The following is a 56,038-nucleotide window of genomic DNA, read 5'->3' as shown; positions in this document are numbered from 1 at the left end:
ATAACGTTAAACCACAGTGTCTCAGACACCCAAGTGCTATTCCACTGCTTATGTGAAATGATATAAACAGGAAAAGAAGCTAGTATCTTAGTGGAATTGAGCTCTGTTCCCAGTTAGGTGTGTAGGTGCTAGGGGGAGTTGGTTGCAATACAGTAGTAAAGTCTGTTCTGGAGTGTCAGTGTCATTAGTCACAGTACATGGAGTTTTAGTCTAAAACAAAATAAAAATCTATAGAATATAAAACATTTGACAAATAAATCTCTCTATATATACAAAGTAATGCAAAATAAATATATTACTATTTATATTTAAATAATTAATCATATAATATACTTCACATCTCTGGTCAGGAGGTGGGTCTGTGTTAAACAAACCCACCTGTCAGTCAATCAGTCAGCCAACTCCTCCCTTCCAGTAACCCCACCCCAGCCTGATAGGGTCAGGTGGTCAACCACTTCTAGTGTGTTTCATTCCACAAATGTTCCAAAATGAGGTGCAGCCCAGGAGGTACACACACAAATCCTTACACTCCTGTTGAGCCCTTGTGTAAACAGACCCCAAACACAACAATCGCTATCTTTAACAATCATCTACTCACAACCATCTAGTTCAGTTTTTTGGGAAATCGCCATCTTTGGAAAAAAGAAAGAACAAAAAAAACTAACCAAGATTCTAGGACTCCCTCATGAGAATGTTCCATTTGTGTTGGGGGAGGGGGTTTGAAGGTCGTTGCCATGGAAACATGTGGGCATGTGGGAGGGGAGTGGGACAGAAAGTGTTTTAGAGAGAACACACAGGTACAGGTGTGTGGGTGAGGGTTCACAGTGAACACTAAGCTAAAAATGCATGAATCTCTACATCTCTCAATATCGCTACATTTCTCTTTAAAAACATATTTTTCAGGTCATATTATATACTATACCCAAAACCTGAAGAATTAACACATATTATAAACATGCTATACGTTGGGGTGTATATCACCCCCTCCTCACCCACATAGCTGATCCCAGGCTGTGTCTGCAGCATCCGTAATGCTGACACACACACACACCTATTCACACACAGACACACGTATTCACACACACACACATAACCGTATGACAGAGACTAGATACATCACACATGGCCGCTGCACTAGTGCGTAATTCACCAGCGTTCCTGGTCTCTTTCTGCTCCCATCTTGAGAGGAGGGTGGGAGGATAGGGGACAGGGGAGGGTGGGAGGATAGGGGACAGGGGAGGGTGGGAGGATAGGGGACAGGGGAGGGTGGGAGGATAGGGGACAGAGGAGGGTGGGAGGATAGGGGACAGGGGAGGGTGGGAGGATAGGGGACAGGGGAGGGTGGGAGGATAGGGGACAGGGGAGGGTGGGAGGATAGGGGACAGAGGAGGGTGGGAGGATAGGGGACAGGGGACAGGGGAGGTTGGGAGGATAGGGGACAGGGGACAGAGGAGGGTGGGAGGATAGGGGACAGGGGACAGAGGAGGGTGGGAGGATAGGGGACAGGGGAGGTTGGGAGGATAGGGGACAGAGGAGGGTGGGAGGATAGGGGACAGGGGAGGGTGGGAGGATAGGGGACAGAGGAGGGTGGGAGGATAGGGGACAGGGGAGATTGGGAGGATAGGGGACAGAGGAGGGTGGGAGGATAGGGGACAGGGGAGGGTGGGAGGATAGGGGACAGAGGAGGGTGGGAGGATAGGGGACAGGGGAGGTTGGGAGGATAGGGGACAGGGGAGGTTGGGAGGATAGGGGACAGAGGAGGGTGGGAGGATAGGGGACAGAGGAGGGTGGGAGGATAGGGGACAGGGGAGGATAGAGGACAGGGGAGGGTGGGAGGATAGGGGACAGAGGAGGGTGGGAGGATAGGGGACAGGGGAGGTTGGGAGGATAGGGGACAGAGGAGGGTGGGAGGATAGGGGACAGGGGAGGGTGGGAGGATAGGGGACAGGGGAGGGTGGGAGGATAGGGGACAGAGGAGGGTGGGAGGATAGGGGACAGGGGAGGTTGGGAGGATAGGGGACAGAGGAGGGTGGGAGGATAGGGGACAGAGGAGGGTGGGAGGATAGGGGACAGATGAGGGTGGGAGGATAGGGGACAGAGGAGGGTGGGAGGATAGGGGACAGGGGAGGGTGGGAGAATAGGGGAACGGAGTGTGTATTTATTTTAACACATCTTAACAAACCCCCCGCAGGGGTCGTTGTCAGATGGTGCTCTCTGTGTGTGCGTGACTGATGGTGTGCACGTGTGTGTGCGGGTGTTGGTGTTGTGTGTGTGTTTGTGGGTAGCTGGGCTTGCGTGTGCCGCCCTGGCAGTTCTGCGGCTGCTCAGAGAGCAGAGAGGTCGTCTCACCTGGCCCGTTCTCACCCCCTGGCCTCGCAGAAGGGGGGGATTTGGGGGGGGGGGGGGTGGGGGGAGGCGGCGGGTGGGGGAGAGAGGAGGAGGAGGAAGATGGAGGTGGGTGAGCCGAGAAGGGGGAAGGGGTTGTCTGGGGCAGAGGTGTGCCTTTTGTGGGAGGAGGGGTGGATTGTGGCAGGGGCAGGGCCGGACGGGGATTGGCATGGGTGGGGGTGGTGGTTTGGGGTAAGGGGGTACGGTCGGTGGGGGGAGGGGTGGGATGGGGGAGGGCAAGGGGGCGTTTGAAGGGTGGGGTGGCCAAGGGGAGAGGGGTGCGGGGAGGGGCTGGGGGGGTGATTGGGGGCAGGGATGCGGACGTGCTGTCAAGGTGGGGATGGCTCCCATCGGGTGACTGTGGGGTGCTGTCCAGCCTGGACGCCAGCAGACCGTTCTGGTACTGGGAACGAGTGATCTGAGGAGAGGAGAGGAGAAGAAAGCGACAGAGTGTTAAGGAGGAGGAGAGCGTATAGAGAGACTAAGGCCCTGTTCAAAAACAAACCCTCACCCAAGTATGTGTGACTACTAGACAGAATACTGCTGTCAGCATAAAGGTGACTAAGACATACGTACAGTTATCAGCAGGTTAAAAGTCAAGGTTAGGGGTTAAAGGTGAGAGTGTTACCTTGACATACTGCAGGTCAGTAAGAGCCCGTACGTAGAAGTCTGGTGTGTACTGGCAGGTGATGAGCTGCGTGTTGCTAGCGGTTACCGAGCTGCATTCTCCGGGAGCGCCACGCTCAGTGCAGCTCAGCGATGCCGAGCGGTTCAGACCGCTGCTGTGAGTAGGAGAACGGAACTCTGGGATACGGAGAGGGAGAGAGAGGGTGAGCTTGGGATAATACATACACCTACACACATTCGCACAAGAACAAACACATTCACTCGCACCCACATGAATGCATGCACACACACACACACATATTAGGTAAACACACACACATGCAAGTTCACAGACAGAGGAGAGGAGAGAACAGAGGAGAGGAGAACAGAGGAGAGGAGAACAGAGGAGAACAGCAGGGTATGATTGTACAGTAGAATATTATGGCTCTGACAGCAGTAATTCAGACACAGATGAAGTTAGTGAGAAACCACAGTGTGGTATAAATCACTGGATGGATACTGGAGGTTAGTGGACACACAACACAAACACACACAGGCATGCAAACACACATGATACGCACCAACGTCAGCGGCCACTACAGCCATGTCACACACACACACACACACACACACACACACACACACACACACACATATATATATATAATACAGGACTGAACAGCAACACACAGACGTGGTGTTACACACAGCAGCACAGAGAGCAACAGGTATATATATGCAACACAAACATATGGACACACAAAGATGCAGGTTGGGTACGATTGACTGGTGATTAGAGGAGGATGTGGTTATATACAGATTTTATGCTGGGGTAAAGAGGGATTATATCAGGATCGGGAGTGATGGGGACCAATCAACAGCCAGGATCAAGACTGAGTATTCTGTGGCGTTTGATCTCCCTGAGTTTTCATGGCTCTGGGATCTGCTCAACAGGCCTGCCATGCAAATGAGGCTCTGATTGGCTTTGGGGAACGGGAAGGGGTGTCGACATTATGAGAGTGTGTGTTTATGTGTGTTGGTTAGGGGAGCTGGGGTTAAGGAGTGTGTAGTGAGTGAAGCATGCCCAGTTCCAAATCCACCCCCCATAGCTCGTTCCTTCTAGGCACACTTCTAAGAACATTGGATAGGCATGTGGTAATAGTACCACCTTGTCTTTTGGTAGGCTGGGTCAAACTGGCATCGTATTGCCTATACCCATCTACTCTTTTTAGATCTATACAAGTGCCTAGGGGAAGGGTCTAGGGAACTATTAGTTATAGGAAGTAGTGAGGGTCAGAAGTAGAGCAGTGATCATAGAACTCTAATTCTATGCTAGTGACAGGATCAGGTAGTAGTGGCGCAAGGTAGAAGATGGCCTTTAACCACAGGTCTAGGATCAGATTACCCAAAATGTAACCAGTAGGGCAATGAGAAAACATCTGAACCTGGACCAGTGGTTAGGGCAACTAGGTAGAAGGAGTCAGGGGTTAAAGATGAGAGATGAGAGGTAGTGCCGTGGAGCAGTGGTTCCATCTAGAGCCCCATCCAGCAAGTTCCTTCCTCCCTTCCTTCCTCCCTTCCTTCCCTCCTCCTTTTCCTCAATCTGTACTGTGTAGTCCAGCTATTCCAAAGGTCCAAAGAAATTGTTATCACCCTTTCTAAATCCCTGGCCGTGCTCCAATATCACGAAAATATTTCCCTCCTTCCTACTGTCCTACCTTCCATCCTTCCTTCCTACTGTCCTACCTTCCATACTTCCTTCCTACTGTCCTACCTTCCATCCTTCCTTCCTACTGTCCTACCTTCCATCCTTCCTTCCTACTGTCCTACCTTCCATACTTCCTTCCTACTGTCCTACCTTCCATCCTTCCTTCCACGTCACTGATCTAACATGATAAGGTTGGTGAAACCAGTACTGAGGGAAGCAGATCAGCTATTATTCCAAGGAAGAAAGGAATGAAGGAAGAAAGGAAAGATACATTTAACCCTAACTTGTAAACCCTAACCTTATTGGAATAGGGCCCGTCATCGGCACTAAACTGAGTAATGTTGTCCCAGGCTCCTCTGCTCTGCTCTGTCCTGCTGACAGGGGACAAACCCACTGATGTGACCTGATGTGACACACAGTCTGTTAGCAGTTCATACTGTATAGGGCTCAGCTGTCAGCATCAGCAATTACCGGGCAGAGTAAGAACTGCACCACTCCACATCACTCAGTCACTCCTAGTGAAAGATGACTGCAGAGGACCGCAGGTAGCTTAGTGGTTAAGAGCATTGTGCCAGTAACCGAAAGGTCGCTGGTTCTAATCCCTGAGCCGACTAGGTGAAAAATCTGTCGATGTGCCCTTGAGCAAGGCACTTAACCCTAATTGCTCATGTAAGTCGCTCTGGATAAGAGCGTCTGCTAAATGACTAAAAAAAAAAAAAAAAAAAAAAAAAAAAAGGACCGGCTTGTCCACCAAACCATGAATAATTCAATACCATCCTACTCCACCAGAGGGTGTAGTGGAGCGTAAATACGCGTTATGCTAAAATAGCGTTATTAATTTGCATTAGCGCCACTGTCATCTCGACCGGCGTTCAATGGTTAGCCTTTTTTTATTTTTGTTTGCAGCTTTCAGTCTGGTTTAACCAGGCTACTGTGAGTCTGCTATCAGTCTGGTTTAACCAGGCTACTGCGAGTCTGCCATCAGTCTGGTTTAACCAGGCTACTGTGAGTCTGCCATCAGTCTGGTTTAACCAGGCTACTGTGAGTCTGCCATCAGTCTGGTTTAACCAGGCTACTGTGAGTCTGCTATCAGTCTGGTTTAACCAGGCTACTGTGAGTCTGCTATCAGTCTGGTTTAACCAGGCTACTGTGAGTCTGCTATCAGTCTGGTTTAACCAGGCTACTGTGAGTCTGCTATCAGTCTGGTTTAACCAGGCTACTGTGAGTCTGCTATCAGTCTGGTTTAACCAGGCTACTGTGAGTCTGCTATCAAGCTCTGGAGAAAAGCATTAGAGGATTGAGGGTCTGATTAGATTACTAAACCTTTGTAACTCTTGGTTTCCAGAGGGAATAAAACCAGCAGAGAGTGAGAGAAGGAATAGATCTTGGGAGTTAAGTGTCGTTTGGGAGTTGAAATGTTTTCGTCTTTTACTCTACTTAAAATAAAAATAAAAAGAGGTAGAGCAAACAATTAGTATAACTGCTCCTGTATGTAAGGTATTGATATTCTAGTGGATCTCCACGCTGTCTGTCTATCAGGTTGTACTTGCTGGAGCAGGGCTCTGAAGAAGAGGATGATGGGAGGGAAACTTAAACGTGATCTTGGCATATAAAGTGACCCCACCCCCCTCCCCCATGTGACCCCTCCCCTTAGGGTGGTTGGTTCTTTACCTGGAAAGCGAGAGAACAGAGAGAATCTCTTAAGAGAGAGGCGTCGTGGAGGGGGGGACGCCACTGAGGGGGAGAGAGGGGGAGTGACGGCTGAGAGAGGGGTGGGCAGAAGGGGGAGAGAGAGAGACGCTGTCGTTTACTCATCGGTAGGCAGTAACAGCTCTGTAGGAGTTAAATGTGCCTCTCTCGCCCAGACTGACCTGAAGACACACAAACCTTTCTCCTTCACAGAGCACTTTGACATTATCACCTCTATACATCATATACATTTAGTGAACCAAACATTTGAGGCTGCGTCCAAAATGGCACCCTATTCCCTATTATAGTGCACTACTTTTGGCCAGGGTTAGCCACATAGGGCTCTGGCCTAAATTAGTGCACTACATAGGGGATAGGGTGCAATTTCAGATTCGTCCTGAGTGACTCGTCATTTTCAAAAGGTCAACGAAGGCCTGCTGTCGGATTGGAGGTAGACAGACCAATGGTAGGGGCGTAACTGAGTGACATCAGACACTGATGTGAGTGTAGGCAGCAGTACAGTACACAGAATATAGCGCATGCACACACATTACATAGATGCTGCGCACACAGAGCACAGAGAACACTATTACAGAGAGAGATATTAGACAGAGAGAGAGAGAGAGAGATGGAGAGAGAGAGAGAGCAAGAGAAAGGAAGACAGAGGAGAGAGAAGAGAACCAGTTTGTCCTGTAACTGTAATCTTGGTGTTTAACTTTAAAAGGCTTTTGACAACCAGAACCTACTCCGCTAATGTCTGCATGTGTAGCGCCATCTACAGGACTAGTTACAATACTGACAGCATAGAAAGCCTAACTTAACTCCATTTTATGACTCTCAGTACACCGATTATATTGTAAAACCTTTAAGGGAGGCTGCTGGTCATACTGCTATCTGACCCCTAGGTGTCAGTGTTTCTAAAGAGATCTGGTTTCAGAGATACATTTCTCTCCTATTTCAACAACTCTAGCTCACATGGGACTAAACACTGCTCTCTGTATCAGTGAGTGTGTGTCACCTGTTAGGTTCAGATACTACCCATAGTTGGCATCACAGCTCCAGCCCTATGGCATCATCACCTTCCTGCCAACTAAGCCCTCTCTCACACACACACACACACACACACACCCAGTCATTGGAACACACACACACCTTCCCGTCCTCCTTTAAAGGTGACACTGGTGTGTTTCTTTCTACCTGTTTACTACACCATCTGTGGGTCACATTTCTGTCTGCTGTTGGATCTCCTAAAACATAAGTGATTACACACCTATACCACAGGAGGTTGGTGGCACCTTAATTGGGGAGGACGGGCTTGTGGTAATGACTGGAGCGGAATCAGTGGAATGTATCAAATACATGGTTTCCAGGTGTTTGATGCCATTCCATTAGCGCCGTTCAGGACATTATTATGAGCCGTCCTCCCCTCAGCAGCCTCCTGTGACATACACCTACATGTGAGCTTTGCCAACACACACGCCTCATTGTGAGCTGTGGACAGTGCTAGTAGGAGCACTATCTACTCTGGTGCATGTGTGTTTGAGTAGAACATTTACAGATGTTGGTCAGTGAAGATGGTGTTTAAGGAATAAAACAACCATACTAGAAAAACTGAAGGCTAGAAATACTGTCTGACTGAACCAAGTTTATTATTTGTGTTTCTGCCAGTGTGTATGAGAGAGAAAGTTGGAGAGAGAAAGTTGGAGAGTGAGAAAGAGAGAGAGGGTGAGAGAGAGAGAGAGAGAGAGGGGGAGAGAGAGAGAGAGAGAGGGGCTGTGTGTTTGTCTTTAACAGTGTGTATGTGTGCATTGCTTGTGTCATATCATATACTGTATCCAGTACATTACGGCTGTGTGTGTGTGCTCACCCAGTGATGGTGTGCTAAGCGCCATAACTCCGTAGTAGGAGAAGGGTCCTGTCTCAAACTTCATGTTCTCGTTTCCAGCCTCCACCTCCACTCGCCCCTGAGGAACACACCAGTAATGTACACAGTAATGTACACACACGTCACCCAGTGACTTCCAGGTGCTGGGTACAAAAAGTAACCCAATTAAATAAAGATAGGTACCCTCACGCTGATGAGTACACCTGGAGTTTGCACAATAAAACTTCAAGCGCATTCATCAGTATGCAAGAATCTACCTTTATGTCATACACATGAACACAAAACGCACAGAGAAATGCAGTTTCTACTGTTTCAGTGGTGTTGTCTCTTCTATCTACTGTTTAAATGGTGCTGTGTAATCACTGATCTACCCACAAAGGCCGGAATCCTAACTCCATGAATATCCATGCATGATTTACACAGTCGTCAAGTTAAGCCTGAGCATCTGATGATAGGATTTCTGCCCAGGATTATGGATTTATGGGATTATTATAACATGATAATTATGGATTATTATTATTCTATTTCTATAATATAATATGTAATATAATATGCAATTTAGCAGACGCTTTTATCCAAAGCAACTTACAGTCATGTGTGCATACATTTTTACGTATGGGTGGTCCCGGGGATCGAACCCACTACCCTGGCGTTACAAGCGCCATGCTCTACCAATTTAGCTACAGAGTAAATGTTTGATCTACAGTGAGGGAAAAAAGTATTTGATCCCCTGCTGATTTTGTACGTTTGCCCACTGACAAAGAAATGATCAGTCTATAGTTTTAATGGTAGGTTTATTTGAACAGTGAGACAGAATAACAACAACAAAAATCCAGAAAAATGCATTTCAAAAATGTTATAAATTGATTTGCATTTTAATGAGGGAAATAAGTATTTGACCCCCTTTCAATCAGAAAGATTTCTGGCTCCCAGGTGTCTTTTATACAGGTAACGAGCTGAGATTAGGAGCACACTCTTAAAGGGAGTGCTCCTAATCTCAGCTTGTTACCTGTATAAAAGACACCTGTCCACAGAAGCAATCAATCAATCAGATTCCAAACTCTCCACCATGGCCAAGACCAAAGAGCTCTCCAAGGATGTCAGGGACAAGATTGTAGACCTACACAAGGCTGGAATGGGTTACAAGACCATCGCCAAACAACTTGGTGAGAAGGTGACAACAGTTGGTGCGATTATTCGCAAATGGAAGAAACACAAAATAACTGTAAATCTCCCTCGGCCTGGGGCTCCATGCAAGATCTCATCTTGTGGAGTTGCAATGATCATGAGAACAGTGAGGAATCAGCCCAGAATTAAACGGGAGGATCTTGTCAATGATCTCAAGGCAGCTGGGACCATCGTCACCAAGAAAACAATTGGTAACACACTATGCCGTGAAGGACTGAAATCCTGCAGCGCCCGCAAGGTCCCCCTGCTCAAGAAAGCACATATACAGGCCCGTCTGAAGTTTGCCAATGAACATCTGAATGATTCAGAGGAGAACTGGGTGAAAGTGTTGTGGTCAGATGAGACTGAGCTCTTTGGCGTCAACTCAACTTGCCGTGTTTGGAGGAGGAGGAATGCTGCCTATGACACCAAGAACACCATCCCCACCGTCAAACATGGAGGTGGAAACATTATGATTTGGGGGTGTTTTTCTGCAAAAGGGACAGGACAACTTCACCGCATCAAAGGGACGATGGACGGGGCCATGTACCGTCAAATCTTGGGTGAGAACCTCATTCCCTCAGCCAGGGCATTGAAAATGGATTGTGGATGGGTATTCCAGCATGACAATGACCCAAAACACATGGCCAAGGCAACAAAGGAGTGGCTCAAGAAGAAGCACATTAAGGTCCTGGAGTGGCCTAGCCAGTCTCCAGACCTTAATCCCATAGAAAATCTGTGGAGGGAGCTGAAGGTTCGAGTTGCCAAATGTCAGGCTCGAAACCTTAATGACTTGGAGAAGATCTGCAAAGAGGAGTGGGACAAAATCCCTCCTGAGATGTGTGCAAACCTGGTGGCCAATTACAAGAAATGTCTGACCTCTGTGATTGCCAACAAGGGTTTTGCCACCAAGTACTAAGTCATGTTTTGCAGAGGGGTCAAATACTTATTTCTCTCATTAAAATGCAAATCAATTTATAACATTTTTGACATGCGTTTTTCTGGATTATTTTGTTGTTATTCTGTCTCTCACTGTTCGAATAAACCTACCATTAAAATTATAGACTGATCAAATCAAATCAAATTGTATTGGTCACATGCGCCGAATACAACAGGTGCAGACATTGCAGTGAAATGCTTACTTACAGCCCTTAACCAACAGTGCATTTATTTTAAACAAAAAAAGTAAGAATAAACAACAACAAAAAAAGTGTTGAGAAAAAAGTCATGTCTTTGTCAGTGGGCAAACGTACAAAATCAGCAGTGGATCAAAAAATGTTTTCCCTCACTGTATCTACTATGTTTCTTTGAGTGAGCTCTCCATCCAGGGTAAAAGAAAACCCTGGCAATCTCATCAATATTATATCACAGCGCAGGTGTGCATGCTGAGGTTCCAGTGTCACACACACACACACACGCTGAGGGTTTAATGTCACTGCGCCCTGGATCAACACATCCCAATCAGGGTTAATTTTGGCAGCTATTTTAGATGTAGTTTTAGTCTTAAAATACCTTTTAGTCTTAGTCACGTTTTAGTAATTTCATCCTTTGTTAGTTTTGGTTATTATCAGTCGACTAAAACTGGACAATTTTTGTCACAGACATTTTAGTCACAATAGTCAGTGCATTATTTTCTATTAAATAATGAATATGTAGGCTACCTGTATCTTCCATCATGTGCACATTCAGATAGCCTTGTCCAGCTAGGACTACTATCCCCTCGTATAAATTAGCTGGCAACATTGATATTGTGGCAGATTGTAACCAATGCCATTCATAATTAACCACATAGGCTATAAAGCCTTGGCTACAGGTTAAACAATTTACAGTTCTGATTTTCTCCCCAACATACCTGTTAAGGGGGGGGGGGGGGCGGGGGGGGTTATGGTTTCCAAAAATACCAGAAGTATTACTGTACTCCTAGTATTCAACAAATAGCTTTCGTTTTAGGAAAAAGCAACCGCAACTCGCATTAGTGGACCGCGTCGCGAGAGCGGCAACACAGATGAACGAATAACAGAGCACATGGGAAAATAGAGCTTCTGATGTGATCAAAGCAAAAATAGCCTACATGAAAGCAAGAGAGAGAGTAAACATGGTTTCTAGTTGAGGTTAGTTACAAGTCAAGTCACCTGGCTTCGCATCAGTTCAAAAGATTGATGAGTGACTGAAGTGACATCCTGGGAGTTGTGTGGGAGAGCGGGGCAGATCAGCTCAAGCAGACTGCGCAACTGAAAGATGTCGATTCTGCCAATGATTGCATGAAATATTCTGCATTAAATGAAAAGGAGCTTCATGTCAAATTAACTGTCCATTAGTCTCATGTGGAATTCTCGCCTCATCACATTTTCGTCGACTAAAATGAAAAGTAATTTGTAATGGTTATCGTTTTTTTCCAGGGCATCTCATCTCGTTATTGTCATAGTTTTAGTCAGGAAAAATAGGTTGTTGACGAGTATGTTTCGTCATAGTTGTTGTTGATGAAATGAACACTGATCCCAATGACCACCTAGAGCAGACACACACACAACCACACCTTCCTGAATGGTGGTACCAGAGCAGCTGTGCTCATGTAGCCGTCACTGTATCTGCAGTGTCACCTTGTGTGTCAACAACAGAGTATCACACACACAGGGGGATTGGGTTCTGAGGGCTAAGCCTAGGTAAGTCTGTGTGTTGTGTTGATGTGTTGTCTTTGAGTGAATTGTGGTAGGCTATGGTATGTACACATGTAGTGCTTTGACCTTGCTCAGAAAAGGGATCCAAACCTCCCACACTGAAAGGCGTGGTGAAATGACTGATGGGAAAACCCAGAGTCGTTTAAGACTCATCGCCCTGATCTCTGCCCCAGGGTGATCTGGGTAATCCCCCCAGCGAAACAGCACACAGCAGGGGGAGGGGTAACCTTGGCCCGACCGCCACTAAGGGAGCGGAAATCCAGGCTGTGATTTAATGATGCGCTCTATGGGGCAGTGTGTATTTGTGTGTCTGTGGGTTAAGCAAACATACTAGCCTAAACACTGAAAGCTTTATCGGTCTGCAGTCAGAGTGGACTAATGTGTGTGTAATGTAGCACAGTGCCAATTTAAGCAGTACTGTGATTCTTTGTGTTAATGAGAATTACGCTATAGTGACTGTGTGAAGCTGTGAGCCTCTCCCTCTTTCTCTCTCCCCTCCATGTCTCTCTCTCTCTGTATGTATGCTTCCCTTTCTACTCCCCCCCTCTCTCTGTGTCAGTGTGAGCCCCCCCCTCTCTCTGTGTCAGTGTGAGCCCCCTCTCTCTCTCTCTGTGTGTCAGTGTGAGCCCCCCCTCCTCTCTCTGTGTAAGCCTCCCCCCTCTCTCTCTGCGTGTCAATGTGAGCCCCCCCTCTCTCTCTGTGTGAGCCTCCCCCTCTCTCTCTGTGTGTCAATGTGAGCCCCCCTTCTCTCCCTGTGTGAGCCTCCCCCTCTCTCTGTGTCAATGTGAGCCCCCCCCTCTCTGTGTCAGTGTGAGCCTCCCCTCTCTCTCTGCGTGTCAATGTGAGCCCCCCTCCCCCTCTCTCTGTGTGTCAGTTTCAAGTTTTTATTGTCACGTGCACAAGTACAGTGAAATGCTTTTCTTGCTTGCTCTTTCCCTGCAATGCAGTAATCAATATCAGTAGTACTACACAAAATAAACAGTAAAGTAGAACAAAAACCCAAATAGAAATCAGAAGAACACAGAAAAGTAAGGTCAGATCCAGGGTCAGTAGCTATATACAGGGTCAGATCCAGGGTCAGATCCAGGGTCAGTAGCTATATACAGGGTCAGATCCAGGGTCAGTGGCAATACCATATTTACAATGTGCAGGGGCACTGGAGTGGTAGGGTTAGATATGTGTGAGCTTCCCCCCTCTCTCTCATATCTTGGTGTAGTAGGGGAAGAAAGGAGAACAGGGGAGGAGAGGAGAACAGGGGAGGAGAGGAGAACAGGGGAGGAGAGGAGAACAGGGGAAGAAAGGAGAACAGGGGAGGAGAGGAGAACAGGGGAGGAGAGGAGAACAGAGGAGGGGAGGAGAACAGGGGAGGGGAGGAGAACAGGGGATGAGAGGAGAACAGGGGAGGGGAGGAGAACAGGCGAGGGGAGGAGAACAGGGGAGGGGAGGAGAACAGGGGAGGAGAGGAGAACAGGGGAAGGGAGGGGTTAGTTGATGCTAGTTCACAGGCAGTGGGAGCAGAAACACTGGGCCTCTCCTCCTCTCCCCCCTCCTCTTATCCTCCTCTCCCCTCCTATCCTAATTTCCCTTCTTCTCTTCAATTATCATTCAATGTTCCTCCTCTTTCCAATCCTCGCTCTCTTCGACCCATTATGTCTCCTCTCCTTCCTTCTCCTTTCCACCTGACTCTAGTCACCTCTCCCCTTCTCCCCCCTTCCTCTTCTCTCCTCTTTCAGTCTCTCCTTACATAAGAGGGATCAATTAGTGAAGGACAGGTCTGCCCCCCAGCAAGCTTCACACGAAGTCACCTGACACACACACACACACACACACACACACACACACACACACACATATACACATTGTGCACTTAAAGAGCTAAAGCCAGTAGACTGAGTCACACCACAGGAATCACACTGTTGACCTTAATCCAGTCTCTATGTGTGTGTGTTTAAAGCTGTGAGTGAACTGTCTACCTGTAAGATGAGGATAGATATTGCATTGGTGTTTAAGTTTTTACATGTTGGACTACGTGTGTACCTGCAGTATGAGTATGAAGTAGTCGACAGGTTTGCCTCTCTGGTAGATGTAGTGCAGAGCAGAGCGCTTGTCGCTGTCGTTGAACTTGATCTCCTGGATGACGTCAGGGTGCCTCAGAATCCTCAGTAATACCTTCTCAGTGACTTGACTGGGACTGAACAGACTCACCTCTGTTGGGGGAAGAGGTGGAAGAGCGGAGAGAGGGGGTGAGGGGAGAGAGAGGGTGAGGGCAGAATGGGGAGACACACCCAGAAACCACTTACAGATTGTACCTTCAATTCAAACAAATCAGTAAAGCTTAAAGGCTGTATAACGCATAAACATAAGGATGTTATGAGGATTTATGACCCATTTATGATGTCTACTCATCTCAAGATTATCCTGACTAAATACCAACCATTATGTTGATATATAGAGATTACATTTTTTAAATGACTTTATAAAGTCTCATAAAGGCATATAAACAAGTTAAAGCGTTATAACTTCAGGCTTTAAGTCAAGTGTCACTGACAAATCTCCACTGGAATGCCATGACATCTGGTTGACCTGTGTTCAGTTCTTAACTACAATACCATGGTATGGTACTATAGTAAAATGTTTACTACTAGCTACTTCCTATTTCCTTTCAGGTGATAGTCGACTCACCTGTAGCCAGGAAGCGATGAGCAGCCAGCATCAGCTGTGGAGAGATCTTCACCCTGCACTCGTTCTCTGTGTGTTTAAAGGCAGAGAAGTCACGCATTCTCTTGTTAGGGTCCACCTTCTTTCTGTTCCTATTGTCAGCTGGAGAGAGAGAGAGAAAGAGAGCGAGGGAAAATAGGAAGAGAGGATAGAGGGAAAACAGCAACAACCATGTTTACCACTGACCCAGGTGTGCACAGTAAACGAGTGAATTCACTATCCACAAATATTTCCCTTTTTTTTTTTTTTAGGAGGATGGGAGCTCCGTCCTTTTTATGTATTTTTCTGTTGACAGTCTTGAAATGAGGTGGGACACCGTGGGGAGATGACAGTATGAAATTAGTGGAGGGGGTGGGATTCTGAAGGCGATGTGTGTTGGGAAACTGCAACACTGCCTCTGTTTCAATACAATATAACTCCTCCTGAAGAGCTAATAGGTAGGCTTTTACTCTAGCCCTACACTTGCACGCTTGATTCAGTTAATCAAGGTCCTGAGGAGAAGCTGCTTCGTAGAATCAGTGTGTTAGAACAGGGTTGGAACCAGGGCAGTTCTCCAGGAGTAGTGTTAACCAATGGCCATCCCTTATTTAACTCATTATACTCCAGTTCACTACAGTAGAAGCAAATGGACTCTGGACTGATCTATTGTCCATGTGTAGTTTGACTCAGGGTTGGTTGATGTTGACTCACTATAAAGGTCGGACTCGTCTAGGATCTCTGATTTGATGATTTCCTCGATGACGTCCTCCAAGGTGACCAATCCCAGCACCTCGTAGAAGGGATCCCCCTCCCCCTCGCTGTTCACCTTCTGAACGATGGCCAGGTGAGATTTACCTAGAAGGGTAAACACCAGAGATAGAGTCAAGACCAGAACCCACAAGACCAAGACCCAGAACATACCCAGACCAAGAACCAGAACACACTCAGACCCAGTGTGACGAGACCAAGATCAGTCAGTACAGGGGTCAGTTAGTCAGTCAGTAAGTACTGGAGTCAATGCTGTTGTGGAATATCTGAAGATTGAGAGGAGAGACTGTTCCTGGGTGTTAGGGTGATGGGGGTAGCCTACTTAAGTGTACTGTATATAGCAGGGCTGCCCAACCCTCTTCCTGGAGATGTACCGTCCTGTGGGTTTTCAGTCCAACCCTAATTTAACACACCTGATTCTACTTATTAGCTGCTCAACAAGACCTTAACTAGCTGAATCAGATTCGCTAAATTAGGGTTGGACTGAAAACCTACAGGACAGTAGATCTCCAGGAAGAGGGTTGGGCAGCCCTGGTATATAGAAAGTCTCTCTCTCTCTCTCTCAAAGGGAGATGGGGATAATCCACTCACTCTCCTGGTTTACTATTCCCCCTCCTCTCCTCTCCTCTCCTCTCTGTTGGGAACACACTGTTCTGTGTATTTTACAAGCTCTGTCACATGATGTATAATATTGAGTGTGTGATATAGCCTATTGTATTTTCAGCCTGCGCTTAAAGGGGAGGCGAACACACAGTGGTAATTGATTGGCTGAGTGAGTCAACCTAACACACACACACCAACATCAAAGAGTCAACCGAACCCAACACACATATACTGTACATCTTTCCACTGACAACACAGCTGACATCTCACTAATGACCTCACACACTGCTGTCACCCTCCAGCCAATAAACAAAAGAGTAAAGACACACCACTGGGTCAGAAGAGTGAGGTCACACAGTGATTATAGCCGCAGCGATGACCTGAATGCGTAGTTGTTAGGCTCAGTCAGTATCGTCCATCTTTGATCTCTGACTGTCTGTGTGGTGTGAGGATCAGCACTGGCCTGTCACTATCAATATCCCTCCACTATGTCACCATGCTGTCTAACCACAGAGACAAGGCTATTTCAACCACTAACCCTTAACACTCACCTTGTTCCCAACCTTACTCATGTGTTAATGCTGGGATGGAACAAAAGCCTGCACACCATGTGTGTCTCCAGGATCAGGTGGGGCACTTAGCTGTTAGCACTACAGGAACTTTGGTACCAGCAGCTTGCTCTACAGCGGAGACCCCCAGCTCCAGTCCTGGAGTGCTACAGTGCCGGACTGACAGTTCAGCTGTTCCTAATTGATCCATTAAACCCACTGTTCGCCCAGAGCACACACACCTGGTTTCCCAAGTCTGAATGAGCCTCTGATTTAAACTTTGAGGATGTAAACAAACAGACAGTGGCCCTCCAGGACCAGAGCCGTCCATCCCTACCCTGGAATCCAAACTGATATGCACCGTTTGCAGTACATAATGGTTTGGATTCCAGGCTAGTAGGCTACATCCCTGCTCTGAGCACAGAGTTGAGACCTTCGAAGGTCATATAGTCAGTTCTTCTCTCTGTGGTGTGTTCTGGTGGTGCTGGATAACAACCGCAGTGATGCTTTACTAGGACCCTCTTCACAATAAGGCCTAGGCTATATACATATATATCCATTACCAGTCAAAAGTTTGGACACACCTACTCCTTCAAGGGTTTTCCTTTATTTTTACTATTTTCTACATTGTATAATAATAGTGAAGACATCCAAACTGTGAAATAACACATATGGAATCATGTAGTAACCATAAAAGTGTTAAACAAATCTAAATATATTTTATATTTGAGATTCTTCAAATAGCCATCCTTTGCCTTAATGACAGCTTTGCACACTCTTGGCATTCTCTCAACTAGCTTCATGAGGTAGTCACCTGGAATGCATTTCAATTTACAGGTGTACCCTGTTAAAAGTTAATTTGTGGAATTTCTTTACTTCTTAACGCGTTTGAGCCAATCAGTTGTGTTGTGACAAGGTATGGGGTGGTATACAGAAGATAGCCCTATTTGGTAAAAGACCAAGTCCATATTATGGCAAGAACAGCTCAGATAAGCAAAGAGAAACAACAGTCCATCATTACTTTAAGACATGAAGGTCTTAAATACGGAACATTTCAAGAAATTTTCTTCAAGTGCAGTCGCAAAAACCATCAAGTGCTATGATGAAACTGGCTATCATGAGGACCGCCACAGGAATGGAAGACCCAGAGTTGCCTCTGCTGCAGAAGATAAGTTCATTAGAGTTACCAGCCTCAGAAATTGCAGCCCAAATAAATGCTTCACATTGTTCAAGTAACAGACATCTCTACATCAACTGTTCAGAGGAGACTGTGTGAATCAGGCCATCATGGTCGAATTGCTGCAAAGAAACCACTACTAAAGCACACCAATTAGAAGAGACTTGCTTGGGCCAAGAATAAAATAAAATCAAATTTTATTGGCCACATGCGCCGAATACAACAGGTGCAGATATTACAGTGAAGTGCTTACTTACAGCCCTTAACCAACAGTGCATGTATTTTTAACAAAAAAGTAAAAATAAAACAACAACAAAAAAAGTGTTGAGAAAAAAAGAGCAGAAGTAAAATAAAATAACAGTAGGGAGGCTATATATACAGGGGGGTACCGGTGCAGAGTCAATGTGCGGGGGCACCGGCTAGTTGAGGTAGTTTAAGTAATATGTACATGTGGGTAGAGTTAAAGTGACTATGCATAAATAATTAACAGAGTAGCAGCAGCGTAAAAGGATGGGGTGGGGGGGCAGTGCAAATAGTCCGGGTAGCCATGATTAGCTGTTCAGGAGTCTCATGGATTGGGGGTAGAAGCTGTTGAGAAGTCTTTTGGACCTAGACTTGGCACTCCGGTACCGCTTTCCGTGCGGTAGCAGAGAGAACAGTCTATGACTAGGGTGGCTGGAGTCTTTGACAATTTTGAGGGCCTTCCTCTGATACCGCCTGGTATAGAGATCCTGGATGGCAGGAAGCTTGGCCCCAGTGATGTACTGGGCCGTACGCACTACCCTCTGTAGTGCCTTGCGGTCGGAGGCCAAGCAGTTGCCATACCAGGCGGTGATGCAACCAGTCAGGATGCTCTCGATGGTGCAGCTGTATAATTTTTTGAGGATCTGAGGACCCATGCCAAATCTTTTCAGTCTCCTGAGGGGGAATAGGCTTTGTCGTGCTTTCTTCACGACTGTCTTGGTGTGTTTGGACCATGATAGTTCGTTGGTGATGTGGACACCAAGGAACTTGAAGCTCTCAACCTGTTCCACTACAGCCCCGTCGATGAGAATGGGGGCGTGCTCAGTCCTATTTTTTTTCCTGTAGTCCACAATAATCTCCTTTGTCTTGGTCACGTTGAGGGAGAGGTTGTTATCCTGGCACCACACGGCCAGGTCTCTGACCTCCTTCCTATAGGCTGTCTCATCGTTGTCGGTGATCAGGCCTACCACTGTTGTGTCGTCTGCAAACTTAATGATGGTGTTGGAGTCGTGCCTGGCCATGCAGTCATGGGTGAACAGGGAGTACAGGAGGGGACTGAGCACGCACCCCTGAGGGGCCCCTGTGTTGAGGATCAGTGTGGCAGATGTGTTGTTACCTACCCTTACCACCTGGGGGCGGCCCGTCAGGAAGTCCAGGATCCAGTTGCAGAGGGAGGTGTTTAGTCCCAGGATCCTTAGCTTAGTGATGAGCTTAGAGGGCACTATGGTGTTGAATGCTGAGCTGTAGTCAATGAATAGCATTCTCATGTAGGTGTTCCTCTTGTCCAGGTGGGAAAGGGCAGTGTGGAGTGCAATAGAGATGGCATCATCTGTGGATCTGTTGGGGCGGTATGCAAATTGGAGTGGGTCTAGGGTTTCTGGGATAATGCTGTTGATGTGAGCCATGACCAGCCTTTCAAAGCACTTCATGGCTACAGACGTCAGTGCTACGGGTCGGTAGTCATTTAGGCAGGTTCTTAGAGTCCTTGGGCACAGGGACTATGGTGGTCTGCTTGAAACATGTTGGTATTACAGACTCAGTCAGGGACATGTTGAAAATGTCAGTGAAGACACTTGCCAGTTGGTCAGCACATGCTCGGAGTACACGTCCTGGTAATCTGTCTGGCCCTGCGGCCTTGTGAATGTTGACCTGCTTAAAAGTCTTACTCACATCGGCTACGGAGAGCGTGATCACATAGTCATCCGGAACAGCTGGTGCTCTCATGCATGCTTCAGTGTTGCTTGCCTCGAAGCGAGCATAGAAGTGGTTTAGCTCGTCTGGAAGTCTTGTGTCACTGGGCAGCTTGCGGCTGTGCTTCCCTTTGTAGTCTGTAATAGTTTTCAAGCCCTGCCACATCCGACGAGCGTCAGAGCCAGTGTAGTACGATTCAATCTTAGTCCTGTATTGACTCTTTGCCTGTTTGATGGTTCGTCGGAGGGCATAGCGGGATTTCTTATAAGCGTCCTGGTTAGAGTCCCGCTCCTTGAAAGCGGCAGCTCTACCCTTTAGCTCAGTGCGGATGTTTCCTGTAATCCATGGCTTCTGGTTGGGGTATGTACGTATGGTCACTGTGGGGACGACATCATCGATGCACTTATTGATGAAGCCAGTGACTGATGTGGTGTACTCCTCAATGCTATCTGAAGAATCCCGGAACATGTTCCAGTCTGTGCTAGCAAAACAGTCCTGTAGCTTAGCACGAGCAATGGACATTAGACCGGTGGAAATGAGTCCAAATTGGAGATTTTTGGTTCCAACCACCGTGTCTTTGTGAGACGCGGTGTGGGTGAACGGATGATCTCCGCATGTGTATTTCCCACCGTAAAGCATGGAGGAGGAGGTGTTATGATGTGGGGGTGCTTTGCTGGTGACACTGTCTGTGATTTATTTAGAATTCAAGGCACACTTAACCAGCATGGCTACCACAGCATTCTGCAGCGATACGCCATCCCATCTGGTTTGGGCTTAGTGGGACTATCATTTGTTTTCAACAGGACAATGACCCAACACACCTCCAGGCTGTGTAAGGGCTATTTTACCAAGAAGGAGAGTGATGGAGTGCTGCATCAGATGACCTGGCCTCCACAATCACCCAACCTCAACCAAATTGAGATGGTTTGGGATGAGTCGGACCGTAGAGTGAAGGAAAAGCAGCCAACAAGTGCTCAGCATATGTGGGAACTCCTTCAAGACTGTTGGAAAAGCATTCCAGGTGAAGCTGGTTGAGAGAATGCTAAGAGTGTGCAAAGCTGTCATCAAGGCAAAGGCTGGCTATTTGAAGAATTTCAAATATAAAATATTTGTTTAACACTTTTTTGGTTACTACATGATTCCATATGTGTTATTTCATAGTTGTGACGTCTTCACCATTATTCTACAATGTAGAAAATAGTACAAATAAAGAAAAACCCTTGAATGAGTAGGTGTTCTAAAACTTTTGACCGGTACTGTATGTATGTATGTATGTACAGTGAGGGAAATAAGTATTTGATCCCCTGCTGATTTTGTACATTTGCCCACTGACAAAGAAATTATCAGTCTATAATTTTAATGGTAGGTTTATTTGAACAGTGAGAGACAGAATAACAACAAAAAAATCCAGAAAAACGCATGTCAAAAATGTTATAAATTGATTAGTATTTTAATGAGGGAAATAAGTATTTGACCCCTCTGCAAAACATGACTTAGTACTTGGTGGCAAAACCCTTGTTGGCAATCACAGAGGTCAGACGTTTCTTGTAGTTGGCCACCAGGTTTGCACACATCTCAGGAGGGATTTTGTCCCACTCCTCTTTGCAGATCTTCTCCAAGTCATTAAGGTTTCGAGGCTGACGTTTGGCAACTCAAACCTTCAGCTCCCTCTACATATTTTCTATGGGATTAAGGTCTGGAGACTGGCTAGGCCACTCCAGGACCTTAATGTGCTTCTTCTTGAGCCACTCCTTTGTTGCCTTGGCCGTGTGTTTTGGGTCATTGTCATTGTCATGCTGGAATACCCAGCCTCAAAACATTAATGACTTGGAGAAGATCTGCAAAGAGGAGTGGGACAAAATCCCTCCTGAGATGTGTGCAAACCTAGTGGCCAACTACAAGAAACGTCTGACCTCTGTGATTGCCAACAAGGGTTTTGCCACCAAGTCTTGGCCATGGTGGAGAGTTTGGAATCTGATTGATTGATTGCTCTGTGGACAGGTGTCTTTTATACAGGTAACAAACTGAGATTAGGAGCACTCCCTTTAAGAGTGTGCTCCTAATCTCAGCTCATTACCTGTATAAAAGACACCTGGGAGCCAGAAATCTTTCTGATTGAGAGGGGGTCAAATACTTATTTCCCTCATTAAAATGCAAATCAATTTATAACATTTTTGACATGCGTTTTTCTGGATTTTTTTGTTGTTATTCTGTCTCTCACTGTTCAAATAAACCTACCATTAAAATTATAGACTGATCATTTCTTTGTCAGTGGGCAAACGTACAAAATCAGCAGGGGATCAAATACTTTTTTCCCTCACTATAATATAATAATAATATAATATGCCATTTAGCAGACGCTTTTATCCAAAGCGACTTACAGTCATGCGTGCATACATTTTTGTGTATGGGTGGTCCCGGGGATCGAACCCACTACCTTGGCGTTACAAGCGCCGTGCTCTACCAGCTGAGCTACAGAGGACCACGTATGTATGTATGTATGTATGTATGTATATATATATGTATGTATACAGTGGGGAGAACAAGTATTTGATACACTGCCGATTTTGCAGGTTTTCCTACTTACAAAGCATGTAGAGGTCTGTAATTTTTTATCATAAGTACACTTCAACTGTGAGAGACGGAATCTAAAACAAAAATCCAGAAAATCACATTGTATGATTTTTAAGTAATTAATTTGCATTTTATTGCATGACATTAGTATTTGATCACCTACCAACCAGTAAGAATTCCGGCTCTCACAGACCTGTTAGTTTTTCTTTAAGAAGCCCTCCTGTTCTCCACTCATTACCTGTATTAACTGCACCTGTTTGAACTCGTTACCTGTATAAAAGACACCTGTCCACACACTCAATCAAACAGACTCCAACCTCTCCACAATGGCCAAGACCAGAGAGCTGTGTAAGGACATCAGGGATAAAATTGTAGACCTGCACAAGGCTGGGATGGGCTACAGGACAATAGGCAAGCAGCTTGGTGAGAAGGCAACAACTGTTGGCGCAATTATTAGAAAATGGAAGAAGTTCAAGATGACGGTCAATCACCCTCGGTCTGGGGCTCCATGCAAGATCTCACCTCGTGGGGCATCAATGATCATGAGGAAGGTGAGGGATCAGCCCAGAACTACACGGCAGGACCTGGTCAATGACCTGAAGAGAGCTGGGACCACAGTCTCAAAGAAAACCATTAGTAACACACTACGCCGTCATGGATTAAAATCCTGCAGCGCACGCAAGGTCCCACTGCTCAAGCCAGCGCATGTCCAGGCCCGTCTGAAGTTTGCCAATGACCATCTGGATGATCCAGACGAGGAATGGGAGAAGGTCATGTGGTCTGATGAGACAAAAATATTGCTTTTTGGTCTAAACTCCACTCGCCGTGTTTGGAGGAAGAAGAAGGATGAGTACAACCCCAAGAACACCATCCCAACCGTGAAGCATGGAGGTGGAAACAACATTCTTTGGGGATGCTTTTCTGCAAAGGGGACAGGACGACTGCATCGTATTGAGGGGAGGATGGATGGGGCCATGTATCGCGAGATCTTGGCCAACAACCTCCTTCCCTCAGTAAGAGCATTGAAGATGGGTCGTGGCTGGGTCTTCCAGCATGACAACGACCCGAAACACACAGCCAGGGCAACTAAGGAGTGGCTCCGTACGAAGCATCTCAAGGTCCTGGAGTGGCCTAGCCAGTCTCCAGACCTGAACCCAATATAAAATCTTTGGAGGGAGCTGAAAGTCTGTATTGCCCAGCGACAGCCCAGAAACCTGAAGGATCTGGAGAAGGTCTGTATGGAGGAGTGGGCCAAAATCCCTACTGCAGTGTGTGCAAACCTGGCCAAGACCTACAGGAAACGTATGATCTCTGTAATTGCAAACAAAGGTTTCTGTACCAAATATAAAGTTCTGCTTTTCTGATGAATCAAATACTTATGTCATGCAATAAAATGCAAATTAATTACTTAAAAATCATACAATGTGATTTTCTGGATTTTTGTTTTACAGTTGAAGTGTACCTATGATAAAAAATTATAGACCTCTACATGCTTTGTAAGTAGGAAAACCTGCAAAATCGGCAGTGTATCAAATACTTGTTCTCCCCACTGTATATATATAAACAGTTATGACAGCTGGTGACAACTGTCTTTCTTTACACACTCATGATGACACAAACTGTTGTTTAGGTCAGCTAACTGGCTAGGCATACAGTCAGCCACCTAGGTTTGTGTGTTATGAGCATGCAACATCAAACAACTTGTTGATAACATGTGTTACAACATTATGATACAGCAATTTTGATTGAACAGCCTAGCTAGTATAGCCCCTGGATAGCCCTAAGACTGAGTATTGGTAGCAGCCCTAAGACTGAGTGATGGCAGCAGCCGTAAGACTGAGTGATGACAGCAGCCCTAAGACTGAGTGATGACAGCAGCCCTAAGACTGAGTGATGACAGCAGCCCTAAGACTGAGTGATGACAGCAGCCCTAAGACTGAGTGATGACAGCAGCCCTAAGACTGAGTGATGACAGCAGCCCTAGCCCAATGTTCTTGCCCCCGTGTGGCCCTCCTATTCTAAATGACAACAGAATGGACCCAGAACTAATTATGGCAGGGGTCCTGGAGAGTTATAGGTACAGACCTTAGTTCCAGTCCAGCACTAACACAGCTGATTCAACTAATCAACCAGGTGTGAATAGTGCAAGTTTGGAATGAAAACCTGCAAACCTTGTCCCTGTAGCTCTCCAGAGACAGAGTTGATGACCCCTAGATTGTGACATGACAACTGGGTGGAGATATTCCACTCGTCGATACACACATCAATAGAGCGGCACATCTGTGTGTGTCAAAGTGTGTGTGTGTGTTTTGATTATGTGGAGTGACAAATGTATTATAAATACTTTTACATACATCAACCATGTATGCAAATATGGTGATGTCTGACAGGTGCATGTGTCCCCCGTCCCTCCAGATACACACACCTTTTTTGAACTCCTCTAGCATGGAGTCCAGCCGTGTGTCGTGGAACACAAAGTGGACCGGGTGGTTGTAGAACTTGGTGATGGTCTTCAGGGTGGTGCAGTCGTCAGGGTCCACAAACGCCAGGTCCTTCACATACAGGATGTCCACTATGTTGGAGCGCTCATCGTCGAACACGGGGATACGCGTGTAGCCACTCTCCATGATCTCTGACATGGTGTTGAAGTCGAGGACCGCATCGTTCTGAATCATGAAGCAGTGCGCCAGAGGAGTCATCACACTCTCCACTGTCTTATTCCGGAGTTCCAGAGCTCCTTGGATCATGTTGAGCTCCTCTTTGACCAGGTCGTTGTACGGTTCCGTCACCCTGAGCATCTCCACCAGCTTCTCGCGGTTGTACACAGTGCCGATCTCCTGGCCTAGGAGCACGTCTAGGAGCTTGCTGACAGGGAAGGAGAGGGGGAAGGTGAGCAACATGAAGAACTTGGTCACCTGGATGGTGTTGGCGCCCACCGCCAGCCCGTGGCGAGAGCACAGCGCCTGGGGAACGATCTCACCGAAAATCACGATACCCACTGTGGAGGCGACCACGGCGCCCAGCCCAGAGCCTATCAGGTCGTCCAGGAGGATGGTGAGTGTGGTATTGACCAAGACATTGCCAAGCAACAGCGAGCAGAGAAGGTAGTTCCCCTTGCTGCGGATGGGCTCAATTTTGCGGGCGTATTTCTTCTCCTTCTCTGAGCCACAACTCTGGACTATACGGAGCTCCATTGGGTCCAGAGCCATGAGCCCCAGGTTCAGCCCGCTGAACATGCCAGACAGCACCAACAGACAGCAGATGAGGATGATCTGGAACCACAAGGGGAGGAGAGTTTTTTCCCCCTCCACCACCCGCAGTCTCCCGTCGCTATCCCCGAGCAGAGCCCACCTGCCATCGGCCAAACTCCTGATGCACAGCCCATACTCCTTGTGCGGCTCACTCTTACGAAGTGGCTTAATGTTTATGCTGAGTACCCCCGTGGTCCCCCGGCTACTGATATTCATGTAGTTCGCGATGCTGAAGTCTTTGGTGAAATCAACACAAGTCCTGTTAGGTGTGTCGTCAATAATGTTAATGTTTCCCCCCTCCTCGTTCCCATCCCCTCGTTCTGTAAAGCGGATCTGCGCCCAGGTGCCCGAGTTGAGCTGCACACCGTAGAACCGGAGCTGCACTGTGCTCTCCTCCGTTACCTGGATGACCCCTTCGTCAGTGGTCGTGGCCGGTTTGTCGCTCCTCTCCAGTCGCATACCGAGCACCTGGCTCCCGCTGCTGCGGACACTGGAAGTGGCTGTCTCGGTGCGTCCCCCGACTGCACTCCAAAGAAAAACGATTAGAGTTAGAACGTAGCCTTGCTGCCCGCTCCATTCTGTCGCCATGTTTGTTTCACTGTGCTAACGACCTGGGAGCTGACGTCACTACTCATCTCCCTCCGGCCCCGCTCCTATTACCATTATATCCCTAAAGCACCGCCTATCGGACACGGCAGGTATAGCCATACACACGCACACACGTGTGTAGGCTACATACTGTTGGGGTTCATCACAGGCGGTTGGTGGCACCTTAACTTGGGAGGACAGGCTCGTGGTAATGGCTGGAGCGGAATTAGTGGAATGGTATCAAACCTATGGTTTCTATGTGTTTAATGCCATTCCATTTGCTTCGTTCCAGCCATTATTATGAGCCGTCTTCCCCTCAGCAGCCTCCACTTACAGTGCCAAAAGAAAGTATTCATACCCCTTGACTTATTCTACATTTTGTTGTTTTACAGCCTCAATTCAACATGATTTAAATAGATAAAAACTGTAACTAGGCCAATCAGGAGCATCTAATGTCGTCTTGGTAAGCAACTCCATATTTTTTAGGTTATTGTCTTGCTGAAAGGTGAATTTGTCTTCCAGTGTCTGTTTGGAAAGCAGACTGAACCTGGTTCTCCTCTAGGATTTTGCTTGTGCTTAGTTCTACTCCATTTCTTTAATAATAATAAAAACTCCCTAGTACTTGCCGATGACAAACATACCCATAACATGATGCAACCACTACCATGCTTGAAAATATGAAGAGTGGTACTGTTGTGATGTGTTGTGTTGGATTTGCCCCAAACATAAAGCTTTGTATTCAGGACATAAAGTTCATTTCTTTGCCACATTTTTTGAAGTGTTATCAACACAAGTCCTGTTAGGTGTGTCATCAAACAGGATGCATGTTTTTGAATATTTTTTGTTTTGTACAAGCTTCCTTCTTTTCACTCTGTTATTTAGGTTAGTATTGTGGAGTAACTACAATGTTGTTGATCCATCCTCAGTTTTCTCCTATCACAGCCATTAAACTCTGTAACTGTTTTAATGTCACCATGGTGAAATCCCTGAGCGGTTTCCTTCCTCTCCAACAACAGTTAGGAAGGACTCCTGTATCTTTGTAGTGACTGTGTGTATTGATACACCATCCAAAGTGTAATAAATAACTTCACCATATTCAATGTCTGTTTTTTATCCATTTACCAATAGGTGCCCTTCTTTGCGAGGCATTGGGAAACCTCCCTGATCTTTGTGGTTGAATCTGTGTTTGAAGTTCACTGCTCTACTGAAGGACCTTATAGATAATTTTATGTGTGGGGTACAGAGATTATGTAGTCATTGAAAAATAATGTTAAACACTATGAATGCACAAAGATAAAGTCCATTCAACATATTATGTGACGTGTTAAGCACATTTTTACACCTGAAGTTATTTAGTCATGTCATAACAAAGGGGTTGAATACTTATTGACTAAAGACATTCCAGCTTTTCATTTTTTATTCATTCTTTACAAAAAAATCGAAAAACATAATTCCACTTTGACATTATGGGGTATTATGTGTAGGCCAGTGACACAAAATCTCAATTGAATCATTTTAAATTCAGGCTGTAACACAACAAAATGTGGAAAAAGTAAAGGTGTGTGATTACTTTCTGAAGGCACTGTATACCTCAGTGATTGATATTGGGCTAAGGTTGGGGCAATGTTCTGAGCTGCACGTTCACGCTGGACCGCGCTGCAGTTTTTTCTGTATGGACCTCGCTTTGTGCAGGGGGGACCTTCCCCAAACTGTTGCCACAAAGTTGGAAACACAGAATCGTCTAGAATATCATTGTCTGCTGTAGCGTTAATATTTCCCTTCACTGGAACTAAGGGGCATAGCCAAACCATGAAAAACAGCCCCAGACCATTATTCTTCCTCCACCCAGATTCGTCCATCAGATTGCCAAATGGCGAAGTGTGATTCATCACTCCAGAAAACGCGTTTCCACTGCTCCAGAGTCCAATGGCGACGAGCTTTACACCACACTAGCCGACGCTTGGCATTGAGTATGGTGATCTTAGGCTTGTGTGCGTGCTGCTGCTCGGCCATGGAAACCCATTTCATGAAGCTCATGACAAACAGTTATTGTGCTGACGTTGCTTCCAGAGGCAGTTTGAATAGTTATGCACGCTCAAGTTCTGTTTTTTTGTCTTATTTCTTTTTTGTTTCACAAGAAAAAATATTTTGCATCTTCAAAGCGGTAGGCATGTTGTGTAAATCAAATGATACAAACCCCCCAAAAATCCATTTTAATTCCAGGTTGTAAGGCAACATAATAGGAAAAATACCATGGGGGTGAATACTTTCACATGCCACTGTAGTGTATTTACTTCGAGTTAGGTGTTAGCCAGACTAATTATGTAGACCTATTGTGTACACACATTTTGGCCTGAGCAATTTTAGTGTTTGCTAATTGCATTCTGTATCTTATCATTTATTAGGCTCACCGTTATGATTGTGTTTATAGCCCAAACATAGGCTTTATAGCCACCTCAAATTATCCACAAGAAAGCATATCATAACATTGCGCCTAATCAATGATCCTGTCTTGCGTCTTGATATAGCCCAAGGCATATTATTCCTAATTAAATTGCATATTCACATTTTGCCATGAAGGACCAAGGCAATGTGGCAGAGTGAATCCTGCGGTGCCCAGCGGTTCGTAGACAGTCAGAGACCCAGCTGTTACGTAAAGGGCCGGCACACTGCATCTATGCGTCTCACCCGCATCTCTCTGGCTCTGTCTGTGCATGGCCGCCAGGCTCCGAAGGCGGGTTGCGGGGGGAGGAAGCCCCGTGAGGAACCAGAGGTTCTTGATGAAAAAAATGGGTTGAGTCGACTAATTGTTTGTTCATTATTATTTCAGCTTCAATTAACGTAGACCTATAACTTACATAGTCTCAACATGGCTATTTGGTTCTGTAACAAAGTAATCAATGTCAGAAGTGTGGGCAACAGTGGGTCTCAGTTCAATCTAAGTTTCAACCAAAAGACCGTGTCTAAAAGTTGTTGTTTTTTAGATTGAATTCAGGTTCGATGACCACTCAACCAAACGAAAGATCTGCATGATGCTGCAACGTCTGTGCTCAGTGGGAATGCAGATGGATTCGTGTCACTGAGACAGCTGCGGTCACTGTCAGTGATGCATCTCACCGCCCAGCGGTCTGGTAGATGTGACTTTGAGCTGAGAGTCTCTTCAGGAATTGATGGGTCAACAACAAAGGGTGGACGACAACAACAAACATCAACAACAAAACGTGTTCAAGTCTATAATATCAAAATGTAGGCTAATAGGCTAGTGTAATGATTGAAATAACCTAATCTCTTCTAAAAAAAAAAATAAGCCTATGATTTAGGCTTTTCAATTTGAGCGTATCTGTTTTAAATATGTTCACGTTTAATAGCCTAGTGAGGTAGATGTGACTTAATTCTCTTTTGATCTGTGATTTTTATCCCCCCTCTGACTTTGCCGTGACCTAGAGTTATGTAACAATAGCATGCTAGTGTAGAAATCAAGGTCGTGTTTTATCCAATGATTGTGGTTTTTATGCGATCTTATATTGCCATCTAGTGGACAAAAACGGAATATCCCTTATTGTGCAGCGCTTCTAAAATAGCGCAGTCAAGTTACATTTATTCTTTAAAAAATAAACATGGTACAAGAACATTGAAAATGTCATGATACTACAACATTTGAATATTATGTATACAATTCTGATCAATAAACATTTAAAACATTTTCAGGATTCAACTTGCATTTTGATTATAAATATTTTACGATTATGACAGATAGCCTTTCTAGAATTACTGATGTATTAAAACCACCCATTGACAATTAGTACATATTAACATTGTGTAAGAATCATCACTTTAGGGAATGCTATAATACTAAAACAACCTATAAAGATATATAGCCTATCTATCGGCTGTCAATTAATACAATTGTTAATAATAATCATATAATATGCCATTTAGCAGACGCTTTTATCTAAAGCGACTTACAGTCATGCGTGCATACATTTTTTGTGTATGGGTGATCCCGGGGATCGAACCCACTACCTTGGTGTTACAAGCGCCGTGCTCTACCAGCTGAGCTACAGAGGACCACCCAGTTATTGAAACTGTTAATGAGAGGCATCGTTAGTGAAAACACAAAACTATATTAATTGCTCCACTTCATAATCATTCCTTCATTCTTTCCACATGCACCATTTGTCTTTTTACATTGATCTACTGTAGCCTATATAACACACAAACTGGGAAAAAACAGGCAAATTGTATTTTCTGTGATGAAAACGGTTGCTATTCCATTCACACAATAATATAAAACAAAGCCATATAGTCCTATCTCAAACCTAATGTGACTCTTGTATGAAATGCATGTACAGATACTTTTTTTCCTAGAAAAGCATTAGAAAATGTCCTGTCATAATAGCTAATGGCCATAACTGAGAACAGTAGTATTTAAACTGCACTGTTTACTGTACATTGCTATCTTCACTATCCCAGATCTCATATTCGTGTGTGTGTGGAAATGTGTGTGATACCAGATGTCCGCCCCCTCTCTCCTGGGGCTCTGGATCTGTCTGTCAGTACGTGTGTGTGTTACTCCAGCCGTCCATCCCCTCTGATACTCCTAGGGCTCTGGATCTGTCCGTCTGGCAGTAGAACATTGACGGTGTAGCTGATCTTCTTCGACTGCAGTACGCTGTAGGTGTTGTCAAAACGCAGCACGTCTACACACAGGACACAATCCAGAATTACTACTGTGTATCTGTCTATCTGTATAGCTGTATCTGTGTATCTGTCTATCTGTATAGCTGTATCTGTGTATCTGTTTGTGTGAGTGTCTATTTGTATGTGCATGTGTATACAGTGCATTCGGGAAAGTATTCAGACCCCTTCAGTTTTTCCACATTTTGTTACGTTACAACCTTTTTCTAAAATTGGTTAAATTGTTTTTCCCTCATCAATCTACACCCCATAATGACAAAGCAAAAACAGGTTTTTAGAAATGTTTCTACATTTATAAAAAAAACATTTACATAAGTATTCAGACCCTTTACTCAGTACTTTGTTGAAGCACCTTTGGCAGCGATTACAGCCTTGAGTCTTCTTGGGTATGACACTACAAGCTTGGCACACCTGTATTTGGCGAGTTTCTTCCATTCTTCTCTGCAGATCCTCTCAAGCTCTGTCAGGTTGGATGGGGAGCATCGCTGCACAGCTATTTTCAGGTCTCTCCAGAGATGTTTGATTGGGTTCAAGTCCGGGCTCTGGCTGGGCCACTCAAGGACATTCAGAGACTTGTCCTGAAGCCACTCCTGCGTTGTCTTGGCTGCTTAGGGTCATTGTCCTGTTGGAAGGTGAACCTTTGCCCTAGTCTGAGGTCCTGAGCGCTCTGGAGCAAGTTTTCATCAAGGATCTCTCTGTACTTTGCTCCGTTTATCTTTCCCTCGATCCTGACTAGTCTCCCCAGTCCCTGCCGCTGAAAAACATCCCCACAGCATGATGCTGCCACCACCATGCTTCACTATAGGGATGGTATTGTCCAGGTGATGAGCAGTGCCTGGTTTCCTCCAGACGTGACGCTTGGAATTCAGGCCAAATAGTTCAATCTTGGTTTCATCAGACAAGAGAATCTTGTTTCTCATGGTCTGAGAGTCCTTCAGGTGCCTTTTAAGAATGATGGAGGCCACTGTGTTCTAGGGGACCTTCAATGCTGCAGAAATGTTTTGGTACCCTTCCCCAGATCTGTGCCTCGACACAATCCTGTCTCTGAGCTCTACGGACAATTCCTTCGACATCATGGCTTGGTTTTTGCTCTGACATGCACTGTCAACTGTGGGACCTTATATAGACAGGTGTGTGCCTTTCCAAATCATGTCCAATCAATTGAATTTACCACAGGTGGACTCCAATCAAGTTGTAGAAACATCTCAAGGATGATCAATGGAAACAGGATGCACCTGAGCTCAATTTCGAGTCTCACAGCAAAGGGTCTGAATACTTATTTCAATAAGATATCTGTTTAAAATGTTTAATACATGCGCAAACATTTCTAAAAACCTGTTTTTAGTTTGTTATTATGTTGTATTGTGTGTAGATCGATGAGGATTTGTATTTATTTAATCGATTTTAGTATAAGGCTGTAACGTAACAAAATGTGGAAAAAGTGAAGGGGTCTGAATACTTTCCAAAATGCACTGTATCTTTGCATCTGAATATTTGTGTGTGTATGTGTTCATCTGTGTGTGTGTGTGTGTATCTGTATCTGTGTGTGTCTCTACCAATGTGTGTGTGTGTGTGTGTGTGTACTCACAGGTTCCAGGCTCGGGGCAGGTGAGTGAGCGGTCCTCTGGGACCATGTGTGCGTTGTAGCGTTCACTAGGCAACACCTGCAGCATATCCCCCACCTTCTGAGCCCCACCCCCCTCCTGGCTCCGCATGAACACCCCAAAGCCTATGTCTGCCCCATCACTGGCAAACTGCCACCTAGAGAGGAGAGGGAGGAGGAGGAGAGGGAGAGGGAGGAGGAGAAGAGGGGAATGGAGAGAGGTGGGGAGATAGAGGGAGGGAGGAAGATGGACGAGAAGAGAGGAGGGAGGGGTGTTACTCCACGTGACATCTTTACCAGCGCTGTATCTCAATAGTGTGAAGAGGCTTCCTCTCCTTCCTCTCCTTCATCTGCACTGATCGGAAATCCCCACTGGGTAGGATAAATCAATATAGAAGACACCCATGTCAACTCTAGTGTGTTTGGTCAGACTTAAAGCTGGAATCCTTCATGGTGAAACTACCATGTCCGTTTGGGATTTTACAACAACAAATAAGTTACTGCAAACAACAAAAACGGTTGTTTTCCCTCATCAATCAATCAATCAATCAATTTTATTTTATATAGCCCTTCGTACATCAGCTGATATCTCGAAGTGCTGTACAGAAACCCAGCCTAAAACCCCAAACAGCTAGTAATGCAGGTGTAGAAGCACGGTGGCTAGGAAAAACTCCCTAGAAAGGCGAAAACCTAGGAAGAAACCTAGAGAGGAACCAGGCTATGAGGGGTGGCCAGTCCTCTTCTGGCTGTGCCGGGTGGAGATTATAACAGAACCATGCTAAGATGTTCAAAAATGTTCATAAGTGACAAGCATGGTCAAATAATAATCAGGAATAAATCTCAGTTGGCTTTTCATAGCCGATCATTAAGAGTTGAAAACAGCAGGTCTGGGACAGGTAGGGGTTCCATAACCGCAGGCAGAACAGTTGAAACTGGAATAGCAGCAAGGCCAGGCGGACTGGGGACAGCAAGGAGTCACCACGGCCGGTAGTCCCGACGTATGGTCCTAGGGCTCAGGTCTCTCAGTTGGCTTTTCATAGCCGATCATTAAGAGTTGAAAACAGCAGGTCTGGGACAGGTAGGGGTTTCGTAACCGCAGGCAGAACAGTTGAAACTGGAATAGCAGCAAGGCCAGGCGGACTGGGGACAGCAAGGTGTCAGCATGCCCGGTAGTCCTGACGTATGGTCCTAGGGCTCAGGTTCTCAGAGAGAAAGAGAGAACGAGAGAATTAGAGAGAGCATACTTAAATTCACACAGGACACTGGATAAGACAGGAGAAGTACTCCAGGTATAACCAACTAACCCCAGCCCCCCGACACATAAACTACTGCAGCATAAATACTGGAGGCTGAGACAGGAGCGGTCCGGAGACACTGTGGCCCCATCCGAAGAAACCCCCGGACAGGGCCAAACAGGAAGGATATAACCCCACCCACTCTGCCAAAGCACAGCCCCCGCACCACTAGAGGGATATCCTCAACCACCAACTTACAATCCTGAGACAAGGCCGAGTATAGCCCACAGAGGTCTCCACCACAGCACAAACCAAGGGGGGGCGCCAACCCAGACAGGAAGATCACGTCAGTAACTCAACCCACTCAAGTGACGCACCCCTCCTAGGGACGGCATGAAAGAGCACCAGCAAGCCAGTGACTCAGCCCCTGTAACAGGGTTAGAGGCAGAGAACCCCAGTGGAGAGAGGGGAACCGGCCTGGCAGAGACAGCAAGGGCTGTTCGTTGCTCCAGAGCCTTTCCGTTCACCTTCACACTCCTGGGCCAGACTACACTCAATCATAAGACCTACTGAAGAGATAAGTCTTCAGTAAAGACTTAAAGGTTGAGACCGAGTCTGCGTCTCTCACATGGGTAGGCAAACTGTTCCATAAAAATGGAGATCTATAGGAGAAAGCCCTGCCTCCCGCTGTTTGCTTAGAAATTCTAGGGACAATTAGGAGGCCTGCGTCTTGTGACCGTAGCGTACGTATTGGTATGTACGGCAGGACCAACTCGGAAAGATAGGTAGGAGCAAGCCCATGTAACGCTTTATAGGTTAACAGTAAAACCTTGAAATCAGCCCTTGCCTTAACAGGAAGCCAGTGTAGGGAAGCTAGCACTGGAGTAATATGATCAAATTTCTTGGTTCTAGTCAGGATTCTAGCAGCCGTATTTAGCACTAACTGAAGTTTATTTAGTGCTTTATCCGGGTAGCCGGAAAGTAGAGCATTGCAGTAGTCTAACCTAGAAGTAACAAATGCATGGATTAATTTTTCTGCATCATTTTTGGACAGAAAATTTCTGATTTTTGCAATGTTACGTAGATGGAAAAAAGCTGTCCTTGAAACAGTCTTGATATGTTCGTCAAAAGAGAGATCAGGGTCAAGAGTAACGCCGAGGTCCTTCACAGTTTTATTTGAGACGACTTTACAACCATCAAGATGAATTGTCAGATTTAACAGAAGATCTCTTTGTTTCTTGGGACCTAGAACAAGCATCTCTGTTTTGTCCGAGTTTAAAAGTAGAAAGTTTTCAGCCATCCACTTCCTTATGTCTGAAACACAGGCTTCTAGCGAGGGCAATTTTGGGGCTTCACCATGTTTCATTGAAATGTACAGCTGTGTGTCATCCGCATAGCAGTGAAAGTTAACATTATGTTTTCGAATAACATCCCCAAGAGGTAAAATATATAGTGAAAACAATAGTGGTCCTAAAACGGAACCTTGAGGAACACCGAAATGTACAGTTGATTTGTCGGAGGACAGACCATTCACAGAGACAAACTGATATCTTTCCGACAGGTAAGATCTAAACCAGGCCAGAACTTGTCCGTGTAGACCAATTTGGGTTTCCAGTCTCTCCAAAAGAATGTGGTGATCGATGGTGTCAAAGGCAGCACTAAGGTCTAGTAGCACGAGGACAGATGCAGAGCCTCGGTCTGACGCCATTAAAAGGTCATTTACCACCTTCACAAGTGCAGTCTCAGTGCTATGATGGGGTCTAAAACCAGACTGAAGCATTTCGTATACATTGTTTGTCTTCAGAAAGGCAGTGAGTTGCTGCGCAACAGCTTTTTCTAAAATTTTTGAGAGGAATGGAAGATTCGATATAGGCCGATAGTTTTTTATATTTTCCGGGTCAAGGTTTGGCTTTTTCAAGAGAGGCTTTATCACTGCCACTTTTAGTGAGTTTGGTACACATCCGGTGGATAGAGAGCTGTTTATTATGTTCAACATAGGAGGGCCAAGCACAGGAAGCAGCTCCTTCAGCAGTTTAGTAGGAATAGGATCCAGTATGCAGCTTGAAGGTTTAGAGGCCATGATTATTTTCATCATTGTGTCAAGAGATATAGTACTAAAACACTTAAGTGTCTCTCCCGATCCCAGGCCCTCGCAGAGCTGTGCAGATCCAGGACAGCTAAGCCCTGGAGGAATACGCAGATTCAAAGAGGAGTCCGTAATTTGCTTTCTAATGGTCATGATCTTTTCCTCAAAGAAGTTCATGAATTTATTACTGCTGAAGTGAAAGCCATCCTCTCTTGGGGAATGCTGCTTTTTAGTTAGCTTTGCAACAGTATCAAAAAGAAATTTTGGATTGTTCTTATTTTCCTCGATTAAGTTGGAAAAGTAGGATGATCGAGCAGCAGTGAGGGCTCTTCGGTACTGCACGGTACTGTCTTTCCAAGCTAGTCGGAAGACTTCCAGTTTGGTGTGGTGCCATTTCCGTTCCAATTTCCTGGAAGCTTGCTTCAAAGCTCGGGTATTTTCTGTATACCAGGGAGCTAGTTTCTTATGACAAATGTTTTTCGTTTTTAGGGGTGCAACTGCATCTAGGGTATTGCGCAAGGTTAAATTGAGTTCCTCAGTTAAGTGGTTAACTGATTTTTGTCCTCTGACGTCCTTGGGTAGGCAGAAGGAGTCTGGAAGGGCATCAAGGAATTTTTGTGTTGTCTGAGAATTTATAGCACGACTTTTGATGCTCCTTGGTTGGGGTCTGAGCAGATTATTTGTTGCGATTGCAAACGTAATAAAATGGTGGTCCGATAGTCCAGGATTTTGTGGAAAAACATTAAGATCTACAACATTTATTCCATGGGACAAAACTAGGTCCAGAGTATGACTGTGGCAGTGAGTAGGTCCAGAGACATGTTGGACAAAACCCACTGAGTCGATGATGGCTCCGAAAGACTTTTGGAGTGGGTCTGTGGACTTCTCCATGTGAATATTAAAATCACCAAAAATTAGAATATGATCTGCTATGACTACAAGGTCTGATAGGAATTCAGGAAACTCAGAGAGGAATGCTGTATATGGCCCAGGAGGCCTGTAAACAGTAGCTATAAAAAGTGATTGAGTAGGCTGCATAGATTTCATGACTAGAAGCTCAAAAGACGAAAACGCCATTTTTTTTTTTGTAAATTGAAATTTGCTATCGTAAATGTTAGCAACACCTCCGCCCTTGCGGGATGCACGGGGAATATGGTCACTAGTGTAACCAGGAGGTGAGGCCTCATTTAACACAGCAAATTCATCAGGCTTAAGCCATGTTTCAGTCAGGCCAATCACATCAAGATTATGATCAGTGATTAGTTCATTGACTATGACTGCCTTTGAAGTGAGGGATCTAACATTAAGTAACCCTATTTTGAGATGTGAGGTATCACGATCTCTTTCAATAATGGCAGGAATGGAGGAGGTCTTTATCCTAATAAGATTGCTAGGGCGAACACCGTCATGTTTAGTTTTGCCCAACCTAGGTCGAGGCACAGACACAGTCTCAATGGGTATGGCAGAGCTGACTACACTGACTGTGCTATTGGCAGACTCCACTAAGCTGGCAGGTTGGCTAACAGCCTGCTGCCTGGCCTGCACCCTATTTCACTGTGGGGCTAGAGGAGTTAGAGCCCTATCTATGTTGGTAGATAAGATGAGAGCACCCCTCCAGCTAGGATGGAGTCCGTCACTCCTTAGCAGGTCAGGCTTGGTCCTGTTTGTGGGTGAGTCCCAGAAAGAGGGCCAATTATCTACAAATTCTATCTTTTGGGAGGGGCAGAAAACAGTTTTCAACCAGCGATTGAGTGCTGAGACTCTGCTGTAGAGCTCGTCACTCCCCCTAACTGGGAGGGGGCCAGAGACAATTACTCGATGCCGACACATCTTTCTAGCTGATTTACACGCTGAAGCTATGTTGCACTTGGTGACCTCTGACTGTTTCATCCTAACATCGTTGGTGCCGACGTGGATAACAATATCTCTATACTCTCTACACTCGCCAGTTTTAGCTTTAGCCAGCACCATCTTTAGATTAGCCTTAACGTCGGTAGCCCTGCCCCCTGGTAAACAGTGTATGATCGCTGGGTGATTCGTTTTAAGTCTAATACTGCGGGTAATGGAGTCGCCAATGACTAGGGTTTTCAATTTGTCAGAGCTAATGGTGGGAGCCTTCGGCGTCTCAGACCCCGTAACGGGAGGAGTAGAGACAAGAGAAGACTCAGACTCAGACTCCGACTCGCTACATAATGGGGAAAACCGGTTGAAAGTTTCTGTCGGCTGAATGAGCGACACCGGTTGATCATTCCAACGATATTTCCCTCCAGAAGCCATGAGAAAGTTGTCCGGCTGCGGGGACTGTGCGGGGGGATTTATACTAACGTTACTATCTGTACTTACTGGTGGCACAGACGCTGTTTCTTCCTTTCCTACACTGAAATTACCCTTGCCTAACGATTGCGTCTGAAGCTGGGCTTGTAGCACAGCTATTCTCGCCGTAAGGCGATCGTTCTCCTGTATATTATGAGTACAGCGACTGCAATTAGAAGACATCATGTTAATGTTACTACTTAGCTTCGGCTGTTGAAGATGTTGACGAACCATGTCCAGATAAAGCGTCCGGAGTGAAAAAGTTGAATGAGGGAAAAAAGTTGCGATGGAAAAAAGGAAAATAAAGTAAAGTTGGCAGCAAAAACGCACAGGAAAATGACTCTTCTGTCTCTGGATAAAACGTCCGGGGTGAAAAAGTTTAACGAAAAAAGATGAGTGAGGACAAAACTAAAAAGTTGGTAAATTTGTTGAACACAGAGATTGATTAAACGTTTATTAAAAGTAAAACGTGAATAGTTTGGCAGGTAGCCAAGTAGCAACAAACAGCACAGCAGCACGGAGACAATGCGGAAGCGAGGAGAGAGAACTGCACTGGAGAGAGAACACAACAAGTACCACAGATTTGTTTTACCAAGCTCCCCCGTTTCATCAACAAAAACAATAACCAAGACGTTGGGCCGAACAGTAATGCTGTTTCACCTTATGCGGATTTCAGCTTGAAGGTCAAAGATTACAGCCAGGTTTGGGAAGTAAGGTAAGGGTTAAAGGTCAATTGTCAGGGTTAAAGGTTAGGTTGGTTACCTGAGGACGCTGCTGGGGGTGGTGATGTCATACTCCAGTGTGAGGGCGGAGCCTCGGCTGATGGTCACGCTGTGGTCGTACTGGACCTTGACCACATTGTCCTGAACGTAGTACGACCTGGGCACTGTACCGCCGTAGTTTATCTACCACCACAACACACACATAAATTAATGCGCGCACACACACACACACACACACACACACACACACACACACACACACACACACACACACACACACACACACACACACACACACACACACACACACACACACACACACACACCTCTCTCTCTCAATTCAATTGAAAATAGATATGTTTACATTGCCAAAGCAAGTGAAATAGATAATAAACTAAAGTGAAACAAACATTAAAACATTTACAGTAAACATTACAAAGGAATAGAGACATTTCAGATGTCATATTATGGCTATATACAGTGTTATAACGATGTGCAAATAGTTAAAGTACAAAAGGGAAAATAAATAAACATAAATATGCGTTGTATTTACAACGGTGTTTGTTCTTCACTGGTTGCCCTTTTCTTGTGGCAACAGGTCACAAATCTTGCTGCTGTGATGGCACACTGGTATTTCACTCAATAGATATGGGAGTTTATCAAAATTTGATTTGTTTTTCAAAATCTTTGTGGGTCTGTGTAATCTGAGGGAAATATGTCTCTAATATGGTCATACATTTGACAGGAGGTTAGGAAGTGCAGCTCAGTTTGCACCTCATTTTGTGGGCAGTGTGCACATAGCCTGTCTTCTCTTGAGAGACAGGTCTGCCTACAGCGGCCTCTCTCAATAGCAAGGCTATAGCAGGAGTCTGTACATAGTCAAAGCTTTCCTTGATTTGGGGTCAGTCACAGTGTTCAGGTATTCTGCCACTGTGTACTCTCTGTTTAGGGCCAAATAGCATTCCAGTTTGCTCAGTTTTTTGGTAAATTCTTTCCAATGTGTCAAGTAATTATCTTTTTGTTTTCTCATGATTTGGTTGGGTCTAATTGTGTTGCTGTTGTCCTGGGGCTCTGTGGGTTCTGTTTGTGTTTGTGAAGAGAGCCCGAGGACCAGCTTGCTTAGGGGACTCTTCTGTAGGTTCATCTCTCTGTAGGTGATGGCTTTGTTATGGAAGGTTTGGGAATCGCTTCCTTTTAGGTGGTTGTAGAATTTAAAAGCTATTTTCTGGTTTCGGCCTAATTCTTCTCTGCATGTATTATTTGGTGTTTTACGTTGTACACGGAGGATGTTTTTGAAGAATTTGCATGCAGTCTCAATTTGGTGTTTGTCCCATTTTGTGAATTATTGGTTAGTGAGCGGACCCCAGACCTCACAACCATAAAGGGCAATGGGTTCTATAACTGATTCAAGTATTTTTAGCCAGATCCTAATTGGGATGTCGAATTTGATGTTCCTTTTAATGGCGTAGAAGGCCCTTCTTGCCTTGTCTCTCAGACCGTTCTCTCAGATCACTTTGTGGAAGTTACCTCGCTCCCTCCCTCTCTCTCTCACCATGGTGCGACAGCGAGGGTCACCATCAGGGTCAGTAAGGGTTCCTCCATACGCCACCGGGAGTTGCTCCGGGTCAATATGCTTAAGTAACACCTCCTGCCAGTTAGCTAGAGACGGAGAGAGGGGGAAAAGAGAGGGGAGAGAGAGCGAGAGAGAAAGAGAGAGGGGGGGGGGGGGGGTCACAGTCTGTTATGGCTGTACACTCGGCCCACCACCTGTTGTGAGATTGCCCCCTAGTGGCGAGAAGTGACATCTCAACACAATACAGACCAGGGCTCTCCAACCCTGTTCCTGGATAGCTACCCTCCTGTAGGTCTTTGCTCCAACTGTTGTTACTAGCAGTTGTAACTAACCTGATTCACCTTATAAACCAATTATTAGAATCAGGTGTGCTAGATTAGGGTTGGAGTAAAAACCTACAGGACTGTAGCTCTCCAGGAACAGGGTTGGAGAGCCCTGGACTAGACTAGATACCATAACAAAAAGCAATATTAGGCGATATTTTCTTATTTACAGAAACCATACTCCTGTAGTCCATATTGATAAGAAAAATACCTCACATATACTGTAACTGCTCCCTGGTGTGTAGCATGTATGGGAACACACAGTACTCACATCCCAGAATGATGATCTTATGACGTGTCTCTTCACTCAGGAAGTGTTTGACCAGGTTGTAGGCCATCGGGAATATCTTAGGAGCTGCAGGGAGAGAGATGCACTATAAATACACACACACACACAAACACGGACGCACACACAACACAGGAGGCTGCTGAGGGGAGGACGGCTCATAATAATGGTTGGAATGTAGCAAATGGAATGGCATCAAACACACGGAAACCATGTGTTTGATGTATTTGATACCATTCCACTCATACCGCTCCAGCCATGAGCCCATTCTCCCCAATTAAGGTGCCACCAATATCCTGTGACGCACATTGTATTGACATAGATATTGTAAGACATAGATTGTAAGACATAGATACACACACACACACACACACACACACACACACATTGTATTGTGTAGAATCTAGATGACTCACTCTTGATGAGAAACACCCTCTTGAGTCCTTCAGGATAGTTCTCCTCAAACATGGTAAGGATCTGCACAGTATTAGAGAGAGGGACAGCCAGCCAGCCAGACAACAGACAGACAACAGCCAGCCAGCCAGACAACAGACAGACAACAGCCAGCCAGCCAGCCAGCCAGCCAGACAGACAACAGACAGACAACAGCCAGCCAGCCAGACAACAGACAGACAACAGCCAGCCAGCCAGACAACAGACAGACAACAGCCAGCCAGACAGACAGACAGAGGCAGACAACAGCCAGCCAGCCAGCCAGCCAGCCAGCCAGCCAGACAGACAGACAGACAGACACATTGTTTTTCAGACACATATCTATTCATGGTGGTCTCACCCATAGAGATTCATAAACACTAAAAGATGAGGGTTCCTCAAGGGTTCTTTGGGAAGGGTGATGGTTCTATGTGGAACCATAATAACTCAAATAACCTTTGAGTTCTTCAATGGTTCTTTACAGTTCACAAAATGATTCTTTGCTCTTTTAGTGATAATTAAAATGTAGAGGAGGTGGCTCATTAGAATATTTGGGGAATAGAATTTTAACAATATAATATGACTGACCAGAATAAAAAAAACCTGTATGGTTCTTCTACAGGATCTACAAAGAACCTTTCAGATTGAGAATGGTTCTATAAAGAACCATACTCCATTAAGATTCTATAAATAACCATTAAACAGGGTTCTTTATAACCCCAAAAGGGTTGTAACCATAGCGGAATCCATTTTTGGTGCTATATAGAACCTTTTTTAATGATTCTTTAGAGAACCTTAGGAAGTAGTTCTTTATAACACCATACAGGTTCTATTTAGAACATTATGAGCATTGATCTTTATTAAACCTTCAAAAAAGGGTTCTATATTGCACCAAATAGGGTGCTGCTATGGTTACAAGCCAAATAACCCCTATCTGGTACTATTTAGAACCATTAGTGTGTATATATTATGTTGTAATCTATTTAATTCGGTGGGCTCACCTCTCCATAGGCCTCTAAAGCAGGCTTCCAAAGGTGCTTCAGGCCCAGCCCCTCACAGTCATAGATCAGGGTTATCGCCTCCACATTAACCCCCAACTGAGTGAGTGAATGAGTGAGTGAGTGAGTGAGTGAGTGAGAGAGAGAGAAATAGAGAGAGAAAGAGGAGAGAGAGCGAGAGAGAGGGTTGGGGGATATTTTAAGAGCGTTGTGAACAGAGCCCCAGTAACAAGTCAAACCTCTCCTTCTTCTATATAATAATATACAGTATGCCATTTAGCAGATGCTTTAATCCAATGCGTCTTACAGTCATGGGTGCATACATTTTACGTATGGGTGGCCCCAGCGGGAATCAAACCCACAACTATTGGCATTGCAAGCGCCATGCTATACCGACTGAGCCATTTAAAGAGTACAGAGATCAATCTCTTTAATGAATGTCTGTCTGTACTGTCTCTGGCACTCTCTGAGATAAAATAATAAATCAATCATTATCATATTGAATATACAGTACCAGTCAAAAGTTTGGACACACCTACTCATTCAAGGGTTTTTCTTTATTTTTGCTATTTTCTACATTGTAGAATAATAGTGAAGACATCAAAACTATGAAATAATACACATGGAATCATGTAGTAACCGAAAAAGTGTTAAACAAATCAAAATATATTTTATATTAAAATTCTTCAAAGTAGCCACCCTTTGCCTTGATTACAGCGTTGCACACTCTTGGCATTCTCTCAACCTGTTTCATGAGGAATGCTTTTCCAACAGTCTAGAAGGAGTTCCCACATATGCTGATCACTTGTTGGCTGATTTTCCTTCACTCTGCAGTCCAACTCATCCCAAACGATCTCAATTAGGTTGAGGTCGGGTGATTATGGAGGCCAGGTCATCTGATGCAGCACTCCATCACTCTCCTTCTTGGTCAAATAGCCCTTACACAGCCTGGAGGTGTGTTTTGGGTCATTGTCCTGTTGAAAAACAAATGATAGTCCAACTAAGCGCAAATCAGATGGGCTGCAGAATGCTGTGGTAGCCATTCTGGTTAAGTGTGCCTTGAATTCTAAATAAATCACAGACAGTGTCACCAACAAAGCACCCCCACACCATCACACCTCCTCCTCCATGCTTCACGGTGGGAACCACACATGCGGAGATCATCTGTTCACCTACTCTGCGTCTCACAAGGACTCAGCGGTTGGAACCAAAAATCTCAAATTTGGACTCATCAGACCAAAGGACAGATTTCCACCAGTTTAATGTCCATTGCTCGTGTTTCTTGGCCCAAGCAAGTCTCTTCTTATTATTGGTGTCCTTTAGTAGTGGTTTCTTTGCAGCAATTCGACAATGAAGGCCTGATTCACGCAGTCTCCTCTGAACAATTGACGTTGAGATGTGTCTGTTACTTGAACAATGTGAAGCATTTATTTGGGCTGCAATCTGAGGAATCTAATGAACATATCGTCTGCAGCAGAGGTAACTCTGGGTCGTCCGTTCCTGTGGTGGTCCTCATGAGAGCCAGTTTCATCATAGTGCTTGATGGTTTTTGCACTTTAAGAAACTTTCAAAGTTCTTGAAATTTTCCGGGTTGACTGACCTTCATGTCTTAAAGTAATGATACTGTTGTTTCTCTTTGCTTATTTGAGCTGTTCTTGACATAATATGGACTTGGTCTTTTACCAAATAGGGCTTTCTGTATACCACCCCTGCCTTGTCACAACACAACTGATTGGCTCAAACGCATTAAGAAGGAAATAAATTCCACAAATTAACTTTTAAGAAGGCACACCTGTTAATTGAAATGCATTCCAGGTGACTACCTCATGAAGCTGGTTGAGAGAATGCTAAGAGTGTGCAAAGCTGTCATCAAGGCAAAGGGTGGCTACTTTGAAGAATCTCAAATATAAAATATATTTTGATTTGTTTAACACTTTTTTGGGTTACTACATGATTCCATATGTGTTATTTCATAGTTTTGATGTCTTCACTATTATTCTACAATGTAGAGAATAGTAAAAATAAAGAAAAACCCTGGAATGAGTAGGTGTGTCCAAACTTTTGACTGGTAATGTATATGTAATAAATCATCCTCAGTTAAAGCATACCTTCTCTGTCTGCTTCTGGCACTCTGATATTGTATAAGAATAAAGGTCTGTCATACTGTAATACATACAGTGCCTTCAGAAAGTATTCAGACCCCTTGACTTATTCCACATTTTGTTATGTTACAGCCTGAATTCAAAATGAATTAAATGGATTTTTTCTCTCTCACCCATCTATACTCAATACTCCATGACAAAGTGAAAACATGTTTTTAGAAATTTTTGAAAATGTATTGAAAATACAATACAGAAAAATCTAATGTACATACATTTACATTTCATGGCCAAAAGTATGTGGACACCCCTTCAAATGAGTGGATTCGGCTATTTCAGCCACACACGTTGCTGACAGGTGTATAAAATTGAGCACAACGCCATGCAATCTCCATAGACAAACATTGGTAGTAGAATGGCCCGTACTGAAGAGCTCAGTGACTTTCAACGTGGCACCGTCACAGGGTGCCACCTTTCCAGCAAGTCAGTTCATCAAATTTCTGCCCTGCAGAGCTGCCCCGGTCAACTGTAAGTGCTGTTATTGTGAAGTGGAAACATTTAGGAGCAACAACGGCTCAGCCGCGAAGTGGTAGGCCACACAAGCTCACAGAATGGGACCGCCGAGTGCTGAAGCACGTAGCTTGTAAAAATCGTCTGTCCTCGGTTGCAAGACTCACTACTGAGTTCCAAACTGCCTCTGGAGGCAACTTCAACATGAACTGTTCGTCGGGAGCTTCATGGAATGGGTTTCCATGGCCGAGCAGCCACACAAGCCTATGATCACCATGCGCAATGCCAAGCGTCGGGCTAGAGTGGTGTAAGTCTCGCCGCCATTGGACTCTGGAGCAGTGGAAACACGTTCTTTGGAGTGATGAATCACGCTTCACCAACTGGCAGTCCGACGGACGAATCTGGGTTTGGCGGATGCCAGGAGAACGCTACCTGCCCCAAGGTGAATTCATCTCCTAGTGTCTGGTGGAAAGCAGACTGAACCAGGTTTTTCTCTAGGATTTTGCCTGTGCTTAGCTCTATTCCGTTTCTTTTTAACCTAAAAACTCACTAGTCCTTGAACGATTACAAGCATACCCATAACATGATGCAGCCCCCAACATGCTTAAAAACAGTGGTAGAGTGGTAGTAGTGATGTGTTGGATTTGCCCCAAACATAATGCTTTGTATTCAGGACAAAAAGTTTTTTGCAGTACTTTAGTGCCTTGTTGCAAACAGGATGCATGTTTTGTAATATTTGTATTCTGTACAGGCTTCCTTCTTTTCACTCTGTCAATTAGGTTAGTATTGTGGAGTAACTACTGTGTTGTTGATCCATCCTCAGTTTTTTCAGCCATTAAACTTTGTAACTGTTTTAAAGTCACCATTGGCCTCATGGCGAAATCCCTGAGTGGTTTCCTTCCTCTCAGGCAACTGAGTTAGGAAGAACACCTGTATCGTTGTAGTGATTGGGCGTATTGATACACCATCCAAAGTGTAATTAATAACTTCACCATGCTCAAAGGGATATTCAGTGTCTGCTTTTTTTATTTGTACCCATCTACAAATAGGTGCCCTTCTTTGTGAGGCATTGGAAAACCTCCCTTGTCTTTGTGGTTTAATCTGTATTTGAAATTCACTGTTTGACTGAGGGACCTTACAGATAACTGTATGTGTGGGGTACAGAGATTAGGTAGTCATTCAGAAATCATGTTAACCACTATTATTGCACACAAAGTGAGTCCATGCAATTTATTATGAGATTGTTAAGTACTTTTTTACTCCTGAACTTATTTAGGCTTGCCATAACAAATGGGTTGAATACTTATTGACTCAAGACATTTCAGCTTTTCATTTTTTTTGAATGGTAAAAATGTCTAAAACCACAATTCCACTTTGACATTATGGGGGGTATTGTGTGTAGGCCAGTGACAAAAAAATCTAAAGTTAACAAATGTTAAATTCACGCTTTAATTCAACTAAATGTGTGAAAAGTCAAGGGGTGTGAATACTTTCTGAAGGCACTGTATGTACTCAATTCTGGTAATATTGTCATACATATTTAACAAAGCATGGTAGGTCAAAGTGTACCTTCTCTGTCTGTTTCTGACACTCTCCACGGAGCATCTCTGTGTCTCTGATCTTGGTCCTCATGAAGTCCTGTTTGGTGCAGGACAGCATCAGACCTTTGGGGTCCAGGGGCCCGATGACATCATACCAGATGGGACTGCCCTCAAGGTCGTACCCACACATCCCCCCGGACACATACCGCTCAATCACCTGGGGAACCACATCATACAGTCAGACCCGGCGCCAGAACGAATCAGTTGGACGGGCCTTTGACCTCCTATGTGTGCACGCGCTTGCACGCATTTTTTAAAATGGGTGTAATAGTAAAGACCGTGAGTTTCAAGTTTGGGGAAGCTTACAATTTATTCTATCATTTCTACCGAACTGCGTGCCAGTTATGAATATTTATATATGCACATTTTAATGGAACAGTTTCATTTCAGTAATAACGTTTTCGTTTCTGAAAATCATTATCACGTGGTTAATCATAAAAATCTGAAGTAAAATGGTACAAATAGAAAAGATACAATTCAACTATGGCGAGAGCACTAGCCTCTGCCATATGGACACATTGATACACTGTGATCCATTGGCGGCTAAAGAAATGAGAGCATAGAACTCAGAGATAGCCGATAGGCCAATGCAGCAGTAGGCTTATAACTTCCATCATCAACTAAGTAAAATACATAGTCGACAAATAAAAACAGCAGAAATATCCTGATGACAATTCCGGTTCTTTCATTCACATTCATCTCTCCTCTCTGCCTCCCTTTCTATATGTCTTGACTTGAGCTATTGATAGTGAAGTTCAACAATGTATCAAATTATCACAGGGTCCGGCCCGAGGTCATCCTAATAAACTTGCAACATTGTATCAACTAGCCTATTCCCTCAAAGTTTCCTGCGCCAGTAAGCTGTTTTTTATGATGTTTCCACTGGATATATGGGATCATCAGATCCTGATATTTTGCTCTTTCACACCGAGGCTTGGTGATTATTGAGGCCGGGAGTGTTGGAAAGATTTTTCAAATAATGAGGAACTATCATTCACAATGGATGTTAAAAAACCCAGACTTTGTTGACTTGTGTGAGGCGAAGAAAAAATGAGTGGTGTACAGAAATAAGACATAGCCAAATGGGCACTTTCCTACATATGCATGCATTCTGGAGATAAATAAATAATAAATAAATTGGTCATTTAGCAGACGCTCTTATCCAGAGCGACTTACAGGAGCAATTAGGGTTAAGTGCCTTGCTCAAGGGCACATCGACAGATTTTTCACCTAGTCGGCTCGGGGAGATGCACCATATCTTCACCACACCCCCCTCCCCTTTTGGTGATACAACATTTTAAATTATAGACACATTATCTTCACACATATTTTAGACGCACCTGTGTAATGATCATGCTGTTCAATCAGCTTCTTGATATGCCACACCTATCAGGAGGATGGATTATCTTGGCAAAGGAGAAATGCTTACTAACAGGGATGTAAACAAAACTGTGCACAACATTTGAGAGAAATACACTTTTTGTGTGTATGGAAAATGTCTGGGATCTTTTTTATTTCAGCTCATGAATCATGGGATAAACACTTTCCATGTTGCGTTTATATTTTTGTTCAATATAGTAGAACTCATACAGCTCGATTAGAATTAGTAGTGAGAATCAAGCTGATTTCACAACCCAGATATATTATTGTTGTTGTATTTAATTCTGTGCCCATACCAATCTCTATCTGACCATGGTAGACAGGAGGAAAGCCACACAAATGATCATATTGTGTGTCGTGTAAGACGGTAGTTTGTATCAACATCTGTGTCGTGTCATTACACTGTGTAATAACACTATTAGTCTTAATGGTGTAGCTCTACTCTGTCACAGACGGAGCTGTACTTTGTCAGCAGACAGACACACAGAAAGGCAGGCAGGCACACAGACAAACAGAAAGGCAGGCAGGCACCTCAGGAGGCCTCCAGTCAGAGATGATGGTGTCTGCTTTCATGTGTTTCCTGAACTCCAGATGCTACAGAGGAGAGAGAGACTCTCGTTCAGAACAGTATTTTAGCAGTGACAGTTATGTTGAATAAAAGTAGGCTTTGAAAAGTTTCAAGTGAATTTAAAAAGAGAGACAGTGTTTGTGTGTTTTTAATGTGGGATAATGTGGAGTTCTGGATAAACACAACCTCAAGGCTTTGAACTTTGAACAAAAGGGAACACACACACATAATGGAGCATTTTGGAAGCAGTGCACCCTGGGAAGGAAAGGGATCAGGAGGCTTATACTGATAATGTGTGTGTGTGTGTGTGCAATAAGTAGCTTGAAGATACAGTCTTTGACAGCTCGCAGGGTGTCATATTATAATCCTCTGATGTAAAAAATAATCCATAGAAATAGATTGTTTCTATGAAACAATCACCATGGAGAATTTACAGACACCAGAAAGTAATCTTGTTATCTCACCATCTTTATTATTACCTTCTAGTCTTTCTTATCAATACAACACGTTACCCTTTTTAATTACAGGGTAATGCATCATGTATACACAGTGTATAGTAACATGCACATGGTATATTGAATATGTAGACATTATTATGTCCTGTCAATAATTCTCATTACAAGTCAACGAAAGTAGCCAGTATTTAGATATCAGAGGACAGAAGGACCTTGTTAGATCAACAAACACCTGAAACAGGGTCTTACCTTTCTAAGCATCGCCTCTGCTTTCTGAACATTGAAGCTTCGGGCTGGAAAAGAAGAAAAACAACTCTGGTCATGATACAGAATAAGACAAAACAAGATGTAACATAGACAATCATTATGGCCATTAGCAGGGCATCAAATTAAACACCCGCCATTAACACCCCATAGATTTCGGAATTGGCGGGTAAGAACGTCTATTTCACCAGCCATGTAGGCGGGTGGTCAATTTGCAGGGCTCTACAGTGCGTTACATTCACATTTGCTAATAAAAATAGTCAAAAGTAAAGTCTGAGCACGTGACTTATAGCAGAAAAATACTGCAGTAGCTGTTTTCAAAGTATTTCTGCTGTTTTGTTTCATAGCTCCTATGAATACAAATTATAAATTATATCAATCAAATTTCAATCAAATGTATTTATAAAGCCCTTTTTACATCAGCAGATGGTGGTTTTGATGTAATTATGTCAGGATTTGTATTTATTTATGCATTATACCTGCTGATGTTCATGTTTTGCTGTTGAGTTTGAGATGTAAGATACATTTCACAAAAGGGACACATAATAAATCATTATTATGCTCGAGTGAAAGAACTCACCTATGGAAATATTCCTTAACCACACAGTATGGACCATAAATTAGCATGGCCTTGAATTTAGGTTGGCCGATACTATTCATAGAATTAAGTGCAACTAGTGTACAGGGTACATAGTAACACCATCCAATGACAGTGAGACAGCGAATCTGACACAGTTGAATAAGTTGAATAAACTCTCTTTTGTAAGGCTAAAACACTGGATGAGGGAGAACGCAAATATTGATCTATTCCGTCTGCCTTGAAGTAATGCCCACTATATGGAAGAGTCAACTCTCATGGACACAAACGTGCACACAAACGTGTACACACACACACTATACAATAGCTCATATGTAATGGCATATATTGCCTGTAGTGAATGCTGATACATTATTTGCAGAATGAGTTTTAATCTTGCACGTTATAAAAGCCCAAACCCCAATGCATGTCACCTAGTAGCTACTACAACACTGCTATGTCTTTTTAATGCCCTTGTTGTCAGACACCTGTGTGTACAGACCGTGAGTACGCTACCATCATCCTAGCTGCAGTAATCTGGTGCCTGTGTTGTCTAATGCCTATTACAGGGTTAGTGTCCAGCTGCCTGCCTGGTTGTCTATGGGTAGTTTACAGATACTGGACCTGTTCCCCTACCTGTCCACCTATCTCATTACACAGGTGAATACACTTCCCTAAGAGACTAATAGGAAATTGAGTGCTCTATTGAATTGATCAGGGCCTTTGTCCAACCACTGAAAATAAAATAATTACACACATTCACAATGTGGCACAGGTGCTGGACAATGAAATACAGCCATGGAAAGAAAGTACAAGTCTGTTCACTGTTTGCTGCTTAAAATATGATTTTCTAGAATATAGGTAGGCTAGTGGTTAAGAGCGTTGGGCCAGTAACTGAAATGTCGCTAGTTTGAATCCCTGAGCCGACTAGGTGAAAAATCTGTTGATGTGCCCTTGAGCAAGACACTTAACCCTAATTGCTCCTGTAAGTCGCTCTGGATAAGAGCGTCTGCTAAATGACAAAAAAATATAAATAATAGAATAAAAAAAATATATATAATAATAATGAAATTAAACAAAAAATTATAAAGATAAAACGATAAAAATTTATATAAATTAAAATTAGTAAAAAATATAACAAAATCATTAAAAAAACATAAAAACACTAAAAAAATTCAGGTTTGGGAAGTCCTCTAATATTTAGCCTACTTTGTTTGTCCAAACCCGGTCTACTGGCTGAGTAAATATGCTCTGGTGGGCATAGGGCAGGAGGAGGAGGAGGGGGCTCACGGTCCATCCCTATTGGTCAGGCCAGCGAAGTGCCCCATAGGCTGATGTTTACTTCCAAAACATTATCAAAAACACAGCAGCCGAATGTCAGAAGTCACCAGAGCAGAAGCCCCACTGGCAGCCAGAAGCGATAGAGACCAGTCTCTACATACACAAACATGGATACAGAACATGTCCCCAAATCTTACCGGAGTCTTCAGCTACCTATACACAAGTTTTTTAACAATCCATGTTTCTGACGTATCTTGGATCACACAGGTGATTCTCTCTTCCCCTCTCTATGTGTGTGTGTTTCTTTGTATTTACATTGACAAATGTATTTGCTAATATTTGATATGGAGGACACTGTTTCACCCTTTTGTACATCATTGAGGCTAATACTGGTTGGGGGAGGGAGGGGGAGGCTGTTTGTGGGAGGGAAGGGATCTCTCTGCTGTACTCTCATGTAGCCTGTAATTCTGTGTATGTGTGTGAGGGGGTGGGGGGTAGAAGGGGCATTATATTGTTGAAAAATAAAGCAATAAAGCAATATGCACATCATGTACACACAGCAGAGTGAGAGAGCGAATAATTATGCGGTACACATATCTGCACATACAGTATGTGACGAAGCAATTTTCAGGGACCACTATTGGCTCGTGAGCACTACTTTCAGAACTACTGGTTAAAAAGTATACAAAAAGGGGGGGGGGGGGGGGATGTTGGAGCTACACAGGGGGGTGTAGAAGAGGAATTATCTTAATTGTTTTTGGGGGGGATGCTTGTGACATTTTAAAAATGGGAATAAATATATTGTCAAAAAAAATATCACTTCCTTAAAGACTTGACTACTAAGTATTTGTTAAAGAGGCAATATGTACGTTTTTGGCCGATTTGTAACAGTTCCATTTCCACTGGGTCTGCTGAGTGTGGGTTAACAATACCTCATATCACACCTCTTACACCCAATCTGAAAAACTACTGTCTCTCTGCAACAGGTAACATATGTAAAAAAGACAATATTTGACTGTATATTTACAAAAGATGTCACCACCATGAATAGGAGTCAACTATCATTTGAAAACAGAGCTGTGGATTGACGGTTGGTCAAAACACAACTTGTCAAAATGCCTCAAATGCCTAGGCTACCTGTGTGACGTAGCTCCCTATTGGAACAGACAGAGCGGAAAGTGATTACTGTACTTTTGTCCTCTGTGGTTGTCACAACAAAACCTGTTCTCATATTATTGGACAATAAGTTTCACTGTAGGGTTCACTCTCTATGGGCCAGAGAAACAGACTGCATGTGGTGTATGCTAAGCCCATGTCCACTACATCAGTGAGATAATGAAGCCTATAGGCATACTTTAACTCAGACATAGTCTACTGTATCAGCGCAAATGTTGCATCCTCTTTCTATTCACCATGAGGAATACAGGCCTGGTCATTAGGATTAGAGATGTTGAAAAGCACTTTAGGGTAGGCCTAATTTAATTTGAACATGACCATCCTACCATCATATTGTAATGTATGCAATAAATGTTGCAGGGTAAAAAAAATACATATCAAAAACATAATCTGCAGAAATTCATGTTGCTATGGGAACAAAAATGTAGTTTTCATCTTACCTCGGAGCCAGCGAAGCAGGTAGTGATCATGCTGCGCGGGAAGGTCTGGGAGAATGTCCTCAACCTGCTCTCGAAACTAGCAGGAGACAACACAATACTGACACAACTAACTAAATAAAGAATTGGTGAGGGGGGAAAAGGAGGAATACACTGAATAGGCTCTATGACAACAACGAAAAGTCGCTTTTTGAGACAGTACCTTGAATAAACAGAGGCTAGACTACAGGCCTACAAAGAACATAAAATATTATAGTGGAAAGTTTAAATTACCTCGGCTAAAATTTCCACCTGCTTCGGGCTGAGGTCGCCCACGCGTCCGCTCATTCTATCTGTGATGACCGCGTAGGCGCTCCAGTAAATCACTTTCTGTGAATGGAACTCCGGTGGACTAAAGCGGTCTCTGTCACTGTCACACACACACCTCCCATGTCATTCCCCTCCGCCATCAGACCCCTCCCCTCCCTCCAGGTAGTCCTGCGGTCACGGTGACTCCGAGGCACACTGATCCAGGACCAGCCTATCCTTCCCAAATCCTCACCTTTAACTACACGGGGGAAATGCTAAACTGACCTCAGCTCAGTGTCTAGGAACAGCTCCAGCCCAGATAAACCCCCAACCACAGTACAGTAGTGATATAGAATAGTAATAACTCTGTGACAATCAAACAATGCAATGAACAAAATTATCCTTTATTATCATATAATATATGCATATTTGGCATATTTCACAGGGAAATCTAGCACATAATCTAATATCTTTGCCATGCATTTTAGCAAATAGCCTACTATAAAGATAGCAACCTGATGGTCTGTTTAGGGGCTTTGAAGATACTTTATAGTCTGCTTTGTCAGAAATGTGCCCTTGCATCACAAAGGTCCTTTACCAAGAGGGTACAAAACAGGTATAAAAAGTTAAACAAACAGATAAACCGGATACATAGAAGCTTCAAAAGGCAAAGCACCCTAACAATTGACCAAATGTCAATTACTAACAGAACTAAGATTGCAGAGATTCACAGCAGAGCTCTGTGACCACCAATACAATCAATAATTATCATATCGTTGGCCAATGCATTAGACCAGGGATACTTAAATATGTCCCTATAGGCCAGAAGTACTGCTGGTTTTCATCTTTCCCTTCCAGTCAGGGACTGATTCACACCTGGGCCCTGTTCAAACTACTTTAAATTCTTCTTTCCTCTCTCTTTCTTAAAGTGATCTGATTTGGTTAAATTGGTGAAAACAATAGGTTGATAACCTACTATCATCTAGCCTATCGAGTCACTTCTAGGTCTATGATTAGCTCAAGGGAGAGAACAGGGAAGGATGCACTTTTTGGCTACGTTTACACAGGCAGCCTAATTCTGATCTTTTACCCAATTTTGGGCAATTAACTCAGGTAGAAAAGAAAACCAGCAGTCCTCTGGACCTCCTGGCTCAGATTTAGGAGGCCTGTGCATTAGATTAGACTGTTCACATTTAATATAGACATAAACACTCAGCGGTACAACACAATACACAAATAAAGCCAAAATGTAATATTCCAAATACTGAATGGGTGCAACCTGTAGAATATACTGTAGCTGTGGATGAGACCCCGGTGTGCGCTCATTGGAGACAGGTCACAACTATCAGGTGTTGAGACAGTTACAGTACTAGTAACGGTAGTTGTAGAAGATACAGTGCCTTCAGAAAGTATTCACACCCCTTGACGTTTTCCCAATTTTGTTGTGTTACAAAGTGGGAAAAAATTGATAGAATTATCATTTTTGGTCAACGATCTACACAAAATACTCTAATATCAAAGTGGAAGAAGAATTCTAACATTTATAAAAAAAAATATTAAAAAGAAAAAACACTAATACAGTACATCTTGATTAGAAATATCTCCTTTAGTCAATACATGTCAGAAACCCCTTTGACAGCAATTACAGCTGTGAGTATTTTTGGATAAGTCTAAGAGCTTTGCACACCTGGGTTGTATAATATTTGCCCATTATTCTTTGAAAAATTCTTCAAGCTTTGTCAAGTTGGTTGTTGATCATTGCTAGACAGCCATTTTCAAGTCTTGCCATAGATTTTCAAGCCGATTTAAGTCGAAACTGTTACTTGGCCACTCAGGAACATTTTAATGCTGTCTTGATAAGCAACTCCTGTGTAGATTTGGCCTTGTGTTTTATGTTATTGTCCTGGTGAAATTATAATTTGTCTCCCAGTGTCTGTTGGAAAGCAGACTGAACCAGGTTTTCCTCTAGGATTTTGCCTGTGCTTAGCGCTATTCAATTTATTTTTATAATTAAAATAATTGTCCAAGAAAATATAATAACAATAATTTTCACTCAATTCACAAGAGGCTGAATGTATCTCACAGGAGAAAGCATCCAAGCGAGCGAAACAGCGCCCCTCTGTCTCTCTACGTGTAGGTCATCTATCTGATGCTGTCTGGCCCAAACGAGTATGACATTGTTGCCGCCCATGGCATTGAAGGCAAGGGAAGCCAGCGAGCATTTGGCCTCCCATGATAAAAAAAAGTAGAAGAAAATTAGCCAATCAGCGTTGAGCTAAACAGTGCGAGCTCAACTGTGAATGGTCCTGGCGCACCAAAGTGTCAAGTGAAGCCAGCTTACTCTTGTGCCTTGTTGCAAATAGAATGCATGTTTTTGAATATTTTTATTCTGTAATGGCTTCCTTCTTTTCACTCTGTCATTTAGGTTAGTATTGTGGAGTAACTACAATGTTGTTGATCCATCCTCAGTTTTCTCCTATCTGTAACTGTGAACATCTTTCCATTCTCCACTGTCATCAGACAGGATTAATGATCTTGTGGGTTGAATTTCCACCAACGAATGGATGGAGGGGTTCCTTTGAGAAATTGCACTCTACATAAGAGTAGATATGAGAAGCAGCATAGATCTTGGTCACGTTGTAAAAGGAGACTATATCGTTATCATAATCTACAAATACCCCCGACACTCTTCAACTCATTCTGTTCTTCAGTGTGGAAGAGAGAAAACAAGGTCCCCTCATAAACTCCTACTTTACCCTTGTTCCACCTCAGAGTCCAGGCACCATCTTTAGTTCCAAACCCTATGTTCTTCTCCTTGTTGATGGACTCCTTGACCACTCCTACTATCCATGATCCCCCCACCTCTACAAC

The 56,038-nt window shown here is 44.3% G+C and overlaps 2 protein-coding genes across 3 annotated transcripts; both read right to left on the bottom strand.

Annotated features, from left to right (window-relative positions):
• Positions 1-2,200: 2,200 nt before the first annotated feature.
• Positions 2,201-26,293, bottom strand: LOC311128379 (metal transporter CNNM4; the record flags this gene model as incomplete). The annotated part of the gene is made up of 8 exons (XM_084160495.1): positions 24,849-26,293; positions 15,530-15,673; positions 14,804-14,941; positions 14,159-14,328; positions 8,259-8,355; positions 6,374-6,463; positions 3,017-3,192; positions 2,201-2,806 (listed from the first exon to the last, which is right to left on the bottom strand). The coding sequence occupies exons 1-8, from the start codon at positions 26,260-26,262 to the stop codon at positions 2,201-2,203; spliced, it is 2,835 nt and encodes a 944-aa protein (XP_084016621.1). The 5' UTR covers positions 26,263-26,293.
• Positions 26,294-29,816: 3,523 nt separating this feature from the next.
• On the bottom strand, positions 29,817-53,273 carry sec14l7 (SEC14-like lipid binding 7). 2 transcript variants are annotated; one of them, XM_084159975.1, is made up of 12 exons: positions 53,153-53,273; positions 52,883-52,958; positions 49,394-49,437; positions 48,653-48,715; positions 46,710-46,898; positions 42,535-42,630; positions 41,518-41,578; positions 41,087-41,170; positions 40,472-40,578; positions 38,960-39,102; positions 32,549-32,721; positions 29,817-30,962 (listed from the first exon to the last, which is right to left on the bottom strand). In XM_084159975.1, the coding sequence occupies exons 1-12, from the start codon at positions 53,204-53,206 to the stop codon at positions 30,832-30,834; spliced, it is 1,221 nt and encodes a 406-aa protein (XP_084016101.1). In that variant the 5' UTR covers positions 53,207-53,273; the 3' UTR covers positions 29,817-30,831. The 2 variants fall into 2 exon arrangements, with proteins under 2 accessions (XP_084016101.1, XP_084016102.1); XM_084159976.1 differs by lacking the exons at positions 48,653-48,715; positions 49,394-49,437; positions 52,883-52,958; positions 53,153-53,273 and adding an exon at positions 48,082-48,583.
• Positions 53,274-56,038: the final 2,765 nt, after the last annotated feature.

This window comes from Coregonus lavaretus (assembly GCF_964263955.1).
Source record: "Coregonus lavaretus genome assembly, chromosome: 4".
NCBI classification, from domain to species: Eukaryota; Metazoa; Chordata; class Actinopteri; order Salmoniformes; family Salmonidae; genus Coregonus; species Coregonus lavaretus.
This window is presented reverse-complemented; position numbering and strand designations above follow the sequence as displayed.

What these genes read in the sequence shown, in the direction of transcription:
- sec14l7 (XM_084159975.1), bottom strand. Translation starts at nt 53,206, where the DNA reads ATGAGCGGACGCGTGGGCGACCTCAGCCCGAAGCAGGTGGAAATTTTA. An exon ending in CCTGCTTCGCTGGCTCCGAG is followed by an intron (nt 49,438 to 52,882) that starts GTAAGATGAAAA and finishes CTTCTTTTCCAG; the next exon opens with CCCGAAGCTTCAATGTTCAG. An exon ending in TAAGATCATCATTCTGGGAT is followed by an intron (nt 40,579 to 41,086) that starts GTGAGTACTGTG and finishes CTCCGTCTCTAG; the next exon opens with CTAACTGGCAGGAGGTGTTA.